This window comes from Homalodisca vitripennis, unplaced genomic scaffold, assembly GCF_021130785.1.
Source record: "Homalodisca vitripennis isolate AUS2020 unplaced genomic scaffold, UT_GWSS_2.1 ScUCBcl_455;HRSCAF=2500, whole genome shotgun sequence".
Lineage (NCBI taxonomy): Eukaryota > Metazoa > Arthropoda > Insecta > Hemiptera > Cicadellidae > Homalodisca > Homalodisca vitripennis.
Window position 1 is genome coordinate 1130 of NW_025776578.1, and position 67802 is coordinate 68931.

The 67802-nt window shown below is 37.9% G+C and overlaps 2 protein-coding genes across 2 annotated transcripts; one reads left to right on the forward strand and one right to left on the reverse strand.

Annotated features, from left to right (window-relative positions):
- Nucleotides 1-40156: 40156 nt before the first annotated feature.
- Nucleotides 40157-41802, reverse strand: LOC124370718. The gene is made up of 2 exons (XM_046829018.1): nucleotides 40693-41802; nucleotides 40157-40174 (listed from the first exon to the last, which is right to left on the reverse strand). The coding sequence occupies exons 1-2, from the start codon at nucleotides 41800-41802 to the stop codon at nucleotides 40157-40159; spliced, it is 1128 nt and encodes a 375-aa protein (XP_046684974.1).
- A 10217-nt stretch (nucleotides 41803-52019) lies between these two features.
- Nucleotides 52020-53715, forward strand: LOC124370715. The gene is made up of 2 exons (XM_046829017.1): nucleotides 52020-52448; nucleotides 52845-53715. The coding sequence occupies exons 1-2, from the start codon at nucleotides 52041-52043 to the stop codon at nucleotides 53595-53597; spliced, it is 1161 nt and encodes a 386-aa protein (XP_046684973.1). The 5' UTR covers nucleotides 52020-52040; the 3' UTR covers nucleotides 53598-53715.
- Nucleotides 53716-67802: the final 14087 nt, after the last annotated feature.

Here is a 67802-nt window from a genome sequence, read left to right on the forward strand (position 1 = left end):
ACGTTTTAAAGCGATAATCAAAATTTGATGAATTTGGTTCCAGTTGTACGACAATTTGCCGATATTTCAATTCCAGAATCTGAAGTGGAAGAGTTTTGAATTGCCAAAATTACCATCTTCAACACCATTTAGACCTCGAATCATTGAAGAACTCTAACCATAGTTGAACCAATAAGTCCTGGAACAACGGATATAATAATTGGTGAAATTGGTAAAAAATTCCTTCCTAGAGTAAAAGATGATAAATTTGGTTTGTATTGGGATAAAAAAAAGAAAAGTTTTATGATTGGAAATTTACCCGTTTAATTTTTGAGCATAATGATATCATTATTAATGAAAAAAAACATATGAAGGAACTCAAGGTTTATGGAGATTATTAACAGACTATGACGCTCCAAAAGATAATTTATATTCTGAAGAAGATTTGAAAAAGTATACAGAAATTTTATGGGAATCTGACTCAATTTTACAAAAATAATGATCCATCTACTAAGAAGCCTAAGTCAAGTAGAGGTAAAAAATATATTAAATTAATTAAACCAATTTGGGAAAAACGAATCGAAGGATCTGGTATAAGAAAATACAGTGATAATAAGATTGAGTACAGATATATCGACGATTTGACAAAACTCGATGGAATTATAAATTATAATTTATGCTCAAGAAAAGGCTGGAAACAACAATTTTTTTAACGAAAAGAAAAGCGATTAAGGATTTTATTTCGAACAAAACTTGATGAAATGATTGAAAAAACCTGATGGAATTAAATATTTAAAACGAGTTTTGCCGGCAATAAGTTCATCTATGATAGAAGGTAGCGGACTTTTGAATGATTTTATCAACAATTTACCTTTTGAATTACACGTACCAACTTATCCAAAAGTATCTGGGGTCCTGGCACAAAACTCGAAAAAAGACTAAAAAGAGGAGATACTGGGTATAAATAAATTAGATCAAGCTGCTATGGAACACGATATTTTTTATGCAAAACATAGAGACACACAAATTCCAGACATATCGCAGATAAAAGTTTTGCAAGATAAGGCAATGGATAGATTTTTATCAAAAGATGCTAGTTTAGGTGAAAGATTTGTTGCGCTTCCAACAGCTGGAGCAATGTTTTTGAAGAGAAAACTAGGAAATGGGAATCGAAGAGAACTTGAAATTTTAACTATATAAATGGAGGTGAACGTAAATTTCAGCAAAAATCAGAAAGAAAAAATAAAATCCGCTTTTAAGAAGAAAAATACCCGTTAGTATTCAATTTAAAATAGATCAACTAAAAAATGGCGAAGATAAGATATTTTTAACAAATAGACAATACAATCAACTCGAAAAACATAAGAAAAACAATAAAGGAACCAGAATAGAATTTTCTTATAATCAGTTGAAAAGAACTCAAAAATGGTTGGACTTTTGAAAGATTTATTAGATTTTTGGAGGAAAATATTCCAGTTGTTAAAAATGTTCCTTATGTTCGTAAAGCTGCTCCAATCGTTAAAAAAGATGTGATTCCTATTGTTCGAAACATTTTAAATTGGTTAGATAAAGAGTTGGAAGATGTTACAGGATCTGGATTAGATGAAAAAACTTTGAATTACGTGAAATCAAACATTGAAAAAAAAATTTAAACCTTTAACATTCGGGGAATTGGAAGAAATCTGCAAAAATATTAAACATTTTAGAGGAATCTTCATGAGAGATACATTACCTGAAAAAGTTAAGAAATTTGAATGTGGAATTGTGAATTTAGACTCGATTATGGGAAGTGGAACACATTGGATTTGTTATTATAAAAATGATAAGAATGCATATTATTTTGATTCGTATGGAAGAATTGAGGACAAACCACCGAGAGAATTGATCCAATATTTAAAAAAATCAAACGTTTATTATAACGATTCTCAAATTCAAGACTACAAAGATCCCCCAATTTGTGGCCATTTATGTGTTTTTGTTTTGAATGAACTGAGTAATGGTAAAGATTTTAAAGAAGTTGTTAACAAATTATTGCTTAATAAATATGGATTCACAAAATATTTTTGACGTATTTGGTACACAAATTATTCAAAATGTAGATAATAGTTTCAATTTTGATAGTTTGAGAAATTGAGTTTGATAACAAGTTAGAAAATTTATTACAAACCCTTCCAGATTCAGATATGTTTGCTGTCGAGATTGAAGATTTTAAAGCAGAATATGATAACAAACTTGCAAATTTCATGAGTTCAAATGAAGTTGCTGATAAAATAAAAACATTGGGAAAAAGAAGTTGATGATGGTGTAAAAAAATTATTTACCAATTTAATGTCTCATATCGAAAAAGCTGATAAAATTACTGAAGCGATCAAAGTTGAAAAGAATTATGTTAGTTTGGCTAATAAGAAAAGAATTGTCGGTGTTCGACCTGGTTATTGACAAACATGATGTTGTTGTTAAAGAGCAAATTTTGAAACCTCTAAAATTATCAGAAAACATCAATATTGTTGATTTACATGATCCGAATGTTAAAAATGCCTTAGATTTTAAAGGAAAAAGACTTAGCAGCGTTTAGTAAAGGAATTTATCCGTTTGATGTTATCGTAAAAGATCAATTCGAAGATCATATTAAAATGTTTAATGAACTAAAACAAAATTATGAGAATCATAAACAGCATGTTAAAGATTTTACAACAGAAGTCTATGACCAAGTTAGAAGCCAGAAATAGAAGATCAGTAGGACGAAATCATTCCAAAGTAAGGCCAAGAAGAATCGAAGGCAGTTCAACATTTCAGTTACTCTATACAGTGACAGTCATGGACGTGGAATGAATAATCTCTTAGAGAAAAAAATTTAATTCCAAAACCACATTGTTGAAACCAAGCACAGTAATTCCAGGGGCTCCCATAGAAGAGGTGGTCAGAACTATTAAAAACGACTCGTACAACTTCACGAAAAATGATTATATAGTATGTATAGCTGGGACTAACAGTATGAACAATTATAATTTGGACATCGTAAAAAATATACAATCTTACAGAAGCTTGGCAGAATCTTCTCCAGATTCAAGATTTGTTATCGCAACAGTGCCCACAAGATTTGATCTCAGTCCTTACTCGCGTGTAAACATAAATATAAGAAACATTAATGCTAATTTGAAGGATTTGGAAAAAAACATAGACAACATAAGAATACTGCATCTAGGTTCTAAACAGCGCTTCCTATTCAGTGGTGTTCACTTCCATCAGGCAGGCAAAAGGAATGTCACCAACGATCTGTTTCATATAATTGAAAACTGGACAATGCAGTCACTACCTCTGCCTTCCAACTCCAAAACACCCGGCAACATTCGATTGTCTGTCGCCGGTCCGTCTGGTCTTCAGGCCGTGGAGTTGTCCCAGACTATGGACAGTATGGTGGACTCACCGCTGGCACTGCCTCGCCCAGCTACACCCGCCTCACTCGCATCAAGCCCCTGCCCGCCCCAGTCCTGAGTGTTCGCTTTCTCGCTGTCATGTTTCGTCAACCCGAACTACACCAACATCAACACCAAGTGAATCTTTTTTAGCCACACCAGCAATAGCTTGTATGACCAGATAAACTCAGTTTATGATGTCAACAGTGGCAGGAATTCTGTGAACTGTCACAATGTACCGACATTGGATTGTTTTAAAGATACGGAATTGTTCAGATCTAATCATAAATTTTCTGTTTTTCATTTAAATATACAGGGATGTTTGCATAAAATTGATGAACTAAGTGACACTTTTCAAGTTTTAAAATTCCATCCAACTATTGTCTGTTTTACTGAGCATTGGTTGAGTAAATCTTGTAAAAATTATCTGGATACTTTTGCAGGATATGAGGTTGCAGCGTTTTATGGCCGAGAACACGCATCTAGGGGTGGTTCTTGCATAATGGTGAAGCAAGGTGTGCAGTATAGCTTGGAATCTCGACTTTGTGACCTTAGTGTACCCTTCAGTTTTGAATGTTGTGCTGTCACAATTAAGCTTGCTTTTTCTGATAGGATTGTGGTGGCTGCAGTGTACCGATCTCCTAGTTCCAGCATTGATTCTTTCATTGATGCGTTTGAATCGCTTGTTGATGGTCATGCTCGGGGTTTTAACAGTCTCATAGTGTGTGGCGACTTCAATGTTTGATTTTCTGAGGGACTCAAGGGAGAGGAAACTGTTTCTGGATGTCGTTAACTCAGCTAATGGAAATTTAAATATTACCTGTCCTACCAGAATAGATGGTCGTGGTTCCAGGACATGTATTGATAACATTATAACCTTCTTCAAAGAGTTTCAGTCACAATCGCATGTTTTTGAAACGGGACTTTCTGACCATCTGGCCCAGCTGACTGTGTTATCTCCCCCTTTCACCTCGTCAGTCTTCGACTGTTGAAATGAAGTTTCGAATGATAAATAATGAAAACATTCACACTCTTAATTCCTGTCTCCAGCAATGAAAGTTGGGTGGATGTCATTGAAGCTCCTGATTGTAATACGGCATTTAAGTCATTTTTTAAATACCTTCCTTCGTTTGTTTTAACCATGCTTGTCCTGAACGCTCAAAAAAACTTAAAGGTCCTGGGAAAAAGCCTTGGATAACGTCAGGAATAAGAACCTCTTGTGCGCGAAAACGGGAGCTTTATGTTGTAAGTAAGAGCAATTTTTTCCACAGATTTCATGTCTTATTTTAGAAGGTATAAATCTATTCTTCGTAGGGTAATACTTCAGGCGAAAAAGAATTTCAACATTGATTACATTAAAAAAAGCAGTAATCTGAGTAGGGCAACTTGGAAAGTTGTGAATGATGAGCTTGGTAATTCAAAATCTTCAAACAACCCTATTATCCTCACCGATGGTGATGTAGCTATCAGAACCCAAGCTGATGTAGAAAGAAAGTTTAACGAATATTTTGTTTCAGTTGGTAATCAACTATCACAGCTGGCTTCTTTTGATTCGGCTCTCGAGTATGTTGCAAATGTCCCAGCTCTTCAACAATTAGATAAACCTTCTCTTTTTTTGTTTGAACCAACCACTATGGCTGAGGTTCTAAGCTCGATTTCAAAGCTGGGAAACTCGAAGTCGAGTGGGTGGGATGGGGTTACATCTGAAGTTCTTAAGAAGTGGCGCATATCTTATAGCTTTTCCTCTGGTACACATAATTAATCGATCTTTTTCTGAGGGAATTTTTCCAGAAAAATCTAAAGCTGTCTGTCATAACGTCCAATCCATAAAAAAGGCCAAAAAACTGAGATTTCTAATTACAGGCCAATCAGTCTGCTCTCTTCTTTTGCTAAGGTGTTTGAGATGATCATTCTGGCAAGACTTCAATGTTACTTTGACTCTAATACTCTCTTGACTGCATCTCAGTTTGGTTTCAGAAAAGGGTTTTCAACTTCTAGCGCTGTCAATGATGTCATTGGTGCCGTGTTGGGAGCCTTGGATGGGTCGCAGTGTGTCGGTGCGATATACTGTGATCTGTCCAAGGCTTTCGACTGTGTCAACCATTCTGTTCTTTTGGGTAAACTTGAAAGATATGGCTTGAACGGTGCAGCTCTCTCACTCCTTTCCTCATATCTCTTTGAGAGAAAGCAGACAGTTTCTGTAACAAATAAAGGACAACTTTCAAAGAGGTTGGTTGAGGACCAGCTCAGGAGTGCCTCAAGGCTCCGTACTTGGTCCTTTTTTATTTTCTATATATATAAACGACCTTCCTTCCAATATGAAATCAGACATTGTTTGCTATGCGGATGACACAACTGCTCTATCTTCTTGTCGTGATATTCACAGCCTCGAAATTATTATGAATCAGTCGTATGTCAGCTTGAATAAGTGGTTTGAGTCAAATGGTCTCCTATTGAATGAAGAAAAAACTAAAATCATGGTTTTCTCACCAACTTCTCGTGATATAGCGGGTTTCAGCGTAAATGGTATCAACCCATCAGAGTCTGCCTCTCTTCTTGGTGTTGTCATTGATTACAAGCTCAACTGGTCTAAACATATAGATACGCTATGCTCAAAGCTGTCTTCAATTACCTTTGCTTTTCGAGTTTTAATGCCTGCAGTTGGTAAAGAAACTATCGTTCAAATTTACTATGCTTATGTATACAGTAGACTGAAATATGCTATTGGATTCTGGGGATCTTCTAGTGAAATTTTAAGGGTATTTAGATTCCAAAAAAGAATTGTTCGCATTATGTCTGCAGCAGGTAATCGTGCTCACTGTAAGCCTTTTTTTCAGCAACTGAATCTCCTCACTCTTCCAAGCATCTATATACTTGAAGTTTTGACTTTCTTCAAAAATAACCCACATCTTTTTGCAGAGAACACTTTTAATCATCAGTACGATACCCGCCACAGGGGTAATATGGTCTACCCGATCCATAGATTGACAATTTTCGAAAGGGGCATGCACTATTCAGCTCTACGGCTCTATAACGCGCTGCCTCGGCACCTGAAAAACATAACCAGCTCACAAATTTTTCTAAAAAACATTAAAACTATTTTGCTTGAAAAATGCCCATATTCTGTTCAAGAATTCCTGTCATATTGCACAAACATGTGAAATAACCTATGTTGACTATTTGATTGTTGATTTTATTTAATTGTTATTGTTATATTTATATACGTACTATTTTATCTATGACTTATTTCATGTAACTTTATGTTATTAACGAAATAAATTATTTCTGATTCTGATTCTGATTCTGATGTTGGTGAATTACTTGATAAAGTAAATAAACTAGAAGAAAACTTTAATACATATAAAAATAATGTTAATGAATTAGTTAGTGAAGCAGTTACAAAAATTCTGAAAAATTTTGATACACGTTTCAATGAGAAAGTAAACTTTTTTGAAAATTTTGGTACACGTTTCAATGAGAAAGTAACACATAATAATGAATTACTTAAAAGAATAGATGATCAATACTCTTTATATCTCGATAAAGTAAATAAACTAGAAGAAAACTTTAATAAATTTAAAGAAGATGTTAATAAATCTTTTGAAAACATTGATAACAGATTTAATAGATTAGGCGGTTATGATGATTCATTTTAAATTTTCCCTAAATAAATGGCGCTCATATATTGTGTGAGATGTAAAGAAAAAACTGCAACAAATGATATAAAATACTATGCAAACATCAATGGAGTTAAAGAGAATTTCTGGAAAATGTGCTGAATGTAACTCAAGAAAGAGCCAATTTATAAAAACTTGATTTGAAATTTTTTTCCTAATAAATAGAGATGGCGGGACATTACAGTGCTTTCGATCTTTTTATCATGCAACACGAAAGAGATTTGAAAAAAGAACATTGGGATGACATTTCTCAAAAATATGAATTATCCGAAGATATGATGAGATTATACGTAAACAAATTGAATTGGTATAACATTGCAAAATATCAAACTCTGTCCCCAGAGTTCATTCAAGAAAATATACATTATCAATTTAAAAGATCATATGTCTGTTCTTTGTCTCTATCAACACTTGAGTATAAAGTTTTTGGATGAAAATAAAGATACAGTTGATTGGAACAATATTATAGATAGCGGTTACTATCCTGTGCAAATTTTATTGAAATATGTGACCGAGATCGCAAAATTTAAGGAAGAGAATCCTGAATATGACGAAGTAGATCATTAAAAATGACTCTAATCTTTTTAATTATTTTACTAAAATTTATATCTTTTCTTATAAAAACGTACATTAGATCGATGAAAAATGATACACGATGTTTAAAATTTCTAAATTTTCTCTTATTAAATGGCGGACTACAGAAAATATGCTAGTGATATTGAAAGGGCGGAGTTTAAAAATTTCTATCCAAATAGTAAACAACATTTGAATGAACCGAATAAAAGAACTGAGTTTAATATTGATTTTGGAGATAACTTTTGCTCGTCTAACTTCCAGTTTATATATTTCTGGAACTTTAACAAAACAAGATGGTCAAGCATATCTTGGAACTGATAATGTTAGATTAATCGATAATTTTTATACCGTTTTTATTTTCTAAGATTGAAGTAAGAAAACACAATAAATTGATAGAAGAAGTCGAAAACTGTGGCCAATTAAGCACAATTAAAGGAACTATTTCGTATTCAAAAAGTGATGTTATTTCTCAAACTTCTAATGGCTTTGAATCAGATTTTAAATTTGGTGTTTTTGAAGCAGCTGGAAATTTATCTCATTTTTGGATTAGGATTTTTTGAAAATGTTACTATTCCGATCTATAAAGGAGGATTTTATCTAAGTTTTATAAGAGCAGAAGACGATGATGTGATTCTGAAGACTGCAACTGGAAATGTTATGCCTGTTGATGGAAAAATAACAATTACAGATTTTTTTTATTAGAGTTCCAATGATTGATTATAAAACCACGAGTAAAATTAGGTTGATTGATGAAATTACAAAAAGTCAAAACATTATGTTTAATTTTCTAGATTGGCAATGTATTGAACAAAAAAGGTATTTCCGGAACAACTTATTCGTTCGATATCACAAATATTTATAGAAATATCTTCAATCCCAAGTTCGTTATCATAGGTTTTCAAACAGATAGACAGAATAATCAAGAGAAAAATCCTTCAAAGTTTGAAAGTTTGAATGTAAAAAATATCAGAGTAAAATTGAACGGTTCTTATTATCTAGATGAATTACAAAACTTAAACATTTCAGGAGGTCTTTTCAGAATCATGTATCAGATGTATCAAGATTTTTAAGAAAGTTTACTGTAATAATAAGGAAATGTATTACAATCCTAAAGAATTTTTAGCGAATAGACCTATTTATGTCATTGATACAACAAAGAGTTTGACAAATATTTCTGGTTCAAAGAACGATATAATTATCAATATGGATTTTCAAAATGCTGTTACAAACGCGATTTGTTATGTTGTTGTGGTTTCTGAGAAATTTTTAGCCTATGATGTGATTAAGAACGATATTAAAGAAATTCAGTAAAAATCATCGTATTTTCTATATTATTCATCGGAATATTTTAAAACTTTACAGAATTGTTAAAAGACATTGGTAAAAGTATACATTTTAAATTACATAACAAAATTTTGAAAAATAGGGATGATATTAGGAAAAAACTATTCCAAGGTCATGGACCGGAAGTGATGATTTAAAAAAATACTTTTAATATTTACTGACTGATCCTATGTACCAAATTTCATCAAAAAAGCTCTAATAGTTCTCGAGATATAAGAGTTTTAAGATAAGGGAATGATTGGGGTAGATTTTGAAAATTTTGTTATTTTCATGAAATTTTAAGTTGAACTCGCTTGTTTTTGAAGTTTCAGATTTTTCCGATAAAATTTTTTATTTTTCTTTGAATATTAAGAAATAGGGGATGATTTCACCCTTATGGATAAGTTAAGTCGAAAGAGTTAAGCATTTGCTATATGTGTACCAAATTTCATCATAATCTGTTAAGTAGTTTTTGAGATACAAGTTTGGAAAGATTTTGCTCATTTCATATACATTCACAAGTATAATACTTTTATAATATACATTGAAAACAATAACTATTGACTATCTATTATTATGGGAAATTTCATTTTAGCATGTTGGTACTATGTTGGTGCTTGTAATATACGTAATTTTCCTTGTAGATGAAACAGCAATACTGGGCGTTGGCTATCTGAGTGATAAGTGTTGTATTTTGTTTAACATACCATTTATTATGGAATTAGAAGGTGAAATCGAAGAAGCTCAAATAGTGTATGAAGGAGTAAAAGATTTCTACAACAATTTCGCTGAACTAAAAAGTTATCATGAGAAATCGTTGAAAATAATTAATGTACTTGAGAACAAATCACTACAAGAAGTTGAAAGGTTGAAGGTTAGTATTACTTTACCTAAAAAACCTAAATGGGACCTAAAGAGTATTTTAAACTTCAAATTAATGAAAGAAAAACCAATAAAATCAAACGAACAAATACATCTTTCACTATTGAAACTTTTGTCTCCAGATGATAAAATAACAAAATTAATTTTGCCGAATGAAAAAAACATGTTGGAGATTCATACTTTTTTGTCTAGCTATAATATAACAATTAAACGACATTCTGCAAGAACTTTTCATGTAAATTCTGAATTTGGTTATTTTTTACAAATTTACTATAATTCTTACAAGGAACAAGAACCATGGAAAACATTTATCAAGAAACATTTTGGTATAAACGAAGGATATGGAAGGAGATTACGAATAATTGGAAGACTAGTGAATCAATATCCTAAATTAAAATTGCTATCAATTTTCAACTGTACGTTTTTGGAGAATTCATAAGGATGTTACAAATATGTTGAAAGAAAAAGAGTATGAAGAATTTTGGAAGAAAGAGTGATGAACATTGTGAGAGTTTGTTTCACTAACTATGACGTAGGCGTTACCACTAGGAACGCGGTGACCTCGACGGTTTGTTTCACTAACTATGACGTAGGCGTTACCACTAGGAACGCGGTGACCTCGACTAACTTCATAATAATTTCATGACGTGTGCGTTACCACTAGGAACGCTGAGACCTTGAGTTTGTTTCCTAACTGAAAATAAATCAATATTCTTCCATATGAGAGTTACTTTTTTTCTCTCCCATTCCCATATGTTTTTTTTTCAGCTTTGATCATCAGCAGCTGTTTGGAAAGAAGAAAAACATGTTAGTTCAGTAATGTGTGGTTACTTTTTTTTGTCCAGATGTTTCTTTTCAGTTGTGCTCTAAAACTTGCAGTCCCTCCCCACGTCATAGTACTGTTTTGATAACCATAGTTGGTGTTAGTCTAAGAGCTAGTGGTCGGCTACCTGTATGTATTTGACGAGACCTGGGTTTTTGTACAGTGAGGCCCCTGTACCCCCTGTACATGAGATGGGGAGTCACTAAGCTCCAGGTGGCCGACTTGGCGGGCGCTCAGGTAAGACAGGTATCAATTTTTGGGCAATTTCTTAAGTATTTGATGACGTCTGCCGTTTTGTAATTTGAAAATATATTATTATTATTATCGGAAAATAACAATGGCAGACCATTATCGCGCGGATTTCATTATCAGATACTATATCAAAATGTAAAAGGATTTTGAGGTTAAGAAAATTCCACATATTAAAATATAAAGAAATTATTTTACCGGACGAAACTTATGATTCAGCATATCATAGTAGTTGTTATAAGACATTTACAGCATTAAAAAGGCAGTATTTGACGACAGATGTTGAAAAAAAAGGTTCTATCACAGTCTAAAAAGTCTTTGTCTGCAATTGAACAGCCATCTACATCAGCTGATAGTTCAATAATTGAGGATACACGTGTACATGATTCCCTTGAAAACAATGCAAACATTCTTGAGACAAAAGAAGCAGAAAAAGAAATCGACGCTGAAGCTGAACTTTCGTTGGAGGAGGGATCATCTTCAGATTCAACAAAATCATTGAATGTTCAATTTTCGAATACTGTAGCTTCCGATACTGTAACTTCCGATACTGTAGCTTCTGCAAACTCAAATCTGTGTTTTTTTTTGTAACAAAAAAAGAAACAATTTCGATATAAAATTGACCCATTACGGACTTCAGAGAAGGATCAATTTAAAAAGAGTATCCTATTAAAACTTTAAGCCAGATACTACAATTTACCAAGAAACTTAAACAAAAATAGAAAGTGTTCTTGCATCTGAAGTACATTACCATGAAATTTGTCGGCAAAATTTTAGGTATCAATAAAGATCACTCGTGAAAAGTCGTGTTCGTACTGCATGGCACATCTCCCGAGAAGTACATGAAACTGTTTATAAAGAAATATGTCATTTAGTTGAAGATAATGTGATAAAACGAGGACGTTGTTATTTTCTGAGTTATTTGCAGAAAGAGTATCTTGAAATATTTAAAGAATTAAGTGAAAGCTCAGACCCAGCATCAATATTTAACGCATCTTATTTGGAAGAAAAACTTAGCAAGAAATGTGGCGACAAAATTCAAATTTTGACATCCAACAAAAAAAAGTTGTTGCCCCAACTGGTATTTCAACAATTGATGATCTTTACCCAATTTCTTTAATCAATATTTTTAATCAGGGAGTAGCTAAGATTTTCTTTTCTACTACAGTATGTCCGCTATATAGACGTCTGCCATGATCAATATAAGTTTTTTAAGACCCTCATAAATAAAATATATCAATTGCAGATCTCGTCAATTACTTTCAAAATTTTATTTTTTTGAGCACTTTCAAAATTGTCTGCCCAATGAAATCCGCGCGATAATGGTCTGCCATTGTTATTTTCCGATAATAATAATAATATATTTTCAAATTACAAAACGGCAGACGTCATCAAATACTTACGAAATTGCCCAAAAATTGATACCTGTCTTACCTGAGCGCCCGCCAAGTCGGCCACCTGGAGCTTAGTGACTCCCCAACTCATGTACAGGGGGTACAGGGGCCTCACTGTACAAAAACCCAGGTCTCATCAAATACATACAGGTAGCCGACCACTAGCTCTTAGACTATGTCTTTCTTCATAGGAATCACATGGAATATTATCTACACTAATACCTTTTGTTTCACACAAAATGTGGCTATATTCTATAAGAAAAATTCTATAATGCTCTTTAATGAATTGTGTTGATAAATCTTGATACTTACAAAAATTCCTAAGAAATTCATCAATTAAGTCTTGATTATCTTGAAAGGACGTATAATATGGGAAAAATTTCATAAAAAAACGATGAAAACTCTCTGTTTGTTTATTTTTTACTTTCTTTTCAATATCTTTCGTAATTATATTAAATATATAATCCCTTATTTTTTTCGTTTTTTGTGTGTACACGTGTGCAGTTTTCGTTCTTTCTGCAAAAGACTCTACAAGTTCTTTTAATTCTGTTTCATTTAAGGAAAGTATCGAAGACGGTATCAACTGTTGTTGAAAATAAACCGGCAATTCACTGAATTCGTCTTTGTTGCACTGTTTTAATGCTAGAAATTGTAGAGACTTTGGTGAGTTCATGTTGTTTGGTGACTATTTAGTAGAAAAGTTTTTTATTAAAGTATGTTTTTAGTAAAAATGTTTTAAATTGATTAAATTTTATTAAGATAAATCCTTTATTCGTAGCAGATTTGACAACATTTTACAAATCAGATTAGTTTCCAACAGCTTAAGAAAGTAGAAGCAAACAGCTATAGATTTGGTTAATTTTTCATTCCTCAGAGTAGATAGTAATGTGCCGATCCTGGATCGCTTTTGGAGACGAACGACTGTAGATTCGGTTAATTTTTCATTGAGATTTGCTGTGTTATTTCTCAGCTTCCTTTATGGTACATTGAACAGTATTTTACATTGCTTTTCGGTCGGCTCCGAAAGTGCGCCAGGAACCCCATATTATTATCTACTTCAGTATATAGAAATAATTCAGTTATTTAAGTTTTATATTTCACCCTTCGAACACACTGTGCAGCAATTAAATGGATTTTTCACTTAAAGACCCTAACAGTCGATTGACTAGATGGGCTCTCAAACTTTCGGAGTTTGACTTCGATGTTGAACACCGAAAAGGCAAACTAAATCAGGCAGCAGACGCGTGACTAGATGGGCTCTCAAACTTTTGGAGTTTGACTTCGATGTTGAACACCGAAAAGGCAAACTAAATCAGGCAGCAGACGCGTGACTAGATGGGCTCTCAAACTTTCGGAGTTTGACTTCGATGTTGAACACCGATAAGGCAAACTAAATCAGGCAGCAGACGCGTGACTAGATGGGCTCTCAAACTTTCGGAGTTTGACTTCAATGTTGAACACCGAAAAGGCAAACTAAATCAGGCAGCAGACGCGTTGTCTAGAATAAGAACTATTTGTAGGCCTATTTGGTCTCGTGATGTTGTTCTGCAATCACAACGTGTTGATCCCTTTTGCAATGAAATAAGTAACCAAATCAAGAAAGGAGAAAACCAAGATTTCCTTTATGATATCGATGGCTTATTGTACAAGTCAGATGAAGAAGAAAAGAAATTAGTGATTCGTCAAGGGACGATCACTAAGTATTAGAAACGCACCGTTCATGTGTTTCCAGTGGTCATCAAGGCATAAAGAAAACACTAGATTCAATAAAATCACAATACTACTGGCCTACCATGAATAAAGACGTTACGGAATATGTCACTGAGTGTCATTCATGTAACTTAAGGAAACCTGGTAAAAAGATACACTGCTCCCATGGGTCTCTTTGATACAGTCAAAGTCCCTATGGACATGGTTAGTATGGATATAGTCGGACCATTAGTGGTCACCGGAAATGGTAATCGTTATCTTTTGACTTTTATTGACCATGCAACTAGATGGGTTTGAAGCAGTATCGATACCCGACCAAACAGCTGAGTCGATTGCAAAGGCTTTTGTTACTAATATTGTCACTAGATTATGAGTACCAAAATATTTATTAACTGATTGTGGCACAAATTTCCTTTCAAAATTGTTTAAAGAAGTGTGCAAGTTAATGAAAATTTCCAAAATTCAGACATCTGTTATGCATCCGATGAGTAATGGACTATGTGAGAGGCAACATAGTACAATTGCCACTATGGTGTCCCATTATGTTAACAAAGACAGTCGAAATTGGGATAAATACATTCCATACGTGCTAATGGCACTTAGGAATGCCAAACACCCGGTTACCAAGCAATCACCATTTTTTCTTATGCACGGAAGGGAGATGAGATTACCTTTAGACGATGAGTATGCTCATTCTTCTGATACTGGAACACGAGTAGAAGACCTGGCCGACAAAATTAAAGAAGCCAATGAATTAGCCGCTAAACTAACGGAAGAGACTAGATTAAAAAATAAAGAGTACTATGATCAGGGCACAAGACTTAAGGAGTATGAAGTTGGTAGTTTTGTTTATGTTTATCATCCAGATATTAAGAAGCGAGCTCAGGCTAAATTCAAACGCTACTGGTCTGGACCTCATGTAGTGGTGGACAAAATAAATGAACTCGTGTATAGAATAGACATTAATGGTAGACTCACAAATTTACATGTAAATAGGTTGAAAGCGTGTTTATCACCGGAAACTGAAAATAAAAGACCCGTTAAAGTTCAAGACATACCGTCGGTTGAACAAGAAAATAATTTTGAAAATCATACGGCTCAGGAATCTAGTGGCGTACAGATGGGAGAATTAAGTTGGGCAGATGGTCCAATTCTAGTAGACGATAATTTCGTAGAGGATGTAGTCCACGAGGTAACACCTATTGAATTCGACCCCGACGACACAGTACTGGATGAACCCCTGGACGACCCTAAAGATAGGGATTGGGAACCGGAAAGCATAGAAATCGCTCAACCACACACATTTCCTGATGACGGTCCTGCTTTGAGAACCAGATCGAAATGTAGGGAAACTTAAATCAATTTTGATAAAGTAATTGTCTTTTCGCTGCTCTCACGATCTGTTTGTAAGTTTTTATATACCACAATATAGGAGTAAATGTTAATTGCGGAAAAAAAACATAAATAAAACACATTTAATTTGGTAAGTAAGTCTAATATGTAAAAAAAATAAAAAATGTATAGTTATAAAATGACCACTAACCATAGACTGAGAATAACATCTAAAATTATAAATAAAAAAAAATACACACGGCAAACGTATGGAGAGGGGTTCACATTTACAGTCTTGAATACACTACACTGACCTGGACTGCACCGAGAGTACCTGCCATCCACAGTAATATCACCCACATGATTGTGACTGCCAGAACACCACCCGTTCACTACAAGGGTATCCGTCACCATTTAAGAATTGCTCAGATCTTCTCCAAAGTATCAACCATTGTCGTCAGCACCGAGACCATGCCACCCGGCGGAACCACACCTACTAATGAACCAGATGTGCCGAGGAATATTACATCCAATCACATAGCCATATCTCAAGAGAACTCCATATACTACATTATGGCTGGAATATTAATACTAACCCTATTGATATCACTGCTCCTGTCAATAGTCATCATTCGAACCATCTACAGTCATCTCATATTACAAACTGACCGAGGATCACACTACTCTACTCCTAGTCAAACCTACCGCAGGAGAAACTCCAAAGGCTTGGACCAACTGAAGGAAGATTCAACCGTGGCACCTGACCCACCTCCATTCCCTGCAACCTGGTGTTTAAGACAGGTGGCAACGTCAACTACCTACTCCGAGCATCCAGGGTGAACCATCAAGTGAAGTGCAGTGTAGGCAAAAAGAAAATTGGAAGGGCAAAATGAAATGAAAGAAAAATAAATTAAAACGTAAACAAGGTTGTGACTAAGTTTAGTATTACGTTTCATATATCCATTATTTCGTAAAATTCTAGTTGTAATCATATTTAATCATGAATGTTTTGCTAGTTTAAGGTATTTCTATACGATGTCCTGATTACGTGGTATAGTTACACTAGTCTTTCCCTTCTGAAAAATGACATAATAGTAAAAGAAATAAAAAGAAACTTACCTTACTGAACATTTTAAATTGTGTGCTGGTCACCAGAATCCGTCTCAAATGGATAAGTATACGCCTCGATGTCAAGCGTCACTGTCTTTATCGACACTACAATATGACACCACTCCTTTTATATATATAAGGGGCAAAAAACGCTGAGGTTATCATTGCCCTCAAGAAAGAATTGACACCTACTCGTATTTGGTAGTGTCAATTAGGTACATAAAGATTACATTGTATATAACAAAAATAGGAATTACGGCAAGTAGGTGAGTAAATAATTTATACTTAAAACTAGATAACAATAAATATAACAAGGGAAAGACTGTAGAGAGGTCTTAAACTATATAAGGACTAAAAGATAAATAGAACATAAATAAGGACAAGGTACATAACATTAATTAAACTGTGCAAACTTAACAAATTTTACTGCCACCAAGAAAGCTGTAAAATTTGGCAGCTGTCATTATAAAGATAAATACAAATAAATAATAAAACTTATAAATATAAACAACAATCATTAATCGGAATAAATAAGTTTAACATAATACTATATTTTATTCATCAGCGACGATGCATTCAGAAAACACAACAGTCTTTGAGTTGCCGTCTCGTCATCACAGAGAATACCGTTCAACGAAGCCGGCAGATTCGAGTTGCGCCTATGTACCAAGTAGCGAGGGCAGTCAACAAACACATGTTCAACTGTGATGACAGTCTCACATGTGTCGCAGACCGGAGGATCATCTCTACCCATGAGGAAGCCATGTGTGAGAAGCGTGTGGCCTAGCCGAAGGCGACACAACACAACCTCCTCACGACGGCTCGGGCGGTTCGCTGTCTCCCAGAGTCCAACGCAGTCTTTAATACGTCGTAACTTGTTGTTAACGACTGCCTGCCACTCGGTATTTCATTTGGCTTTCAGTTTGCCCTTCACCACGGGGATAATATCGGAAGAAACCATCCGTGCGGTGTAAGGCTGGAGTTCCAATGCTTCTTTGGCTCCTCTATCTGCCAGCTCGTTTCCGGATATTCCAATGTGTCCAGGTACCCAGACAAGAAAGACAGCTACACCTTCGGACTGAAGGGAAGACAAAGAGAGCCATATTTCGCGGATGATTATGTGTTTAGAATACATATCGCTGATGGCTTGCATACCACTAAGGGAGTCGCTGCAGATAACCAATTTATTTGTCATGGCACACGTTATATTTAAGGCCATTTTTTATGGCTGTTAATTCGGCCGTGAAAATGGAAGAGTCGTTGGGGAGACGAAACCCGTATCGTCTCACCCCAGTGACGAAAGCACATCCAGTTTCTACAACGTTCCTTTGACCCGTCAGTATAGACAACATCGCAAGGTGCGAGGCTGCCTAGTATTTGACGGAATTCTTGTTGGTAGACTGTTTCTGGAGTGGAGTCTTTTTTAAACCTAGAGAGATTTAAAATAATTTTTGGCATTGAGACGCTCCAGGGTGGAATATCACATTGATGAACGACTTTGAACTCGTAATCGTTTAGGCCTATTTCATAAGCGTAGGTTTTGGCCCTAACGCCTAGGGGTGAAGGATGATTTGGTTTAGCTAGGAAAGAATTTTGGAGTGGATTTCGCAGGACCGGTTCAAATGCAGGGTTGTCTGGCTTACCTGAAAGAGCGTGAACATAGTTTAGGGACAGATGTTGCCGTCTATGCGAAAGAGGAGGTTCTCCCGTTTCTGCAAGAAGACTTTTAATAGGAGAAGATCGAAAAGCTCCAGTGGCCAATCTTAAAGCAGAATTATGGATTGGGTCAAGCATTTTGAGAGCACTGGGTCTTGCGGACCCATATGCTTGACATTCATAATCTAGACAGGAACGGATGGTGGCTTTGTAGAATCTGAGCATGCATGTCCTGTCCACCCCCCACTTTGTTCCGCTTAAAGCTCTCAGTATGTTCATGCGCTTCACGCATCGATCTTTTAGGTCTTTCAGGTGAGGCACCCAAGTAAGCCGGGTATCAAATGTGAGGCCCAGGAATCTGATATTGTCACAAGTAGTGATTCTCTGACCCAGCAAAGAGAGCGTTGGCTGCTCAACAGTACGCATTCTGGAGAAAACAATGGCTTTTGTTTTAGGTGGCGAAAAAGAAAAACCCGTAACTCCGCACCACTGCTCAAGCCTGTTGATGGTAAGCTGTAAAGCTCTCTCCTCTCCCCCACCGCTAACTTCTTTGTAGAGATGTAAATAGAGAAATCATCTATAAACAAAGAACAGCGCACAGGAGGGGTAACGCAGGATGATATGTTATTGATTGCAATGGCAAACTGAGTGCAGCTTAGGACGCTACGTTCTTTCTGACAAGAAGCCCTGTATGAAAGAAACCATGTGGCCCCCTACACCCCAAGATATTAAAGCATTTAATATCCCCTTTCTCCAAGCTTTGTCTTAAGCCTTGGAAATGTCGAAAAATTCCGCGATCAACTGTTTTCTTTCAATAAAGGAATTCAGGATTGCCAATTCCAAGGCAAGTAGTTGGTCACTTGTAGACCGGCCTTGTCGGAATCCGCACTAGGAAGGCGAAAGAAGGTTATTTTACTCCAGAAAACCAAACAAGACGTCTGTTGACCATCCTTTCGAGTACTTTCCAGAGACTGCTAGTAAGCGAAATTGGTCTATAGCTACCTGGAGAAGTTCTATCTTGGCCCAGTTTTTTGGAGAGCGATAATGTGTGAACGACGCCAAGAATTAGGGAATGTGTTTTCTAAATAGATTCTATTATATAATTTTAGAAGATCTTGTTTTCCATCCTCCGTCAGGTTCCGCAACATGGCATAATGTATGCTATCGGGACCTGGAGTAGAATTTGATGTCGCCTTTAGTGATGAATCAAGTTCATCAATGGTAAAGGGAAGGTTTAAAGGAGAGTTGTTGTTAATATTTAAATTTAGAGGATGTCTTTCTGTATTTGTTTTGAAATTTTGAAACTCCCTATTGTAAGATGACGTTTTTGAAATTTCCGCAAAATGTGAGCCGAGTAAATTGGAAACTGTCAAGGGATCAGTTACCACATCGGTACCATTTTTCAGAGCAATAAAAGAAGGTGGGGAGGTCTTACAGCAAACAGATCGAAGCTTCCTCCAAACATCAGATGCAGGAGTAGTTCGTTTTATTTGATCTGTGTAGTCCAGCCAGGACTGCCGCCGTCTCTGTCTAAAAACCTGTCTTGCTTTTGCCCGTGCTCTTCTGTACCTACTTAAATTTTCTTCATTCGGTGATCTGTTGAACTGTCTTAAACATTTTCAACGCTCCTTTAGAGCCGCCGAACATTCTTCAGACCACCAAGAAACCTGGCGTTTGTTTGGTGAACCTGAGGATTTTGGAATGCTTCGCTCTGCGGATGTTATAATATTGGTTGTAAATAATTCAGTAGCTGTATTTATGTCGTTTAATTCGATATTAGTAGTTTGAGAAACTATGTTCCTTTTGTACTCGTTCCAGTCAGCCCTCTTAATTTTCCACCTGGGACACCTGCCTGTCAAAGATGGGAAGGATTGAAAAGCCACGGCAATGGGCGCATGGTCACTCCCTGACAGGTCGGGAAGTACGGACCAATGCACTCGAGTTGCCACGACCGGACTGCAGATTGACAGGTCGATTGCCGACCATATGCCAGTCCTAGGGCACATGTAAGTGGCCGACTCGTCATTGAGAACGACCGCTGCCACTTCATCCCACAATCCCGCAACCATGTTACCCCTCCGATCAGAATGGCTGGAACCCCAAGAGCGATGGTGTGCATTGAAATCACCAACCATCAAGAAAGGAGACGGGACCTGGCTGTAGAGATCACGTAGATCATCAAGAGATAAATCAAAAGGGGAAGGTGGGATATATATGGAGCAGATGGTTAATTTAAAAGGAACGTCGATTGAAACTGCTACTGCCTGGAGGTTTGTGACGATGTTCAAGGCTCTAGCATTAACAGAAGAATCTGCTAGAATAGCCACACCTCCACAGGCAATTTGTTGGTGATGATCTAGGCGAAAGATGTCATAACCATTTTGTTTGAAAAGAGTATGAGGAGACAATTTTGTCTCTTGTAGGCAAATAAATTTAGGTTTTCTTGTATTGATAAGTAATTTTAAGTCTTCAAAGTGGCTTCTCAAACCATTAATATTCCATTGTAACAGCATTTTATAATATATTACATACTCGTATTTTATTTTGTGCTAGTTCATCGTAATTTTTTTTCTTTGTTTAGATACAGAGATACAGGACGGAAGTTACCATGAACAGTTTGGAACTCTGTCTGCATCTCCAAAGGGTCCTCAACCATATCATCATCAAGTGATAATTGGGAGGATCTGGACGAGGATGAATTAGTCTTTTTCACTAGGAATTTGGATCTATTCTCTGACTTTGTTTGTATGTTTTTTTTAGTTTGTCGGCGAGTTTTTTCCTCTCTTCCAAAGATAAGGTGGGTTTCGTATTTTGTTGCACCTTAACTCTGAAAGTAGCAGTAGCTGTTGGGCGAGCTTGAGTCTGTGTGTTGGACTTAATATGGGGCGTGTGGACTGCTTGGGAAGGCTTACTGGTGGATGCCAACGGATGTTGTCCGGTACCGGCTGCATGCTGCTTAACCAAAGCGGCAACCTGCTCTGTTAAATTGAGTACCATACCCTCCAAAGCGGTACATGACGGCCACTGTGCGGATTGGACTGGGGCTGAAGCAGCTTCGGAGTACGAGACTCCCTTTTTAGGGGTTGGAGCGATTCTTCTCCGATACTCTTTGCGGGCTTCGTTAAAGGAAAGTTTGTTTAGAGTAACAATCTTCAAAACTTCCTTTTCCTCTAAGTAAACTCTGCATTCCTTAGAGGTCGCCGCGTGTTTACCCTTGCAGTTCACGCATCTGACGTCGTTCTTGCATCCGTCTTCTTGGTGGCCTTCATCGCCGCAACGGGAACATGTCTCAGGGTCCGAGCACGTCTTAGTAGAGTGTCCGAATCTCTTACAACGGAAACACCGCTACGGATTTTTGTAGTAAGGCCGTACAGTTAGGGATAAATATCCAGCCTTAATAGTTTTTGGGGGCTGGGGACCGGGAATTAAAACCTTTCTCCCATTCTCCGTCCGAAGCATCCTGACCACATCGGTTATCATTTCGCATTGCAGCTCGTCCTTGATTTCTTCCTCACTACACTCCATCAGGTCACGGCAGAAGACAATCCCCTTGGAGGTGTTCAGTGAGGAGTGCGGTTGAACGACGACTTCCACCTGATCAAAAAAGCTTGTCATCTGAAGGAACTTCCTGGCTTGGATGTAGTTTGCAGCCTCCACCAAGATAGTTCCATTTCTCAGTTTGCTTACCGATTTAGGCTGACCGCCTGAGGAAACAAAAGCTTTGTTTATAAGGAAAGGACTAACCTTTGTTAGAGTTTTGCCCTCATCCTTATGACTCACGATTAGGTATAATGGAGTTGGAACGTTCATATTTTCTGCATTTACTTTTTCTTCCACTTTCCTTTGTTTTATATATGATTCATTTTCAGAATCTGACAACTGTCGTTTTTTCTCTGGATCATTAAGATCTCTTCCTCCGAATTCTTGCCCTAAGGGTGGGGTGGTTTGAATATCCATATATAGGGTCACCAGCGCATCGTGTTTAGTAGTGCGGGCCGATTCACCGGGAGCGGGCATGCCCTCGGGTGTCCCACAAACCGTAGCTTGGGGGACAACCCTACCTCAGTTCCCCGAGGCCCGGTTTCCATCGATTACCAAGTCGGGAATACGCGCACAACTTGGACTCGCACGTGGCAACAGGGGCTCCGACACCCCTGCCTACTGAACACTTCCTGACCAAGGACCCGAAGTGGCTGGCTTCTGAACCAGTACATGACTGTAATGCCCATGAAGTGTTTTTAAACCATGTCTGTAACTTAGTACATCAGCATGAGGAAGTGTCAAAAATTAAGAAAAACCTGGCAAAAAATGATGTTTCTAATACACATGGATTTCTCAGAAAAGTATGTTTGTAAATATAATAGAGAAATCCAATCAACTCATTTTGGAGGCTCAAAACCCAAAGTTTCAATACATACTGTTGTTGTATATTTTAAAAAAGAAACCAAAGAAAATCCCAGTACATACGGAACTTTCAGTGAATGCACTAGGCATGATGCAGCTGCCATTACTGCACATTTACTGTCTCTAAAAGAGGAAATTATGTCTTTGATTCCCAATTTGAAGAAAGTCCATTTCCTTAGTGACAGGGCCAAGCACACAATATAAAAATAAAAAAAATGCTTCAATTAATGGGTGTATATTTATCCTCACAATTTGAAGCTGAAGAAATGCACTGGCATTATAGTGACAGTTCTCATGGGATAGGTGCTCCAGACGGAGTTGGAGCAGTACTTAAAAGAACAGCTGACAACTTGGTCGCTCATCAAGTTGATATCCCAGATTGTGATACTCTTGTACAAGTTTTTCAAGAACACTGTAAGAGTGTAAAAATTACATTAGTTTCTGAAGCTTCAGTTAATGAAACTAACAAGTACGTACCTGAGAACATTGTACCATTCAAAGGAACAATGAAAAGACATGAAGTGGTTTTCATAAAAAGGTACACCAACCCTTGAGTTTAGACGTCTCACGTGTACTGATTGTGGAGCAGAAACTTGTAACCATTTCCATTTGGGTTCATTTTAGCTTGTAGACTCCAGCAGTATCCTTGTTAATACTGTTATATTTACTTTTGCACTTATATTAAATTTAATACGATATTGGTAAGTTGAATTATTTTTAAGTACTTCTCAAAGTTACCTTATGAGATTTAGAAAGAGGGATCAATCAATGTAAAGGTCAATAGTCTTAACATTTCTAAAACTCTATAACAATCAAGAAGTCAAGTCAAGAAGAAGGTGTCTCGACCTGATGTTTCTGCACAGACTGCTAAATGGTAGTATCGACTGCCCCGATCTCCTCGGCATCTCCTAGGCCTACATTTAAATAGTTTACCAGAGCCTATAATGAATGCAATCAAACCAACTTTTAAGGCGTTGGTCCATCGAGACTTGCTGAAAAAGTGTTTACGCGGAACAACTCAAAATGTGAACGAGAGTGTTAATAGTGTGATATGGTCAAGGGTTCCTAAAAACACTTTTGTGACTATTAAAACCCTGGAACTTGGTGTATATGATGCAGTGGCCAGTTACAATGATGGGCAGGTTACCAAATGCAGAGTTCTGCACTCAATGGGACTTGAACCTGGTGTCCGATTAATAAACGCGATGAAATCTCTAGACTCAGAACGCATCCGAAGAGCTGAAAAAGCCATTTCAGACTTCTTGAGGCTGGCAAGAAGAAAAGAGAGGATTCTGAAGAGAAGGCTTGAAGAGGCGGAAGATGAAAACCCTGCATATAAGAGTGGAATGTACTAATGTAAGTAAATAAATGCACAGTTTTAGTTTTTAGCCGTTTTTCCGAAAATCGATATTTTTTTGACTTAAGGTACATTTTCTCTGGAAATACTGAAGATAGAGAGTTCAAATTTTTACACAATATGTATGTAATAGTTGTACATACCCTCAGTTTTTTTGTGGCCTTAAGTTAACTAATTTGGTAAAGAAAAATTAAATCTTAAAAAAAATCTGAATATTTTAAGTGTCATGGGAAAAAAATTATAATATACTTATTTTTTAATATAACTACTTAAAAAAAAACTCAGGCTATGTATAAAAGGCATATGAATAACTGACAAAAATTTCAAAACAATAGGCTTAGTAGTTTTTGAGAAAATGTTCCTTATTTTTAGCATTACAGAGATAGGGATTCCGCCTCCCCTTATATAATTTTCGAATTCTGTTGATTGGCTTTGTATCTTGATTGATTTACTTTCATGTAACTAAGTTGTCTGGCATAAGAGTACTTGGGACATTCCAGCAAAACATGTTCCATTATAAACTGTTCAAGCTAGACAGCTGATTTTTTCACCACATGTACAAAATACAATTCAAATTGTTCTGTCCAGTGGGTTTTTTAATTTAGCAATTATTTTCAATTTTATATCATATTTCTTTAAAAAATATTTTTTTAAATTATGATAAAAATATGATTTCTTAAAATAATGCTAGAATGTTGGATGTTCATAGGTCCAACTTCAGAGGATTGTCCTACGAAGAGTCGGAATTCGTAGCAAAGGTTAAGGAATTTGACAATCCAATTCCAAAATCCCTAAGCACCGTACTGGCAGGTATCGGAAACACAACCTGTCCAAACGGAAGGGAACTCAAATTTAGGATGGTTCCACGAGAATATCAAGATGGAGAGTATCAGAATGTGACCATCCCCGGGTACTTCGGTATGGCTGGACCAGAGACCCAAGCAGTTTTACCACTCCTACCCGTGTGTCGCAGTCTACGCGCAGCGGATACTTGCGGACATCGGCGGAGTACAGGACTGGGATCTACCAGACGGAATTCGTCCTGATGACCCAAATGCAATACATCCAAACCAGAATCTACTTGGATACTCACCCGCAGTGCACCTCTCACCAGAACAATTATCGTTCCTGTCGAAAGTCGGCATAACGCAACACAACTTCCCATTCAACAATGGAGAGATAGCACTCAACATCCCACTCATCCTAGCAGTGCAGAGGGAATTGAATCAAGTGAAAGGTATGAACTTCAGTCCCTTTCCCAATGTTCCAGTTGGTAGTACAGGACAAATTGCCTTTACTACATGCACATCAGCAGTCTTACCTGGAACTGACATCGACGAGGACCAGATACTACGCAGTTTCTGCAAGCTATCAAACCCAGTGGCCTTCGTCAGTTCATGCGCCAAATACCGTTCTGTTTATGAACCTGGTGAAGTGGTTGACAAGATTAATAATAAATTAATAAGATTAAGTAAGATTAATAGCCCATACAAACAAATTTAGAAACTGAGAAAACTTAGCATTAATATCTTTACATTCATATACATAAAACCAATTTACATTTTTTGAACAATTTAAAAAGATGATTATACTATTGTCATTACTCTGTCCTCCAAGTTTAACCACACTGTCATCAGCGCCCACAATTTTTGACATCAAGTCCAATTTTTACTGTCAGCGCATTATGGTCAGACACAGCCATAGGAATGACTGAGGTCGTCCATCTTGAGGGATGTGTATTAGTAATGATATTGTCAATACAGGATCCATCGTAGATGTTACTAGGACGAGTTGCAACGTTTTGAAACATAATGTGCATACCATAGCAAGTCACTAATTGGTTCAACTCCATCGTATCATAATGAGTAGTATTATTAAAATTAATATTAAAATCTGCACAGATAAGCACTTCAGTTTTTTTAGATGATAAATAAAATAAAAGTTTATTGAGCTTTTCAAGAAACAGGTGTAACAGATTTGCATCAGGTATTCTATATACACAAATAACTGTTGTGTTTAATTCTGCAATAAATACCGCTGACAGTTCAAAGACATCTACCATACACAAGTTCATAATTTCGGGAATTGGACGACAACTTAAACTATCTTTAACAAAAATAGCAGATCCCCCATGTATTTTTTTCCGATCGACAAAATTTGCATACTAGAATTTAGCCCTGTAACCCAATCAAGTCAAGTTGTTCCGCCTTCAACCAATGTTCTGTTACACATACAATATCACTGTTCTCTGTTGAGGCAAGCATCTCGATAATTTCAACCTTTCCGCAGAGGCCTTGACAGTTCCAAAGGTATACACCTATTTCAGATATACTGCTTCTAGTAAGAGGCCTAGGCCTATTTAAAACTCTGGTTCCACTGGCAGTATCCTTAACTTTAAAACCTATGGTATCACTACACCTTTCTGATCTGAACATATGCTCATTGCGGGGAAAATGAAGAAGGTGTTGCTTGGAGGAGTCACGAAGGAGGATGGCCAGTTAACAACAGGGATTGAAGAGACTCTGGAGGAGTTCTTGAGGATCCTGGTGCCGGACGATACATTGGAAGATGACGACGAAAGGCATAGGGAGAAGCGTGAGAGGATGGAAGTGGTCAGTGAAGGAGAGAGTGTGACAGATTTCACGCTTGAGTAAGTTAATTGGGCCATCGACAGGATTAAAGGGAGAAAGGCGCCGGGGATCGACGGCCTGAAAGGCGAGATGATTAAGTAGGCGAGAAGAATAGTTGCCAGCGAAATCTTGAGGGGCGCCAACCAGATCTTGCGAGACAGAAGGTTCCCGAGAAGATGGAAAAAGGGGTTAGTCAAGGCATTTCTGAAGAGCGAGGAGAAGGACCCCAGAAAAGTGAAGAGCTACCGCCCAGTAACTCTCTTGCCGGTGATGGGAAAGTTGGTGGAAAGGCTGATTGTGAGGCGGCTGGGAGAGTTCCTACGAGAAGGAGGAAGAGTAGTGGAGAGGCAGTTCGGCTTTACGGAAGGGCGGAGCACGGTCGATGCGCTGGTGAGGATGGAGGAAGTGATAGGTCGAATGGAGGAGAGATATGTGTTGCGCGTTTTTATGGATATTGCTGGTGCTTTTGATGGAGCCTGGTGGCCGGAGATCTTAGATGTTTTGAGGAGCTGGAGATGTCCGGAGAACTTGTGGAGAGTGGTGAGAGACTACTTAAAGGACAGGGAGGTGTTGATGGATGAACAACAGGAGGGAAGGTAGTCACAATGGGGTGTCCCCAGGGATCTGTCTTAGGGCCCCGTTGTGGAACGTCCTTTTCGAGGGGATTTTGAGGCTGGGCATAGGACCAAATGCGGAGGCTTTGGCTTATGCGGACGACTGCTTGGTGTTGGTAGGCGGAAGGAGTAGGGCAGTGTTGGAGAGGAGAGCCGGAGAGGTGATGGCGCTGATCAAGGACTGGTGTGGTGGGAGGAAATTGAAGGTGTCGACGGAGAAGACTGTGTGTGTCCTGTTGAAGAGCTCACTCAATAGGGAGAGATGCCAGTGGTTAGGACATTCGGCTGCGCTGTGTGGAGGACGTCAAGTATCTCGGAGTGAGAATCAGCACAGTTTTGAGCTTCAGGAACCATGTGGAGGTGAGCCGGTTCAATACCTATATCTCCCCGGCTCATGTGTGTTTTATATAGTGTATGTGTGTGTGGTTTATTGGCTGCAGAGGCCACTGACCATTTGAAGGCGTTTGGCCATTCCGGGAGGGTGGCGTCAAGAGTCCGAACCGTGGTGTACAAGTTAGGAGTAACTCCAGATTGAAAATTTTGTTTATTTAAGTTGTTTTGTTAATTTTACTGAGCTGTTTTCCTTCTGACATGTGCGGCTAAGTTTATGGCCCCTCACTGATGAGGTCCAAGAGATGAGTTGATTTTCTCGTGTCATCTCTCCATCATGCGTGGTCCCAGAGAAACCTTCGCTTTTGCGATCTGCTGAAGGACGGCCACCATGATGGACAATATCTTCTAGTCAACATCTGTGATACCCTGCTCATATTCTTTATTTATTTGTTATTGTTATAGTTGCCATTTATATAGTTTATATTTTGTTATTTAATTTTAAGTTAGTTTTAGATATTATTTAGTTATTTCTTGGATTTCATTAGGAGCCCGCCCTTAGCCGAAGGATACCGGGTGGAATTGGCATTTCTTGTTTCAAATTATGGCTTTTCTAATTTTTTGTATGCAGGTGCACCTGACAAGGATTGTTTGAGGTATATACTACTGCAGGCACCCTTTTTTATATTTTTTTTTTATTTTTATTTTATAGCCTATATATTTATATTGACAGGAAGGTTCATTTTGGTGTGAAATTTGTTGAAAAATTTTGTTTTTCTCTCGCTGGATAGGCCTATGTTATGTCATAGTAAATGAACCTGAGTATACTGACCACGGTGTTCTTTATTTTACCTAGTTTAGTTTTGATCCGGCTTCCCGTTCGCCACCATGGGGGCGCGCTTCCCTGATGGTTTGCTGTGGGTGTGCGAGCGGCGATGTACGGTACCAATGGTAGCAGAGCGTGGTTAGCTGCTCTCTCAGCTGTCTCTCAGTTGTTGTTTTGTTTGTTGGTGTAGGTTAGTGTATATTTGCAGGGTATCCTTCTATTAGGTAGCAGGTATTAAGTTCTTCACTTTGGACCTCGTCAGTGTAAGCCCTTTGTGAGTTGAGTCCACTTAGGTAACTAAGTAATTGTTGCGTACGCTTTGTTGTTTTATTGTTGTATTTATTTTGTCTTAAGGGGATTCCCTACTGAAAAATGGCCAATATTGACCAAAAATTTTTAAAAAATTTTATTTTTTTTTCTTGTTCTATGTCTTATAAGGTATCAGAAAAACACAACATATGGCATAATATAGCTTTTTATCACTGTACAAAAAATATTTGAAGCTGAGTGTGCACACCTACTTTTGGAGCGTTCAGCCAGAACCAGGCTGTGGGTGCCTCTAATGTAACATTACTAATATTTTATTTTGCTCCTTATTCATCTTAGAAAGTAATACTTTCACTATATCTATTTTTATATAGTTATGCTAATCATCTAAGTACAGTACTTTTTCTTTTTCATCTATGTAACTGGCAGAATAAAAAAAAACTTATTACAAACAGTTTATGTAATCTGTCAGCTGATTCCTGTTTGTTTACAATTGTTTTCAGTTGAACTAGTTTTGAGGTTATAGTGTTTATTCAGTGTAGTGTACCTAGTGTAGAGTGTAATATGGTGAAAGTAAAGAAAAATAAAAGACTACAATCAAAAAGAAATAAAGAGAAAGCTAACCTAAGGTGGAGTGAGAAAATAAACCTAGGCCTAGATTTAGCCAGCAAGAGAAGTGATGTGGGTTGTGATGCAGAAAACTTGATTAGGCCTAGCACAAGTGATTCAGGTGATGAACAGTGTAAGGACCAAGGTATGCCTTCTAAACCTACAGGTTTTGCTTTGTACAATAGTTACAAGCATGAAGTAAATATTGAAAACAATAGTGTTGAATATATTCTTGTAGATTCTAAAAAACTTATGGATTTGCTTTCTTCATTTCCATGCAAAGAATGTTTTCACGACAATGTGGAGGTAAAACTAGTAGTTACTAAAGGTCTTGCCCACACTTTTAGTCTAGTTTGCTCAGCTTGCGGGAACAAAACTCTCTTTCAGACATCGGATCGACTATCGACCAAGGAATCAAAACGGCCAGCGTTTGATGTAAATCGTAGGGCTGTAAAGGCGTTTTCTTCTATTGGTAAAGGGCACAGAGCTTTAGAAATGTTTTGCGTTGCTATGAACATGAAGCCTATGCAGTTTTTGTCGTACAACAAACATATAATAGCTCTTAGAGATGTGTACAGAAACGAAGTAAATAAATCACTCATTGAAGCTCGAAACGAAGTTCGTAAATGCTATGGGGACTTGAATGATGATAATAGTATTCTTGACATTACAGTAAGCTATGACGGAAGTTGGCAAAAGAGAGGGTTTACCTCTAAATACGGAATTGGGTGCTGCATTGAAGTTCTAACTGGGCTTGTTATTGACTTTGAAATTATGTCCAAGTACTGTAAGCGGTGCCAGCTACAGAAAGCTAAAACTAAAGGTAACATGGACGCTTTTGATGCATGGTTTGAAGCTCATAAGCCTATGTGTCAATGTAACTATGTTGGATCTTCCCCTGCCATGGAGATAACCGCAGCTGAAAGGCTCTGGGCCCGCTCGGAATCTTTAGGTTTCCGGTATACAACATTGGTCTCAGATGGCGATGCGAAAACCCAAACTCACCTAAATGAGTTTGTTAATCCATACCAAGGTGTGCAAATTGAGAAGGTTGAATGTCTCAACCATGTAGCAAAAAGGCTTGGTACTGGGCTCAGAAATTTGGTCAAAAAGTATGTTGGTTCACACGAAAAAAATGGATGGGAAAGGGCGAGGAAATTTGACAGAGCCTGTGATCAAAAAACTAACACGGTACTACCGAAATGGCATTACTAAGAACCTGGGAGATGTAAACAAAATGAAAAATTCCATTTTTGCAACACTTTCACATTGCATGTCTACAGACCAAAATCCACAACACAACAAGTGTCCTACCGGAGAGAATTCTTGGTGTTTCTATCAAAGAGCTAAGGCCCAAAACACAGAACCAGAATCACATGACACTGCAGTGAAGACACCTTTGACCGAAGAAAATGTAAGGAAAATGTTGCCACTTTACCAAAGATTGTCATCAGACAGTTTGTTGGAAAGATGCCTAGCTGGTAAGACTAACAACGCAAACGAAGCGTTACATAACATAATATGGACCAAGTGCCCGAAAAATATTTTTACCTCAAAAGTGAAGATTGATATTGGGGTTTGTGAAGCTATCAGTATCTACAACACTGGATACTTGAAAACTAGTGTTAGCTTCCAAAATGCTGCTGGTATAAGCCCCGGGCGGTACGCGGCCAAAATAGCAAAACATTTAGACAGTAAAAGACTTCGGCTTTCGCGTGCACGGAGAACTAAAAAATATGAAGCCTACAGAAGAAAGTTGAGGTTAGCACAAGCTGAAGAAGAGGAAATACATCAACAAAATGAAGGAATGACTTATGGTGCTGGCTGTTTCTGAACTGAAACAACGGGTTCACTACTGTACTGCTATTACAACCTAATAGTGACTTTTTCATAATGTATTACACATTTTTTTTTAAATAATACATAAAAATATGGCCTTTCATAGTGTTTGTTAGTGGTTTACTAGACCTACATATGTCTTCAATATATAAATATACCATTCATTGAATACAAGTACCTGTGGGGTAAGTTATTTTCCTCTACAGCTACAAAATAACTAGTGTAAACTTCAAACGCTGTTTCCCGCAACTTATAAATTTTGATTTATTTCACACAAATGTTCTTATAACTTTTGAACTATTATAGATAGAGCAATGAAAATTTTACCATATATTATCTAATATATATACAACCGCATGTGTAACTGACTGACTGACTGACTCACTCACTCACGTATACTAATTCTAACCTACTTCCAGATGAGTTAGAGACTTGAAATTTGGTACACAGATAGCTTTCCACGTGTAACCACCAGGAAAATCCCGAAAAGTGAGAAATTTTCATTTTCAACCCCTCAAAAAAATTCCCAAAAAATCGCGCATTCTTCTTCACCCCTGCAGGCATTTTTTGTAAGCCCGATAGCGGGCGAACCGTTGGAGCTAGCTCGGATCTGACGGAAAATTCATGGTCAGGAATGAAGTGAACTACAAAAAAGGTCTAATGACTTTTTGCTCTATCTTCCATGGTTAAGCGACAAAACGCTCGAACATTTGAAATTCCAGAGATTTTTTCGATAAAAATAATGTTTCAAGCCCGATAGCGGCCGAACCGTTGGTCGTAGCTCAAAACTGATTGACCCATCAAATTAGCAAATTGCGCGATCTACAGAAAAGGTCCAGTAATCTTTTGCCCTATCTCGATTGGTTTGGCCGAAAAACGTGATTATGTACAATTTTGTTGTAACTTTTACGCGAAACTTTTGTTTTTGGGGTCGATAGCGGCGAAACCATTGGTCGGAGGTCAAAATAAGACTAACGTTTTATTTAGGAAATAAGATGACCTACAAAAAAGGTCCAGTGACTTTTTACTATATTTCCCTTAGTTTGACCGCAAAACGCGATTAAGTGAAAATATTGGACATTTTCGCCTAAAAATTTACATTCCGGGCTTGATAGCGGCTAAACGGTTGGTCGTAACTCAAAACAAATTTTAAACGGGATTTAGGAAATCACGTGATCTACAGAAAAGGTTCAGTGACTTCGGGAGTTGGCTGAGCGTTAGCTAAGCGTCAATAGTAGATAGGGACAGAGGAATATTTATTATGTTCACAGACACAATACCCTCTAAAAAAGGCCCAAGTGTATTACCCCCGGTAATATTAACCCCCCCCCCCCCCGGGGATTTCCTGGTATGACCTGATAACCTCCTGTACATTCAACCCCCTGATGTGTTAACCCCCCTGGTAACATTAAACCCCCCCAGGGAATTTCCTGCCATGACCTCATGTCCGAATTTTAACCAGTCACCAAATCTCTTAACCCCCCCCCCCCTGGGAAGATCCTGGTATGACCAGATAACCCCCTGGAGACTTATCCCCCGGTAACGTTAACCCCCCCTGGGAATTTGTTCATATGACCAGACAATATCCTGACGAAATTAAACCCCCTCTTGTCTTAACCTCCTTAACATTAATCACCCACCCAGGGAATTTCTCGCCTTGACTAGATAGTCTCCTGGTGATATTAAACCCCCTGTTCGACTTAAAATACTGCCTTGAGGTCGGTTTTTATTATGTTTATACTAAACAATTCAAGATAGCTGACCCGTGCAGACTTTTCTCCCGAGCTCATTTCTGGCTAAACCATAGGTCGTAGATCAGATCTGAGGGCACAATCGAAAGACAAAATTAAATTTCCAACAAGAAAGGTCCAGTCACTTTTTGTCGTATCTCTAACGGTTTAACCGCAAAATGCCCTCAAAGTCAAAAGTTTTTACGAATCCGGAAAAAATCTATGAAAAAGGTCAATTTTTAAATCCCTTGTCATTTACTTAATGTCCGGACTTAACCAGTCACCGAATTCCGCTTATCCCCGAATTTGCAAGCGTTTACTTTGGGGCCTGGGGGCGTAGCCCCCAGCGAGCCGAAGGCGAGTTTATACTATATTGCCACTTTTCGTGCATGGACAATACTGTAAGTTAAATACAAAATTATTTATACAATTTTTTAATTATGACAAAAAAAGAAAATAAAAATATATTTTTGTCAAGCCATAACATTTACACTATTCAAGAAATAAACATGAGTATGCACAAAAAGTTAGTACTTTTTAAACACTTTAAGATGAGACATCAAGCACTAAATATGGTATAGTAGTTTAAAAGTTATTTTTTTTTTTTTTTTTTTTTTTTTTTTTTTTTTTTTTTTTTTTTTTTTTTTTTTTTATAAGGGGCAAAAAACGCTGAGGTTATCATTGCCCTCAAGAAAGAATTGACACCTACTCGTATCTGGTAGTGTCAATTAGGTACATAAAGATTACATTGTAGATAACAAAAACTCGAATTACGACAAGTAGGTGAGTAAATAATTTAAACTTAAAACTAGATAACAATAAATATAACAAGGGAAAGACTGTAGAGAGGTCATAACCCATATAAAGGCTAAAAATATAAATAGAACATAAATAAGGACAAGGTCCATAACATTAATTAAATAAACTATAAAAACTTAACACATTTTACTGCCACCAAGGTAGCTGTAAAGGGGCTAATTTGGCAGCTGTAATAATAGATAAAAATTAAACAATAAAATTTATAAATATTAACAACAATGGATAATCAGAATAAATAAACTTAACACAATACTATATTTTATTAATCAGCGACGTTGTATTTAGAAAACATAGTAGTCTTTGAGTTGCCGTCTCGTCATCACAGAGAATATCGTTCAACGAAGCCGGCAGATTCGAGTTGCGCCTATGTACCGAGTAGCGAGGGCAGTCAACAAGCACATGTTTGACAGTAATGACAGTGTTACATGTGTCGCAGACCGGAGGATCATCTCTACTCATGAGGAAGCCATGTGTGAGAAGCGTGTGGCCTAGCCGCAGGCGACACAACACAACCTCCTCACGACGACTCGGGCGGTTCGCTGTTTCCCAGAGTCCAACGCAGTCTTTAATAAGCCGTAACTTGTTGTTGACGACTGCCCGCCATTCGCTATTCCATTTGGCTTTCAGTTTGCCCTTCACTACCGGGATAATGTCGGAAGAAATCATCCGTGCGGTGTAAGGCTGGAGTTGTAATGCTTCCTTAGCTCCTCTATCTGCCAGCTCGTTTCCGGATACTCCAATATGTCCAGGTACCCAGACAAGAAAGACAGCAACACCTTCGGACTGAAGGGAAGACAAGGAGTGCCATATTTCGCGGATGATAATGTGTTTGGAATACATATCGCTGATGGCTTGTATACCACTAAGGGAGTCGCTGCAGATAACCAATTTTTTTGTCATAGGAAAAGTTATATTTAGGGCCTTTTGGATGGCTGTTAATTCAGCCGTGAAAATGGAAGAGTCGTTGGGGAGACGAAATCCGTATCGTCTTACCCCGGTGACAAAAGCACATCCAGTTCTACAACGTTCCTTTGACCCGTCAGTATAGACAACATCGCAAGGTGCGAGGCTGCCTAGTATTTGACGGAATTCTTGTTGGTAGACTGTTTCTGGAGTGGAGACTTTTTTAACCCTTTCCGGTCGTATGGCGCAGTACGGCGCCAATAAAATATTTCAACATCGCGCGTATGGCGCGGTACCGCGCCATTATGCAAGCCCGTGAACTGTTGCGCTCTAGTGGCCGATTTTCGAACTTCTAGAGGTTTTCTTTTCTGTTGACAGCTGTTTCCGGCGTGACTCACGGCCACGTGCGTCTGTTGCTATGCGAATGCTAGCCAGTGTTTACTTCTCACTGAGTTCGATCGTGGGTGTTGTTGAGGTTAACGTAATGTTTTAGATATTTGTTTTATAAATGAGTAGGTGTTGTTAGAAGTAGTATAAGTAATAATGTGTTCAGGAATGTGTCTTTTTATGTAAATAAATTATTCGTGTGCAATAAGGAGTTTGAAGACAAGTGTATAGTTGTAAGTTTTGAGCTACTAGCCTCAGCTGAAAATTAGTTTTTATTTAGTTACAGACTAAACAATATTATCTTTTAGTTTTTCAATGAACAGTTATATTTTATGACATTTATCCAGTGATTATAATAAAATGGATAACCCAAGGCCTTCTACAAGTGCTCTTAGTGACACTGCAATTGCAGATGAACTAGGCCTAGATGAAGAACTATCAGGATTCAGTAGTGACAGTGATGAAGAAGTGATTTTACCAACGTTAGAAAATTTATCTGATGAAGATAGTGATGACAGTGATGAAGGCAATTTAGGACAAGGACCTTCTCAATCTAATAGGCCCTCTACTGATTGGTGTGCTTACAACGGGCCAGACTTTGTTCAATATTCATACACAAATGCAAGTGGGGGCTACAAACCACCATCTACAAACAAACCTGTAAGTGTTTTACAGTTTTTTCAATTGTTTTTTACATCAGAGCTACTGTCAAATATAGTCAAAGAGACCAACCGATTTGCATCAGAAAAAATTCATTTAGCCCAACCTCTAAAGCCTAGGTCAATCTGGCACTCATGGATTGATGTTACTTTGGAAGAACTAAAAGCTTTTATTGGTGTAATTCTGGCTATGGCTCTCTCTCCAAAACCTTCACTAAAAGACTACTTCTCAAACAATTGGCTTTTTGAGCAATCATTTTTCCATTCTGTTTTTTCTCGCACGAGATTTTTCCAAATATTTTGGTGTTTTACACTTACCTGCTCCAGTGACCAATCCAAATGTTAGGTCAAGAAGTGACAAAATCAAATCTGTTGTAAATTATTTACAAACAAAATTTATGGAATATTTTGTACCACTTTTTGAAAATAGTATTGACGAAAGTACTGTTGCCTTCAAAGGTCGAGTAAATTTTAAAACATATAATGCGCTCAAGCCTAAACAAATGGGGGCTCAAAGTGTTTGTTTTGAGCGATTCTAGATCTGGTTATGTGTATAACTTTGAACCTTATTTTGGGAAAACAACCACAGAATCTCTCATTCGACCTGATTTACCATTTACTGCCAGAATTGTGGTACACCTTGCTACAAAGTTGAGTGAAAACCATCCTGGTTGTGGCTTTCATTTGTTTACAGATCGGTATTACACTGGCTTAGAATTGGCTTTAGAATTAAAAAATCTAAATATACATCTGACTGGCACAATTAACCAAAACAGAAAAGGGTTACCTGATGGTATAAAGAAAAAAAATTTAAAATTGCAACAACACAAAACAAAAGCATTTCGACACAATAAAGATGTTTTACTTTCCGCTTGGCGTGATAAACGTGATGTCCTTATGCTTAGTACTTTATATAACAATGATAAAACAATTGTCAAAAGGAAAGGAAAAAATGGTGCTACAACAGACATTGAGAAGCCAACAGTTATTTGTGAATATAATAAATTCATGGGAGGTGTTGATCTCATTGACCACTACCTTTCATCATACAAATTTATGAGAAAAACTGTAAAGTGGTGGAGAAAATTATTTTTCTGGCTTCTAGAGGTCTCAGTTGTTAACAGTTACCTTCTATATAATATGGAACAGTTGAATAAATCTTCCAAACAAATTGAACACCGAAAGTTTAGGGAGTTGTTAGTAACTGAGCTTGTTGGAAACGTTCGGAGCTCAGCAACTCGCAAGCGCAAGTCCACCACCGACAACCCTGAACGTCTTGATGGTAAACAGCACTTCCTAAGAAGCTTTGAAAATAAGAAAAAAGACTGTAAAGTGTGCAGCAACAGAAAAATTAAGAGGAAAGAGACAATGTTTTATTGCGCCACCTGCACCCAGAAACCAAGTTTGTGTCCTACAGAGTGTTTTGAGAAGTATCACACTCTCAAAACATATAAATAATTATAGAAAATTTGATTTTCACAGTTTAGAAACTTTATAGCCTTTTATTGTAAATATGTAATCTAATTGTTTCCATAGTGTTAAATTATTTAGTACCAAAAAAATTTTTTGGTTGTGTTCCAAATGAATTCGATAAAGTGACATATTTAGTGTTATAAATAGTTTTTTATTATACAATGCGTATGTATTCAACCTTCAAAAGATCTTCATAAAAGGTAAGAAACTATCATAAAACATTCATAAAAAGTTATAAATAGGTTATGTGTTTAATTTTTAGAAGGTAATGATAAACTAATATCAAGTTATGTAAAATTTTGTATACATATTTGAATTTTAGATATATATTTTTTTAACAATAAAAAAATTACCAGTTTGATAAAAAACTGTATTTCATTTATATTTTAATAATTTTAACAGTCCTAACAAAAAGAATATATTTTTGTTTGGCAAATTAAACATCTACAGTTGTTTAAACAACTAGAAATGTATGCATGCTAAAATCACTAAAAACAGTCGCGACCTGGCTGAAATCAAGGATAAAAAATTTGCGACCTGAAAGGGAGCTTACCTAGAGAGATTTAAAATAATTTTTTGGCATTGATACGCTCCAGGGTGGGATATCACATTGATGAACGACTTTAAACTGGTAATTGTTTAGCCCTATTTCATAAGCGTAGGATTTGGCCCTAACGCCTAAGGGTGAAGGAAGATTTGGTCTCGCTAGGAAAGAATTATAGAGTGGATTTCGCAGGACCGGTTCAAATGCAGGGTTGTCTGGCTTCCCTGAAAGAGCGTGAACATAGTTCAGGGACAGTTGTTGCCGTCTATGCGAAAGAGGAGGTTCTCCTGTTTCTGCAAGAAGACTGTTAATAGGAGAAGATCGAAAAGCTCCAGTGGCCAGTCTTAAGGCAGAATTATGGACAGGGTCAAGCATTTTTAGAGCACTGGGTCTTGCGGACCCATATGTTTGACATCCATAGTCTAAACAGGAACGGATGGTGGCTTTGTAAAATCTGAGAATGCACGTCCTGTCAGCTCCCCATTTTGTTCCGCTAAGGGCTCTAAGTATATTCAAGCGTTTCATGCATCGATCTTTTAGGTCTCTCAGGTGAGGCACCCAAGTTAGCCGGGTATCAAACGTGAGACCCAGGAATTTTATTTCCTCGACGTTTGGTATTCTCTGTCCCATCAAAGTTAGTGTTGGCTTCTCCATGGTTTGGAGCCTAGAAAAGACCATGCACTTAGTTTTCGATGGGGAAAAAGAAAAACCCGTTACTCTAGACCACTGTTCAAGCCGGTTTTATAGTCAACTGCAAAGTTCTTTCAGATGTAGACAGTTTCTTTGCCGAGATAAAAATAGCAAAATCGTCTACAAACAAAGAACAGCGTACAGGAGGTATAACGTACGATGCAATTTCATTTATTGCAATGGTAAACAGAGTGCAGCTTAACACACTTCCTTGCGGGATTCCATTTTCTTGAACAAGAGGATCAGAAAGAGTTTTACCGAGTCTTACTTGAATGGTTCTGTCAGACAAAAAGCCATTTATGAATGCCACCATGTGACTACCAACACCCCAAGATATTAGTTTATTTACAATACCCCTTCTCCATGCAGTGTCATAGGCTTTCGACAGGTCAAAGAAAACAGCAGCTAAGTGTTTTCCTTGAATAAAAGAGTTAAGGATGAAAGTCTCCAAACACAACAGATGGTCAGCAGTAGACCTACCCTGCCGAAATCCACACTGAGCAGTCGCCAGAAGATTGTTTTTTTCCAAATACCACACACAAGCCTTCTATTGACCATTCTTTCAAGGACTTTGCAGAGGCAACTAGTAAGGGATATAGGCCGATAGCTACTTGGAGACGCTCTATCCTGGCCCGGTTTATGTAGAGCGATAATATGTGAACGACGCCAAGATGTAGGAAATATATTTTCTAAATAAATTCTGTTATATAACGTTAAAAGGTCTTTCTTAATTTCCTCCGTCAGGTTCCGCAACATGGCATAATGTATATTGTCAGGACCTGGTGCGGAGTTTGATGTGGCCTTAAGGGACAAATCGAGTTCATTTATAGTAAAGGGAAGGTTTAAAGGGGAGTCGTTATTTCGATTTAAATTAATAGGCAACCTTTCCTGAGCAGCTTTTAAAATGTTGAAAGTCGAGGCAATATGACGACGTCTTAGAAACTTGCTCAAAGTGAGCCGAAAAACAAGTTGGCAACTGTTTGAGGATCTGTCACTATATCGCCACGACGTTCTAGACCAATTATGGAAGGTGGAGAGGGCCTGCTGCAAACTGAACGTAGTTTTTTCCAAAGATCAGACGTAGGAGTAGTTCTCTTTATTTTATCAATATAGTCTAACCAGGACTGTCGCCGACTCAACCTGAAAATTTGCCTTGCCTTTGCTCTCGATCTTCTGTAATTTTCAAGATTTTGTAACGTAGGACGTCTGTTAAATACCTTAAGACATTTTCTACGGTCTTTTAGAGCCTTCGAACATTCCTCTGACCACCACGGAACTGCGTGGTGACTTTGTTTCCCTGAGGACTTGGGAATGCTCAATTCGGCCGCTGACAGAAGAGCTGATGTAAACGATGCAGTATTTATTTCAATGTCAGTATTTTGTGTATTAATGGTTAGAGGATTTAAGCTACTTCTAAATTCATTCCAATCCGCTTTCTGAATTTTCCACCTTGGAGGCCTGTCGATTGCAGAAGGAAGCGATTGAAAGGCTACGGTAATGGGCGCATGGTCACTCCCCGACAGGTCGGGAAGAACGGACCAGTGGACCCTGGTTCCCAAACACGGACTGCATATCGACAAATCAATTGCCGACCACACGCCGGTCCTAGGACACATGTAGGTGGCCGACCCGTCATTGAGTACGACCGTTTGCACCTCATCCCACAACCCCGAAAGCATGTTACCCCTTTGACTACAATGACTGGAACCCCAGGAACGATGATGTGCGTTGAAATCGCCAACAATCAAGAACGGAGAGGGAAGCTGAGTGATTAGATCACGCAGATCGTCAAGGACCAGGTCGTAAGGTAGAGGTGGGATGTATATAGAGCAGATTGTTATTTTAATAGGAATGTTTATTGCTATTATAATTGCTTGTAGATTTGTGACGATGTTCAAGACTCTGGCGTTCAAACAAGAATCTGAAAGGATCGCAACACCGCCACAGGCTATTTCTTGCTGGTGATCTAATCGAAACGTGTCATAACCATTGATTTTAAGTGGTATGTGAGGAGCTAATTTAGTTTCTTGAATACAGATTATTTTGGGCCTTTTTGTATTTATAAGTAGTTTTAAATCCTCTAAAATGACTTCTTAAACCATTAATATTCCATTGAATAAGCATGATTTTATTTTATTATTATAATGCATGCAATATTTTACTTCTTTACTACATAGTGATTTTTTTTCTTTGTTTTGTTACAGGTCGAAAAGTTCCACCTAACGTTTGGAACTCCGTCCGGAGCTCCAAAGGATCCTCAGCTGTGCCATCATCATTGATGGACAGTTGAGATGACTTAGATGATGACGTGTTAAGATTCTTAACAGGCGCTTTTGACCTGTTATCGACTTTACTTTGAATATTCTTCTTAAGCTTTTCTGACAATTTCTTTCTCTCTTCTAAACTTAAGGCAGGTTTCAAATTTTGCTGAACTTTATCTCTGTATGTAAGACCTCCTGATAAAGGTTTAACATAAGACTGTACATTAGGTTTAGATGAGGTCTGAAAGTCTCGGGGAGATTTACTGGGCAGGACCACAGACTGTTCCCCAGCACCTGCGGCGAGGTGCTGAACCAGAGCAGCCACCTGCTCAGTCAATGCACGCACCATACCCTCCAAGACTGTACATGAGGAACACTGTGCGGCCTGAACAGGGACAGATACAGCTTCAGAGTAGGAAACTCCTTTTTTTGGAGTTGGGGCGACCCTCCTCCTGTACTCTTTACGCGCCTCGTTAAACGAAAGCTTTTCTATAGTCATGATTTTTAATATTTCTCTTTCTTCTTTAAAAATATTACAATCTCTTGAATATGCCGGATGTTTTCCCTTGCAATTTATGCATCGCGTCTCATTTTTGCACCCCTCCTCTTGGTGTCCTTCATCACCACAGCGGGAACACGTCTCCGGGTTCGAACACACTTTACTTGAGTGCCCGAACCTCTGGCAGCGGAAACACCGCTGGGGATTTTTAAAATACGGCCGCACGGACAAAGACAAATATCCGGCTTTGATGGTTTCTGGTGGATGGGGTTTTGCAAAGGTTATAATGAGACCCGGGGTAGGAACCTTTACCCCGTTTTCGGTCCGAACAATCCTGACCACATCTGTCACCATCTCGCACTGCAGCTCATCCTTTATTTCCTCTTCACTGCAGTCCATAAGGTCTCGACAGAAAACGATTCCCTTGGAAGAGTTCAGAGAGGCATGTGGCTGGACAGTAACCGCTACCTGGTCGAAAAAGCTCGTCATTTTAAGGAACTTCTTGGATTGGATGCAATTTGCAGCCTCCACCAGGATAGTTCCATTCCTCAGCTTCCTTGTAGATTTAGGTTGCCCTCCACAGGCTACTAAAGATTTGTGGATAAGGAACGGGCTCACCTTAGTCAAAGTTTTTCCATCTTCCTTATGACTTAGCACAAGAAATAAGGGAGTAGGCATATTTATCTCATCGTCGGTTTGTTTATTTTCCGTTTTTCTTTGCTTGTTTTGATCAAGCTCACAGTCTGAGTCAGACAACTGTCGTTTCTTCTCTAGATCACTTTGATCTCTTGCTACTACACTTTGCCCTAGTTTTGGGGTGGTTTCAGTTTCCATAAGTATTTTAACCAGCGCATCGTGTGTAAGGGTGCAGGCCGAGATACACCGGGAACGGGCACGCCCTCGATAAAACTGGGTCCCGTGGGAGCCCAGGTTACTCTACCCCAGATCCCCGGGGCCCGGTGTTGACTCGTTTAACCAGGCTGGGTATGCTCGCACGGCCTGGGCTCGCACGTTGCAGCAGGAGCTCCGACACTCCTGCTCAATACACACTTCCTGACCAAGGACATCGAAGTGGCTGGCTTCTGAACCAGTACATGACTTACGCCTCGGCAGAGACAAGCTCACATCAGCTCTCACCGACACCAGATAGGGCACCTAGTGCCGGCTTAAGCACTCCCAGCGAGCCATGTACTGGAACGGTCGAACAGAGCGGGTACTAATAAGACCCTGGAAGGGGGATTGGGTAGGAATGAAGGAAATGGTTAGGTGGGTGTGGGCAGTTTAACGTCATACCCAGGACGGAGTTTTAAAAGTTATAAGACATTATAAAACTTATGTATTATGAAGAAAAAAAAACTGATAACAATCCAAAACTATATGGATGGATAATTTTTTTTTACTTGAACAGTGGTAAACATTGTTCTAGGACCAAATTAACCTAAAAAATGTACATAAAATAATTATTAAAAATAATTTGAAGAAAATTACTAGTTTCAGTAGGGAATCCCCTTAATTGTTTGGTATGGCGTTTTCCCTGGTGCCTGAACATCTACGCAAGCCCGAGTTGGTTTTTGAGGTCCTGGCGAGAGGACAGAAGCCCGAGGGAGATGTGAGGGCATTAAGAGCTCAATTACGGGCTTGTATATCGTTGGACCGCAGCTGGAATGCAGAGTTCCAAATTAATACAGAATTTGAGTTTTGTAAAACCCGAATGGAAGAATTGGAAGACGATATTAATTTTGAGTCACTTCCCATGTCCGGGTCAGCAAAGGCTAGATTGGCATCTCAGCTTTTACATTGGCGTGACAGAATAGTTTTACTTATGTCAGCTCCTAGTTTGGACTCTGATATTAAAAGTTGGGCTTTTTCGGCCAGTAACAAATTAAAACAAGCCTTAGATGGTTTGAGTGAGGTGCGCTCGGTGAAAGAGAAGGGGGTACTATTTACCGCTGTCACTCCAACGGAGGTTCCCACTACTATTACTTTTGCTAACCATCCACCGGCTCTTTCTTTCGAGCCTCCCAGAGTTACTATGTCTCCGATGGGTAGTGGCCCTCCTGAAGCGGCTGGTGAGGCATCATCTATAGTTGTGCCTTCCTTTTCTAGCTTTGGCAAACTGCCCCATCCTTTGGGGATTGTTTTACAACACTTCCCCAGAGTTGATGGGCTTGACACTAACTTACTTATCCATTTCCTTCTGGAAGTTTTTAAGCTAAGAGAATTTCCTGGTATGACAGATGCCATGCTTATGCAGATTTTAGCGCAGTTTTCCTTAAGGCCGCTTTTTGATCGCCTTCTAGACTGCCTTAAGAGAGGTGCCACTTTTGACCAGTTCCACGCCGAGATCTTGGAGTTCTTTGTACCTGCTCGGGTTAGGGAGCGTTTGCGGGTGGAACGCGTTTACCGTCCTCAGGCACCAGACGAGACGTTGAGCCATTTTGTCGGGGAGATACGGGATGTAGCCCGGGTGTTGCGCTTGAGCTTGAGCGAAACGGAGTTGGTGAGCCTTATTTTGGAGGGCATTAAACCTGAAGAACGCTCCCGTTTGATTTTTTGTAGCCGTCCCGCATCTTTTGCGGATTTGGACCGCCTCTCCATCATCTCTAGAGGGGTTCAGGATGCGGATGATCAAAAGGAGGCCATGTTGAGGCATCTTCCTCACTTGCCTCCGGGGCCGGTCCATGCTCCGGTGCACTCTGAGCCAGCGGCTGCTCCTTCCCGTAGGCAGCCTCCTACCTGTTATGGCTGCAAGCAAGTGGGACATATTAGACCGTTTTGTCCACTTAATAAAAAAAACTAGTAAGCTTGCGGACGAGTAAGCCCGACTCGTGCCGTAAAGGTAATTTTGAGTGCAAATATGTACCTAATTTTGATGGTAAAAAGGTAGCTGGTTTAATACAGAACAGAAAGAAAACAGAAAGAAATAGACTTGGGGACAGTTATCATCGTTGGCCGAGAGGGGAGGTTGCTGCTCTGGCTGCGCAGGGAGTAAGGGCTGCCCGCTCAACCTGCCCACAACTGGATGTGCTTGTGGGGAATGTGGTGCAGAAGGCCCTGGTTGATTCTGGGTGAGCACGCAGCCTGATTTCTTTGTTGTTTTTTGAAGATCTAAAATCCTCTGGGCTAATACGGCAGGTTGAGCCTAGTTCACTTATCTGCTGGACTGCTTCACGCACACCTTTACCTATTATCTGTAGTGCCCAGATTCACATCAAAATTAATTATTTCTCTTGGGATTGGAGCTTTTTGGTGGCTAAGAACCTGACTTTTCCTTTCATCTTGGGAGCAGATTTTATCGGAAAAACTGGCATGATTTTGGATTTGGCCTCCAGTCATGTTTTCTTTGCTTTCGCCAGGCGGGTGCTCGTTCCCTTTTCAGATGTCGAGTCTCGTGGGACTGCTGCCTTAGAGATGGAAGATAAGAGCTTGACTCCTCCTGACCAACTAGGACATCTTACGCCGAAAGAGGCTGAGGACATAAGGCAGATTTGTTCCAGTTTTCCTGAAGTCCTAACTGACAAACTGGGCACGACCAATCTCTTGGAATACGAGATTCGTCTTACAGACACCCGTCCTGTACGTTCCCATCCATATAAGCTTGCTCCGCCCAAGATGGAAATTCTGAGAAATATGATTGATGATTTACTTAAGAGTGGGGTAATCGAGCCGTCTTGCTCAAATTTTTCCAGTCCAGCGTTTCTAGTGCCGAAACCTAATGGGAAGTTCAGATTGGTCCTGGATTATCGAAAGCTCAATGCTCAGATAGAAATTGACTCCGTGCCTCTCCCCGATTTGCATTCTGCTTTCGACTGGTTTGGTAAGGCCAAGTATTTCTCCATTTTTGATCTTAATCAGGCATACCATCAGATTCCTCTAAAACACGAGTCTCGACCTCTCACTGCCTTTTGTGTGCCTTGGAATTTGTACCAGTTCACCCGAGTGCCAATGGGCTTGGCTGTGGGGGCCCAAACACTCACCAGACTCCTGGATTCTATCTTTCATGATGTCAAATTTAAGTTCGTGTTCAACTATCTGGATGACCTGCTTGTGTACAGTGAGAGTTATGAGGAGCACTTGGCTCATCCAGAGGGAGTTCTAACTAGGCTGCGAGAGTCTGGCCTTACCGTCAATCCTGAAAAGGTGAGTTTTGCTCAGCCTGAAATATCGTTTCTGGGTCATCTTGTCTCTTCTCGAGGTGTTGGTATTGATCCAGAGAGAACCCAGGCAATCAGGGAGTTTCCTCCTCCTAAGGATGCCAAGGGGATTGCCCGTTTTGTGGGAATGATAAATTTTTATCGTCGTTTCATCCCCAATGTTGCTGAGGTGGCGGCCCCTCTGAACTCTCTTAGGAAAAAGGGTGCCAAGTTTGGGTGGGGTGAAGCGCAACAGACTGCTTTTGAGCAGCTGAAAGAAGCAGTGATGCAGCCTCCAGTCTTGGCTATGCCTGATTTCAGTCGTAAGTTCGTCTTGCAAACTGATGCTTCCTCCTTAGCCGTTGCTGCTGTTTTATCGCAAGAAGTAGATGGTATCCGGCAGCCCATAGCTTATGCTTCACGCACGTTAACCCCTTGTGAGAAGAAGAGTTGTTCTGTTTATGAGCTAGAATGTTGTTTGGAATTAACAAGTTCAGGCGTTACCTAGAACATAAAGAATTTTTGTTGGAAACCGACAACCAGGCACTTTCTTGGCTCCTTGCCCACCCCCGTCAGCTCGGGAAGATTGGTCGCTGGGTAGTCCAAATTTCTGCCCTTAAGTTCACAGTGCAGCACGTGCGAGGCACCCAAAATATCATAGCGGACACTCTGTCACGCATGTATCACTTACCCAACGACCACCAGAATTTATCAGAGCCGCCATGTTGTGGCGTGCTCCTAGACTTTCCTCTGGCATTTTCGGACATTGTTCCACACCAACTTAAGGATCCCGAGCTGACTGCTATCATCAATGAGCTTAAAAACGGAGGTGCCCACCCTCCTTATTTTCTGTACCGAGGTGCTCTATGCTGCCGTGACAAGCAGCGGAGAAAAACCTAAGTTAGTGCTGCCAAGCTTTCTTGTACCGATGGTCTTTCAGTATTTTCATTCTTCTCCTGTGGGCGGACATCTAGGAATTCATAAGACCATCGCGAAGATTAGGGATCAGTTCATCTGGAAAGGTATGGACCGGGATATTGCAGCTCGAGTACGTTCTTGTGAACTGTGCTCGCTAAGCAAACCCGCTCAAAATACCAAGTTGGGTCTTTTGTCATCTGAGGTGGCGGAAAAAACCTTTGGAGAAGGTTTTCATTGACTATGTTGGGCCCCTCCCGCGTAGCAAGTCCGGAAATAAGTTCCTACTTGTTTGTGTGGATGCCTTCTCCAAGTTTGTTTGGTTGTTCCCATTGCGGAGTGCTACCGCGCAGCTCACGGTGCAAGCACTTCGTAACCTTTTTTTTCAACACTTTGGAATCCCCACCACCTTAGTTTCCGATAATGGTTCACAGTTTGTCTCCAATATCTTTAAAAGAATGTGCTTTGGGCACGGAATCCGCCATGTGACTACTTCCCCTTTCTATCCTCAGCCTTCTCACGCCGAACGGTTTAATCGCAATCTTCGATCTGCTCTCATTGCCTTTCATGCGGAAAATCAGACCACCTGGGATCAACAACTACCTTGGATCCAATTTGCCTTTAATACGGCCCAGCATGAAAGTCACAAGGCGGTACCTTTCGAGTTATTATTTGGCTTTTTTTTATTTTTATTTTATAGCCTATATATTTATATTGACAGGAAGGTTCATTTTGGTGTGAAATTTGTTGAAAAATTTTGTTTTTCTCTCGCTGGATAGGCCTATGTTATGTCATAGTAAATGAACCTGAGTATACTGACCACGGTGTTCTTTATTTTACCTAGTTTAGTTTTGATCCGGCTTCCCGTTCGCCACCATGGGGGCGCGCTTCCCTGATGGTTTGCTGTGGGTGTGCGAGCGGCGATGTACGGTTTCAGAGGAACTCACGGGAAAGGTGAAGGTTGCCTTCATGAAGTTTAGACGGTTGTCAAGAGCAAGTGGTGGAGTAGGAGTAAGGATGCTCAGGTCAGTCTACGAAGGAGTAATTGAGGCAATGATCCGGTATAGGTGTGAAGTGTGGGGTGAGGCCCTGAAAGATAGAGCGGTTAGGAGGAAGCTAATGTCTGCCGAGCGAATGATCCTGCTGGGTATGACGGCAGCTTATGCGACTGTCTCGCACGAAGCAATAAGGATTGTGGCGGCCGAAGTCCCGTGGGACCTGTTGGTGCAGGCTAGGGTAGGAGTGAGAGAAGACGTGGAAGGAGGATTGGATAGGAAGGAGGCTGAAGGACGCAGGAGAGAAGAATGTATGGATAGGTGGCAAGAGAGGTGGAGCTTGTCGGACAAGGGGCGAGAAACTCATCAGTTCTGGCCGGATGTGAGGAGCAGGATGAATTTGAAGGTTGAGGTGGACCACTACGCCACTCAGTTCCTGACTGGTCACGGAAACTTCAAAGCCAAGCTATTGAGCTTCAACCTCCGGAGAGACGGGATGTGTAGGAAGTGTGGTCAGCGGGAGACATCAGGGCATGTGCTGATGGAGTCCGAGGCTTACGAGGAGGAAAGAGGCGAATTATGGTTGAGGAAAGAGGAGCAGAGTGGGATCGGAAGAGCTTTGTCCTTGATTGAAGAGGAGTCCTTCGAGATCTTCTGAAGAGTGGTGCGCATCATTGGACTCGAGAAAGAAGAGGATGACAGAGAGGAATTAGTGGCAGAAGAGTGGTAGGAACTCTAAGGAGTTAGGAGGTTAAGCTAGAGTAGGTTAAGGACTCAGTCACTTGGCAGTGATAGGTAAGGAGTAGTTGTAAGGCATGATAGAATAAGTGGACTTAGCCTATTGGCTAAGAGAGGTATGTGGTAGATAGGCAGAGGGAATCTCTGAATTAGAACGATTAAAATAGACGATTCCCGCCATCTTGGAAGTCCTCCTCTACGGTGTTAATACACAAGAAGGACAACCCTGGCGACATTAACAACTGGCGTCCCATCGCCCTTTCCAACACTGCGGGGAAGCTCCTCTGCAGTCTCCTGGCGGATCGTCTCTCCAGATGGGCCTCCGACAACAATCTCATTTCTGGGGCTCAGAAGGGGTTCACCCCAGCGGAGGACTGCCTGGAGCACAACTTCACCCTCCAGGAACTCCTCGATGACGCAAGGCGGCGTGGGAGCGAGCTCTGCGTGGCGTGGTTGGACCTCGCCAACGCCTTCGGCAGTGTCCCCCACTCCGCCCTCCGTTCTGCGGGGCTCTCGCAAGACCAGCTGCGCTTCATCGAGGACTTGTACCAGGGGAGCTCTACTTCCATTCGCCACTCCAGAGGATCGACTGACCCCATCGCCTTTGGAGCCGGAGTTCACCAGGGCTGCCCACTCTCCCCCATCCTCTTCAACCTGGTGATGGAGTACCTGATTCGGCCGCTCACTGCACTGGAGGACCAACATGGAGCAGTACTTCACGGCACCAGCGTCAGCGTCCTGGCATACGCTGATGATCTCGCCCTTGTGGCGAGGTCGGAGGCGTCTCTTTAGGCTCTGCTAGACGTCGTCATTCCAGCTGCGACGTGGGTTTGACTCCGCTTCAAGCCCACAGAGTGTGCCACGCTCCATGTTGCCCGGAGGACTACTAGACCTTCAGTCTTCCGGATCTACGGTGCGCCGCTTCGGGTCCTCGGCGAAGGGGAGTCCTATCAACATCTTGGAGTTCCCACCGGGATGAAGGTGGACCAAACCCCGGTCGCCACCATCACCAGATTGGAAGCCGAGGCTGAGGCCGTCCTTCAGAGTGTGCTGGCGCCTTGGCTGAAGTTGCACGCCTTGCGGACCTTCATCGTTCCGCAGTTGGAATTCAATCTCAAGACCGCGCGGATCCGCAAGACTGCACTTAGGAGCCTGGACAGCAAGATCAAGTGTGGTGTGAAGAAGATGCTCAACGTTCCTTCCCGCGCCAGTGCCGAGTTGGTCTATCTTCCACCAAATACCAAAGGTCAAAAATTACTGGTGAAAGGTACAACCACAAGCACAATGTACCAGAAGCTGTGATGAATGTAATAAAACCTATATTTCGAGACCTCACATCATCAGAGTTATTGAAAAAATGTGTTCATGGCCGAACCCAAAACAGCAACGAATCGTTAAATAACGAGATTTGGACCAGACTACCAAAAAACAATGTTGTAACCTTATCTACATTAAAAGTGTATGGTGTATGGGATGCCATAATAACATTCAATACAGGAGCCCTAGGAAAAGTTCAAGTGTTACAGAAACTTTGCAATGAAGCTGGTAGAAACTGTGTTATAGGCCTACAACATATCGACCAAATAAGGATTTTGGAGGCTAAATATGCCAATAAAATTAACAGTAAGACCAAGAGGAAAGCCAAAAGAAACAAATAAGACAAAGAAGATGAATCAACTGTACAATATGGTGCAGGAAACTTTTAGTTTATAAGGAACCACATAAAGACAGTTTTTTGCCTCTAGCAAAAAATCAACTTTTTTTATAGGTAGGTACCATTTTTTCCTAAACTAATAGTTTGATTTACCTGATTTTTTTACAGAGTTACTGGATACAATTCCAAACAATGTTAACCTAGTTTTATAACCAAATTAGTCCACAGTTATTAATAAAAAATATATAAGTTTATAAAAGTGAAATTTTTTTTAAAGTTTTTAAAACAAATTCTTTTACAAAAAATAATTATTATTTTGAATTAGTAATAGTTTAACATTGTATTTACATATATAAATTATGACAGGAAAAAATTTCATTGCTCTACTAGTTATAGTTTGTTTTTAAATGGTACCCAAAGTTGTCCAATTTAACATTGGCGGGATAGGGCGTACATGGTTACCTTAACCCTTTTAATGCCAACGATCGATATAGCGATCGTCGGCATATTTGCGAGTATTGACGACGATCAATACAGCGATCGTCAATGGCACTGCGAAAATTGCCGACGATCGTTATAAAGATCGTTCGTTTAAACTTACTTTACAGGCATTTAATGTACATCAAATCTCACAAAACGTATTATGCAGTGTCTAGAGGTTACATGGAACATAAGTAAACCTCATTTTATCCTTTTTGGATTTTAATCTATGTATTATAATCTATGAAAATGTAGTTGTTTACTTTTGTTGTTTGGGTCAATTCAGTGAGACTGACAGCTCAGTGTGTTGAGGTTATTGTAGATGATTTATTGTTTTATAAAGAAATTATGTATAAAACTTTTTCTTTTTATTGGTGTTTATATTGGTTTCGAAGATGAGTAAGAGGAGTAGATCACCAGTTAGTAAAAATACATTAGTAAATAGTTTGTTAGGAAGTGGAATTGAAGTCTTGAATGACTCAGACTATAGTGATGGTTTTGTGAACAATCTTTCTGATTCTGAAAATGAATCAAGTACATCTGAGGATTCTATGGGTCTAGGGGAAGAATATAATGACGATACGGACGCTGACCCAGACTATATAGGCCTAGAATCAGAAGACTCATCTGACGAAGGAGATGACAACCATAGCCTACATATCAGACGTAAACGTAGACTTGATGTACAAGACCATGTTTCTGTAAATGAAGTTATCGAAGATGTAATATCTAATTTTACAGATGTACTAATTAATAATGTAGGCCTAAACAACGTTCAAAATCAAAATATACTAAATCAAAATATCCCAAATCAAAATATACCTGGCTCTGACTGGAACGTAGTTGAGGAAAATAATGACACCCACTCCCAAACCACATTTGCATTTGATGAACTACCTGGACCAAAACATTGTCCTCCACATGATTCACCACCGATTTCATATTTCAATTTATTTTTTACAGTAAATTTGATCAATTCTTTTGTGCTTAGAACCAATCAATATGCCCGAGAATACATTGCATCCCATGCCCAAACACTATCACCTTCCTCTAGAGCTCAACAATGGAAACCGGTAAATGTGCATGAAATGAAAGCTTTTATAGCTACTATATTAAATATGGGAATAATTCAAAAGCCTACAATTGAAGCGGTGAGATTAAAAAGGAAAACATTCCAGTTTTTTGACAAATTGAGTTGAAATAGCCATTTTGTTTTTCAGACCTAAATGCTTCTAATGAGATAAATAAAGAAAACATTCCTTTATATTTAGTAGCCATGGCAACCCATTTGATTCTAGACTGAGATTAAGAAAGAAAACATTCCAGGAATGTTTTCCTTTTTAACCTCAGTGAGGAGTAGTTCGTTGTTTGGCCAGTAGAGTGCATTGTGTGTAATATTGGTTTATTATTGCTAATACACGAACCTGTAAGTAGTTAAAGTTGTAAGGTTATGAGAGTATTTAACACTATTTATTTTCAGTAATTGTGCTATTACCCTGTAAGTTAAGTGAGTTCTAATCATTTTGATGATCAAAAACTATGTCTGAAGCATCAGAAAATAAAGAAAGCCCTGCTAAGAAAAGGAGAGGCGTAGGAAATGCTGTAAGTAAAATGAAAGTTGCTAGGCTGAAAGGAGAAGAGTTTGTAACAACTTCTGGAGTATTAGTTGAACAAAAGACTACAGGTCCTGAATGTGACTGTAGGAACAAATGTACCTCTAATTTTACTGAGGAACAAAAACTTAAAATAGTTAGTACGGTTTACAGTGGTAGGCCTAAGAATGAACGGGACACTTATTTGATAGGTTTGATTGACCGCTGTGATGTTCAAAGGCACAGATCTATTAGTCCACATTCAAAACAGCTTTCCTCATCTTTTAAATATAACACCGTAGTTGATGGTAAAAAGTTTGAAGTGTGCCGTAAGGCTTACTTAAGCTTACATGCAGTAACTAGCAAGGTTGTTTTTCGTTTGACATCTATTTTAACCAAAGGAGAGCAGCCTATGGATATGAGAGGTAGACATGGTAATCATTCAAAAATTCCAAATGAAGTTTTAATTAAGTTGAATGAGCATATCGAATCATATCCAAAAAAAACCTCTCATTACTCATCCATCGAAGTAACTCACCTAGAGGCTGGCCTTACATGCAAAATTATGCATGATATGTTCATTGAAAAACATCCTGATCTTAGCAAAACAATTAAATATGAATACTTCCTTAATTACTACAAAGAAAAATATGGATACCGATTCGGTAGGCCACAAGTTGATGTGTGTTCTACATGCGAAAATCTTAATACTAAAATTAAATCTACAAATCTGACTGATAGTGCAAAGAAAACATCTGCAGTGGAGTTAATGATCCATAAAAGGAGAGCATGTAAATTTTACAAAAAGATTGAAGAGATCACTGAAATTTGCAAAAATAGGGATGATGTTCATGCAGTGTGTTTTGATTTTATGCAAAACCTCCCTTTACCTTGCATGCCTGTGCAGGAGATGTTTTATCTCCGAAAATTATGGCATTATGTGTTTTGTGTCCACAGCTTAAGTGATGACAAGGCTACAATGTTTTTTTTTTTTTTTTTTTTTTTTTTTTTAATAAGGGCATAAAACACGCAGGTTATCAATGCCCGTAGGATTAACGGACACCTACACTTTAAAATATGGTGTCACGTTATCAGTGCAAGGAATAAATAGCGGATCTCTGTGTCAAATAACATTATTATCACATTAAGACAATAAGAAAAACAACAGAAGTAAACAGGACTAAAACTATATAACGAAAATAGCCGAGAGGCTGTAAAGGGGCCCGATAGTTAAAATATCTCAGATAAATAAAAACGATAATAAATATAACAAAATCTAATGCTAAAACCAGGTAAGTTAGTGAAGGTAAGGTTGTAAAGGGACCCACCCTCACCAATAACAAATAACAAATAAATAGAAGGACAAAAGGCTACAATGTATACATACCATGAAGGAGTTGCAAAAAAAGGTGCTAACGATGTGTGTTCCTTATTGAATGACTACATCAAAAACAGTGTTAATGAACAAGTAAAAACTCTTTATGTTTTTAGTGATGCATGCCCAGGGCAAAATCGTAACCAAACAATGGTTAGGTATTTTTTATCATTAACTCTTATGAAGCGGTTTCATGAAATTCAAGTTTTTTTCCCAACTAGAGGGCACAGTTTTTTACCTTGTGACCGGGATTTTGGGGTCATCAAGAGGGTAATTCGTCGCCATGACAGAGTTTATTCCCCTGAGCAATACAACAAAATGATACAAAGTGCAAAAAAACTGGAGCCTAAGTTCATAGTAAAAAGTGTTAAAAATCATGACATACTTGATTTTAACCAGTGGTGGCCTGAATATTTCAAAAAAACCTGTCAAAGTGTAAGAACTAAGGAACCTTTCAAAGTCAGTACATACAGCCATCTTACTTTTTCTGCAGCAAAAAGGGGATACGTGACTGCACGTCGATTCATTGATGGATTGAACAGTGATAGTATTTTCAAACTTTACAAAGGTGGTGAAGTTATCCTTCCAAGTGAAAGAGCCTATAATGGAAAAGTTCCAATTAAGGTAGCTAAACTTAATGATGTATCTAAAATAATACATTATGTGCCAGATCAATATAGACTTTTTTATGAGAACATATTGGAGTGGCCTTCAACTACTGATAACCAAGAAGACGGTGATGACTAAAAATACCTACTGAAAATCCAAGCTAAAAAGCAACATTTTACATTGTAACTCCTTTGTTTCTAAGTAATTATTGCAATTTCATATTTTGAGACAATTAAAACTATTTGATTTGATAAAAGCTGAGGGTTTTAATAGTTTTTCCACCTTCTTCCTGTGTTGAGATAAAAATGGAAAATATTCCATCAGTTTTATTTGTCTCTCAGGATAAAACTATTGGTTATATTAAAAAAGTATTTACACAAAAATATTACCTTAAATGTAATAAACAAATTTGTAATTGTTCATTTTACTCTTAATGCTAAGCTAAGGTTGTTATGGAGTTTTTATTGTTTCCTGTAAAATTAGGGTTACTGGAATGTTTTCCTTTTTAATCTCACCGCTTCAATTGATAGCTATTGGTCGCTAACTGGCTCACTTAGCACACCTTGGTTTGGAAAAATGTTCAGCCGGAACAGGTTTCAGTGTCTCCTACAGTTTTTCCACATTGCAGATAACAGATTGTTAGCGAAACCAGGACATCCTGAATATGATCCTTGTGGTAAGTTTGCCCCTTTGTTAGAACATACCAATAGGATTTTCAGAACTCACTACACCCCTCATCGGGAGATTTCTTTAGACGAAAGTCTAATAGGAACAAAGAGCCACTCGCAAATATTGCAATACTTGCCTAACAAGCACCACCATCGCTGGGGCATAAAGATGTGGATGTTATGCGACTCGGTGACAAAGTATTGTTTGGCCTTCTTCTGCTATAGGGGTAGTAAAAATAAAGATAAAGAAACTGGCCTTGCTTTCAATGTTGTTCGGAAACTTTTAGAAAATGGACAGTATCTAAAAAAGGGTTATCACGTTTTTATGGACAATTTTTTTACCAGCTTTCCTTTGGCTAAATTTTTATTTGAAAACCTTACGTACATGACAGGCACTTTACGGAGCAATCGAAAAGGGATACCTCATCAGTTCAAAGAAAAGTTTGATGCTGGAAAAAAGTTATACATGAGACAAGAAAATATGTTGATATTAGGTTACCGTGAGAAGGCTTCCCAAAAAAATCCAGTTTTGCTACTTTCTACTAAAGAACCAGCACAGTCCAAACAAGTTAGAAGACAAAAAAGGCACGAGAACAATCCTAAAATAAAGCCTCAAATGATAAAACTCATACAACATGTATATGGGCGGCATAGACGGATCCGACCAAATGTTGTACTGTTATTTAGACGAACGTCGGACCGTCAAATATTGGAAGAAGGTTGTGTTCAATTTATTTTCTAGAATGGTACTGAATGCCTACATAATTTACAATGAAAATAGTTCAGGGAAAATATTGACAAGATTTCAATTTACATCTTCAATAATTGAAGATCTTTCCAGTGAGTGGCTTAGGCAGAAGTCTCAACCTCATCGACCCAACCCGAATATGGGAGGGGGTGACAATCTTGGAGCTAATCCCCCCTTTGGCCTAGAATCTCTTCCTGGGATCTTGTGTTTGCAGCAAGCAAAGTACCAGTACTGGAGGAAGAAGAAAGAGAACAAAAACTGTTTGTAAAAGCATGTAAGAAAGGTGTCCATCCGACATGCTTTGGTGACCACAGGTGTTAGAACATTACACCGGAAAATTGTATATAGTTCTTGTAAATATACATCACAATAGTATACACTACATAGTAATAAGTTATAAATTTTCTGTTTTTGAGTTTTCATTGTGTTTTTATTGGACTTAGAACAATGTATGATCTCAAAATCAATAGGACTATACGCGTGTTAGAATAAAGTGATTTTTTAATATATGTATATATCTGGAAAATATAAAATAACTTCTGTATTTATTGAGGTAAGTACTTGAAATTTTGTGTGTGTACTAACAATTAACTGTGTTATTATGTAAAATATTGAAATTATTGTTGGTATTAATTTTACGCTATCTTATTATAGAACAAACTAAAAATTTATAAAATAATTTTTTTTTTTATGATATTATGTTATTTTTATTTTTTTTTCCATTTTTGAAAAGTTTTAAAACAACTATTTTTTCAATAATGGAACTAAATACAAACAAAACAAGACCATTTCCACGACCCTATGACAATAAATTACAAACATATGAACTTTTATACAAAACTCTGCATTTTCTACGAAATAGGCTAGGCATTTGTCGCATGTCAATCTGATATTGGCTTGGCATTTTTTTCTACACAAGAAAAATTTATGCTGGCATTAAAAGGGTTAAGAGACCAGTAAAGTGCATGCAAGTCATGATTTTAAGTTCACTGTGTAAGAAAAAAATTTACATTTAAAAGTATTTAAAAATATTAACACAATATTAATAAAGAATTTAAAAAAAATTCCAAACTGAAAAACTAAACATTGAAATTGGTATGAAAAGGTTCTATCTGCCAGATGAAACTTTGTCACTTACTAAAATGTATAAAGTAAAAGTGACAAGGTTCCATCTGCAAAATTATTTTTTTATAACTTTGTTACTATGCATCAGAACATGTTTATATTCAACAATATACTTCAGTATTATTATACCAACAATGATATAGGAGTAAATCATATTTACATTTAAATATTTTGGTGGTACAAAATTGAAACTTTGAAGGTCGTTTTCTCAAAACTAGGCAGTGGTCGGTTGGAATCTTGTCTTTCTAGCCTAACGATATGTAAAAAAAACAGAAACAAAAAGAAAAAAAGTTCAAAGGAATCGTCAAGAAGAAGATACACATTAAATTATTATTTACCAAGGAGAAATGTGGAAAAATCTGTTTGTAAAAAGATGTTTTTAAATACTCTTTCTATTACTGAAAGAAATGTTCACACGGCTCTTGAAAAAAAAGAAAAACACTGGAGTGTTAACCCTTTTGATCCCAGCGTCCGATTTTACGGACGTTTTGTAAGATCGTGTTCGATCCCAACGTCCGAATTTTCGGACGTTTTAAAAAAATCACGTTCGATCCCAACGTCCGATTTTCCGGACGTTCACAAAAATGTTTTTTTTAATACAATATAATCGGTTGAATACTTTTTTATGTTATTTTAAACCATTTGTAATGAACACCTTTACAAAGTTATAGTATGTAAAGGAACTTTTAGTTCAATTTGGCAACGATGTTTTCGTTCAAACTAGAAGGCTGTGGCTGCTCGGTGCCATGTGCTGTCTGCTCTCATCGTCGTCAGTCGTGAGTGTATCGTCTGTTTGTTATGAGCTGTAGTTAACCTTATTGTTTGGAAGTTTATTGGTTACGTTATTTACAATGAGTTTATGATTCTTTGTAGTTATTTACAATGAAACGGGCAAATTCACCTCTTAGTGACAATACGATTAGTCGAGTGATAAATGAAGAAGAAAACTTTTCTAGTGATGAGAGTTTCTTGAATAATTTTGGCAGTTAAGTTGACAGTAGTTTCTCTGAAGTGGATGACACGGATAATGATCCCACATATGATCCAGATCAACCAGGACCATCATCAAACATTCTTCCAATTGTAAGTAGGCCTAGGATTTTATCGGAAAGTGAATCTGAGAGTAGTATTGATGGTGAAAATGTAAGGAGTAGGCTTACTACTATACATCAGCAACCTAGACAACCTTCTAGGCCTAGGCCTAGACATACTAATGGTTATTCAACTGATGATTCCAGTGGAGAAAATAATGAAGGATGGATTGATGTTACTGCAGAAAATGATCCAGGTTATAGTCATTCATTTTCATTTTTAGAATTGCCCGGCTTGAAACATTGTCCTCCCATGAATACACCATCAATTGCTTACTTTAGGCTGTTTTTCACAGTTACATTGATGGAAATGTTTGTAAAATATACAAATATGTACGCTGAAGAAGTTGTCAGAAAGTACAATTCTAATTTGGGACCGAATAATAGTTTGAGAACATGGGTCAAAGTTACAACTGCAGAAATTCAGGCTTTTATTTGTATCCTAATAAATATGGGTCTAAATCACAAACCTACCTAAGCAAGTTACTGGTGGAAATCTAACAGTCAGAATTGTAGTTGGTTCGGGAGAATGATGAGTAGGAATAGATTTCAAGAAATTTTGGCATATTTCCATATGGTTGATACACGGAACCTTCCTAAACCTAAGGAGCCAAATTATGACCCTTGTGCCCGTGTGCAACCCCTAATAGATCATATGAATAGGATATCTAAGCACCATTATAGTCCCAATATGTGCCTTTCTATTGATGAAAGTATTATACCGACTAAATGCCAAAACCCCTTGATGCAGTATCTCCCTAAAAAGCACCATAGATTTGGAATCAAGTTGTGGGTACTGTGTGATGCAGTAACCCACTACTGTGTGCATTTTTTTGTCTATAAAGGAGCAAAAGATACCGATAGACAACATGTAAGGGAAACAGGCCTGGCCTACAATGTAGTTATGAAACTTCCTGATGTAGCTGGATGTTTATACAAAGATTTTCATATATTTGTTGATAATTTTTTTACTTCTGTTAGATTGGCCAAAGCTTTGTACACTAAGTGTACCCATTTGACTGGAACAATTAGAATGAACAGGAAGGGTGTGCCTCAAGAAATAAAAACAAATTACACAATTGGGGAAAGAAAATACAAAAGGAAAAATTCAATGCTGTTACTTGGTTTTAGACAAAGGAAAACACAAAAAAACCTGTAATGTTGTTATCAACTATGTATAAAGCTGGAGAACAACAAAAATCAAAAAAACGAGGAAATAAAATATACATTACTACTAAACCTAAAATAATAAGAGAGTACAATAACTTTATGGGCGGTGTGGATGGCCATGACCAAATGTTACACCAATACATGGGTGATCGCAGGTCGGCCAAATTTTGGAAAAAATTAACTTTCAATTTGTTATCCAGGATGATTTTGAATTCATATATTTTGTATAAACAAAATACCACCAATCCTATGACTAGACTAAAATTTTTAGTGGCTCTAGTTGACAGTTTATCTGCTGAATGGTTTGATTTTAAAGAACAGAGACACCCTATTCCAGACACCGATGTCAGTGATGATGAAAATCAAGGTGGAGGCGATGCTGGAATACTACTTACTACTCCGTTTTTTTTGAAAAACTTCCTAATAAAAAGGAAAGAAATTGCTGTGTTTGCAGTGCAGCCAGCACCAGACTGGGTGGCAAGAGGAAGAAATCGAGCTACATTTGTAAAAAATGTAAAAAAGGACTACACACAAAGTGTTTTCCACTGCACAAGTGTTAGTGAACACACCAGAAAAACATTTTTTGTAACAATAAGATCATCATAAAAGCAATTGATGAAAGCTAAAATATAACTATTCATGTTCTTTTGTTATAATTTGTAAATTAGCAAGTGACAATACTTAATTTTATCTGTACATACATTTTTCATGTGTTTTTCGTAATGTTGTGCCTGTGGAACTAAATGTGCATTATTTAGTTGTAAACCTGTATCTCAGTTATTTGTGAATATAACTAAGTCAAAATTTAGAATACAACTCATGTTTATATGTACAAGGACATAATGCTTTCATTTTTGAGCAGAAATTTCATTTTATGCCTTCTATATCAAATGGAAACAGAAAATTTTGAAAAAAAACATTTTTTGGTAAGTATCATTTTTTTTTTTCCAAAAAATTGTGTGTGCATTTTTATTATAATTCTAGGTGGGCTTATGTTGTAGTAGAGTCTTAGAGAAGTATATTAAAAAAAGAATCAATAAAATCCATTGATTAATAAAAAGTTTGTGTAACTTTTGCCGAAGCACTACATTTTCAATAAATCTTGGCCGGGACTGGGGCAGATACCCGAGCGCCAGACGCCGGGACGTGGGCAGACGCCCATGCGAAAACTCCCGGGATTAAAAGGGTTAAAAGAAGAAAAAAGAGGTGGCCGCTCTGAAAAATTAAAAGAAAATGATTTAAAAGTTCGTGAATGTATCAAAACTCACATAAACAGATTTTCACGGATGGAATCGCACTATTGCAGATCCTCATCTACAAAAGAGTACTTGCATCCTGATTATTGAGTATTAAAAATGTATTTTATGTTCGTCGAAGAGTACAAACAACAAGGTATTTCTTGCAGCCGTACAACGTACAGTGATGTATTTAAGAAAATGAACCTTGGGTTTTACCACTTAAAAAAAGACCAATGCAGCCTGTGCGTAGTTTACAGAACTGGAGATGAGCAATATAAAAGAGACTCGAAGAGCTATATAAAAACATATAAATGAAAAGGATGCTGTTAGGAGTTTCAAAAATATAGCAAAGTTATTTTCTGATGACAAAACTATCAGCGCTTCATTTGACTTGCAGCAGGTTATCCTGCTACCAGTATCAAATGAAAGTAAACTTTTTTACCATAGACGGCTTGCCAACTTCAACCTGACTATTTACGATTTATTCTCAGGCGAATACAACTGCTATCTCTGGCACGAAGGCTTAAGCAGACGTGGTGCTTCAGAGATTTCTACTTGCTTGTATCTCTACTTACAAGAACTTGACAAAAGAAAAGTTGAAGAAGTGTTTTTGTTTTCTGATGGCTGCAATGGCCAAAATAAAAATTCAGGTATAGCCACTATGCTTTTACATTTTGTGCCCACCTCTAAACATGTTTCCAAGGTAACTCTGAAATTCTTTGAACCCTATCACGGCCAAAATGATGGAGACTCTGCACGTAGTGCAATTAACACTGCTCTGACAGCTGCTGGTAATATCTATGTACCATCGCAAATTGCAACTATCATTCGACTAGCACGTATGAAAAAACCTTATAACGTGCTTTGTCTTGAATCCAGTGACTTCTTGGATTTCATGGGGAAAGCAAAGCAACTTAGGGTTCTAAGTGTAAGGCAAGATTACGAGGGAAACAATGTTAAGTGGCCAAGTATGGTAGAGTATCTGGTTATGAAAAAAGAACCGAAAAAAGATATTTTTTAAGACCAGCCACCTCTGTAAATTGTACATGAGTATCACGCTTCCTAGAACATCTGACAACCCAAAGATTAAACCTAAATCTCTGAACTCTCTGACACAGAAGAAAGCGCTATTACCCAAGGAAAAGTTTCAAGTTTTAATGTCCCTATATTCTGGACCCACACCTATTGTGAGAAATGAGGAACATGTGCTATTTTATAAGAGTTTACCTCATGTCTAACAAGACATACAAAAGACAATAACATATTATGACTGATCACAATGATCTTACCATGTAGCTTAATTGTTTATATTTAAAATGACAATGTTATAGCTGTGAAGGAATTCCTATCGTATTATATTTTGTTTAGTGTGAGTTTCAGAATTATAATCTACTAATATATATTTTATTGTATTATATTATAGCTATGCCTAGGTCAAGTAAACCTTTTAAAAGCCGAAAGAGGCAGTTTACTGGCATTAGAAAGCAGGACATTGCTAAGTCTACTGACAACAAGGAAATAGTCCTGGCCCAAGTGCTCCTCAACCTAAGCAAGTTAGCTCTTCAAAAAGGAAGGTGAGTGATTATTTGGCAGAGTATAATACATTTGAAGAAGATAACAATGCTATCTTTGACCTTATAAGACTTGAAGATATGGAAAATTTACTTCCGCAGATTGCGACTTGTTCCAAATGTCGAAGCCCTCTTTCACTTACCGCTGGCAGTAGAGTAGGCCTGAAAGTAGTTATAAATATTATGTGTACAGGCTGTGGATATAGTGTCAGTGGAAGCATTAGAGGTGATTAAAAACGGGCCTAAACCAAGTAAAGGAAAGTCTGAACTAAATGTTCGCCTTTCCTACGCTTTTCACTATATTGGTAAGGGCTTTAGTGCAGCTAAAATGTTTTATGGTGTTATGAACATGTCTACACCTTCTGCATTCAAATACTATACAACAATTCTAGCCTCTGCTACAAAAGATGTTTGCTTTTACAGTATGAAATGTGCTGTAGAAGAATGTGTAGAAGAAAATAACGGTGACAAAGACATTACTGCCATTTTTTATGGTTTCTGGCAACGATGTGGGCATACTAGCCTAAATGTAGCCTAAATGGTGTTGTCACAGCTATTGCATCAAACCCAGGAAAGGTTTTGGATGCTAGGATTTATTCAAGGATAAGCAAGCTTATCCGTTTTGGATTCAAAATATGGTCACTATGTACTCGACTCGGATATCTTGTTCAAGCAGAGCCATATCAGGGGGCCTCAACTGGTAACACCAATCCCTCATTAGGTGTGGGCGGCTCTGTTGTATCAAATTTAATTGATATACTGCCCAACTCTGGAGGATTTAGTGTATTCTTTGATAATTTTTTCACGTCTCTTGCACTCCTTGGCCACCTGAAACAACTGGGCCATGATGGCACAGGCACCATTCGAGCAAACAGGGTCATTGATGTCCCTCTGATGGACAACAAAGATGTAAAAAAAATGCAAAGAGAGGATTATTTCCAAACTACGAACACTGCAAGCAGCACCACTCTCATTCAATACAATGATAACAATGTAGTAATAGTGGTGTCTTTTACAATTGTGGGGCTTTTCCAATGGGCACATGTAAACGTTGGAGGAACCAAGAAAAAAAACGTATCAAGCAACCCTTGTGCATTACCGAATATAATACCTACATGGGAGGGGTCGACCGTCTCGATCAGAACATTTCCATATATAGAACTGCTATTCTGATGAAGAAATGGTACTGGCCCATACTCATGTTTCTCTTGAATTCAGGTACAAATAATACATTCCAACTCTACCGGTTAACACCAGCAGGCCGTGACAAGGGTTCGTTGGATTACCTAGGTTTTATAAGAAGAATTGTTCAAACCTACTTGGCTTTAACTTCTGGACTGTGACCATCAGCGGGAAGAACCCCGAAAACAGCTAAAAAAAGGGTTCCTGATGAAGTGAGATTAGATGGCAAAAACCATTTCATTGTATCTTCAACAACCCAAGTAAGATGTGGACAATATCACAAAAATACTACAAAAAAATGTGATAAGTGCAAAGTCAGCTACCATGCAAACTGTTTCCTTCTTTTCCATAAATTACCAAATATATATTATGGCTAATCTTAAAATAATTATTCTGTTTACATTTTTATGAATAAATGTTAATGATTTCATGCTAAAATATTTGTGTTTTTATGCTCCCACCCAAACCCAGGGCTCCAAAAATGGGGTACCTTACATTCTGCTAACACGGTACCCTACTGTGACCAATGCCCCAAAAACGGGGCGTCACTTTTTCACATATGAAGAATAAAATATTTAAAGTTATGGTAAATATATCTTAAATAAGTACTAATAAGCATATTTTAAAAGTATAAAAGATTTTAATAAACAAAAATTAATTTGGGCATATAAGGGTTAAATACGTGTTCTTAATTATAGAATGAATGTTCTACTAATAGAGGTAATAGTAATTCTACATTATGTTTTTGCTAAAGGTGCCAACACAGTAGGCAATTTAGTACAAATTTTACAATGTGTTAGATATAGAAACCACGCATGAGGTAATCAAAATTATCTCACATTACATGACAACTGCTTCACAAGAGCTGTCACTTAAACATAGTTAATAACCAGTTTGTTTTGAGCTGTAATATGTGAACATCTATTACACAATGATCTACTAATACTATTGTACGTAATAATGATATATTACATATTTTTGCTAAAAGACCAAATGCAGTAGGCAATTTAGTACAAATGTTACAGTGTATTAGATATAGAAACCACGCATGAGGTAATCAAAATGATCTCACAACATTTCATGACAACTGCTTCACAAGAGCTTTGTCACTTAAACATAGTTGGACCTATATATGCATAATGGAACCAACCCAACAATTTTTGGGAAATTGAGATATCACCGCCATCTTGAAGAGCTTGAAAGAATTTATACCCTGATTTTTTTACTTTAACTGGCTTTGAAACTACAAATGCAAAAAAAAATCATGAAAAAACATCAAATGCTGTATGTCGGATTCAATATTATGAATAAGGGAACCAAGTGGCTTGGTTCTTTGTTTCAAAATTCAGAGACTGGTTTTGTAATATGCATAACAGAACCAACCAACTTGATTCTCTTTGTTGTGTAGTCTTCATCTTGATCAGCTGTTTTGCATACAGGAACAAGTTTGAAGTTAGATAAACCTGCTTGCAATACAATAATAATAGAGTAACATAAATGATTGTTTTATGTCTGTATTGTGTCTAAAGTGTTACAAAATGGATATAAAGAGAAGAACTTTTGTTAATTATGGAAAATGGCAAAAGTTCAAACCCCTGATTCTTCTGAACCAGATCATGAGCCTACGTTATTGGAAACTGATCAGGTAAGCACATAATTTTTAGGTTAAATAATAGGTTTTTGAGCCTTGACTAATAATTACTTATATTTATAATGAAATATTGTAATAATAATAAATATACATTAAAATAAGATGAAATTAATATTTTCCAGTAAAAATAAATAATTAATTGCCTTTGTTTCAGGAGTCGACAAATATACAACAAGAGCATAGCTATGTCTGCAAATGATAGTCCTATATCACATAAACCTACACAGAATGAAGGAGAAAAACGGTGTAGATCTCAATGAAATGTTGGAAAATAACATGCCTGATTTGGTAAGTTTAGATTTGGTATAAACTTATCTGAAGGACAGATACAAATTTATTTCGAACATAACCTAGCCTATAACAATAGTAGCTAACAAACTGGCAAAAGTTTTAGGGTAGTGGTGTTAATGGCAGAAAGATTTTTTCTACACATTACTTGCAGTATTACGTACCAAAAACTGGCCTAGCCTTTATTTATGAACTTTTGGTATATATGCAGCAGTTGGTACTTGTGGAAAAAATCAATATTTTTTACTAATTTCCATGTAAAATTACTTGCTGAACATGAATATGACGGTCTTTTTTGTCGGAAAAGTCGTTAAAATGTTCAAGGCAGCAGATTACAATCATTGAAATCTGTACTTTAAGTAGCATTTAAGTGAATTTAACAGCGTTTCCGACAAAAAAGACCATTATAATCGTGTTCAGCAAGTAATTTTACATGGAAAAATGTTTTAAAAATATATATTTTTTCCACAAGTACCAACTGCTGCATAGTTACCAAACTTTTTTGTTTGGTATTGGATTTTTTAGTTCAATACTAGGCCTAAATTAAATACTAATAAAAGGTTTCAAAATATCGCCTATTTGCTAATTTTTTCGATTGTCAGCGTGCAAAGCTGTTAGGTTATATTATTATAATTAGGATTGGTAAGCTACTATTCATGTTCATGACTTATCTTATTTAGAAATTAATGCCAAAAATGACAAAATACTTCTTTTAATCTGAACTAACTTCAATTTACAACTTTATGTTCTGTGTTCTAGGATACAAGCTACCTGGATATTTCAAAAATGGAAATTGTGTACGACTTTCCAAATATTTCATTTGATACCAGCAAATCACAAGAACCTAGTCTAACAGATTCAATATTAGATGATGGTTGATAGTGTTCAATTATCTGGTGCTATTGAAATTACAGATAATATTGGAAGAATGATGGTAGAAAATGGAACTAACCATGCACCAGATGATCTTAACTCTTTTCATATTGTTCCTCATCTGGAAATGGAAGAGCATGAGGTAAGAAAAAGGAATACAAATTTTAACATTACATAAATTCTTTTCAGGTCCGTAAAAAAATCTTCCAGTTATCTGGTAGAGATCTCTTAATGTCTTAAAATTATTGATCGTTTGTAACATATCTTTGCTCCGGCTCTTAGCTATGGTACTGTCAATGTTGTATTTTATGAATAGATCATAACCAGAAAATCAGTCGGCTGTACTACTAACTCAACTAAAGATTTTTATTTAAAGATGTTATGTCTAAAATAAATGGTTGAAAATGAATATTTATTAAAGTATACTTTATACCCAAGTAATATTTTTACTCAAGTTTTACTGAAATGTGTTTAAAGAAAACTCATTCATTCTCCCAGCATGTGATTGAGCATCCAAGTAATTAAATCCATGATCTCTTAAACTTAAGTCCAAGACACTAACCATTAGACTAGCAAAACTGCCTATTATGACCCTGAAGCTAATAATCTGTTTTTTTTTTCAGAGTATGCAAGATGATGACCCACTAATTACTGGAAATCAAAATAATTTAATTAATGTTGGTGAACTAAATACTGAAGAACCGAACATTGAGGATCAAGTAGTCGAAGTAATTGCTGAACCCCAGATTGATAACAACAGAGCAGAAGTAGTAGACGAAACGCCTAGCATAACAGATGATAGCTCTTCTAGTGGTTCTGATTTTGAAGAAATTGACAGTTCAGGAAGACCAAAGAAAGGTAGGAAGAGAAAGTATGCACATCAATCTAGAGATATCAGAAAAAAAAGGAAAAATAGTAATAAAAAATACATTTCTCAAACAGGAAAAGTTGTGTACCCTAAAAACTTCAGGGATTTTCATTGTGCTTGCAAGTGTAATGAGAAAGTGTCACTTGAAGTAAGAGAAAAAGCACTTTTAAGAAATTTTATGATTTGGGGGGACTATAATGCCCAAAACATGTTTATTTGTGCATCAGTACAGGAAGAAAAAACAAAAAAGACCAACAGTACAACTATCTAAAAGACAGTTTACAAGGAAATATACAATTAACAATACTGTTATTTGCAGGAATATGTACGTACAAACCTTAAGAGTGTCCACAAAAAGAATTAATACAGCTCTTAAAAAAGCTTAAAAACGATAATGTGAAAGATGAAAGGGGGAAATGTGTGGCAGTAAACAAGATTGAAGACAAACGGATTGAAGAAGTCCGAAACCACATTAAAAGAATTCCAGCATACAAGTCCCACTACTGTAGAACGACAAAACAGAAATCATGCTGGTTTACCCCCTGATATGACATTGCCACGTATGTACAGTTTGTACAAGGCTGAAGTAGAGCATCCTGTGTCCCAATCAAAATATAATCAAATATTTTATGCAGATTTTAACCTAAAACGGAAACCACTTCAGAAAGACACCTGCAGTACCTGTGACACACTTACATGCCCTGGAAAATTCAACTACCCAGTGATATAGAGAGAGATGAAATTAAAATAAAACATGAGGCTCATCTGAAATTAGTCGAAGAAGTAAGAGCTCAGTTCAAGGACGACTTTACTAACGGCAAAAAAACTGTTTGAATCAAAACAAACGCTGTCTTTTGATCTTCAAAAAACCCTACCATTACCTCGTCTGCCGACAAATGTCATTTACTATAAACGACAAATCATGCTTTATAATCTGGGTATTCATTCGGGGAAAACTGGTTAAAGGTCCATTTTAATGTTTGGCTGGAGAATACTGCTGGCCGAGGTACTCAAGAGGTTGGCTCTTGTTTGAAGAGGCATATTTTGGAAAATTGTCCTGGGATTAAGGAATTGACCTTGTGGTCCGATTCATGTGGGGGCAGAACAGGAGCATAAAAATAGTTCTCCTCCTCAAACATGTCCTTAGCTTTACACCCGACCTTGGAAAACATTGTCTTAAGGTACATGATTTCCAGGGCATTCTTACCTTCCCAATGACGCAGAGTTTGGGGATGTCGAGTGCCACTTGAAGACACAACAGAGAATGTACACAGATTCAGATTACATAAGTGTGATGGAGAATTGTAGGAGAAAGAACAAGTTTATTGTAACAAGAATGGAAAAAGAGGACTTCTTTAGCACATCAGATTTTAGAAAAGAAAATAACAAACAGGAAAGAAGATGTAGATGGAATAAAAGTTGGATGGCTTAAGTTCAGAGAAATTGAAATCTTTAAAGATAAACCTTTCTCAATATTTGTAAGGACAAGTCTAGGTGGACTGCAACAAGAAATTGATATAAAGAAAAAGAAGAAGGTAGGAGCTAATACGTGCGACTTGCGATTAGCAGAAAATTTACCACTCCTATGGCCAATGGAAAAGGGATTTCATTGCCTAAGTTAAAAGATCTCAAGTCAATCATGAGTTTAATCCCATCAGATGCGAAGGAATTTTACAAACAATTTTCCTCTGACACCAACGTACAAAGATGATATTGATGGTTTCAATGCGAATCTGGATTTTGAACTAGAGGCTGAGGAAAATATCAATTAAGTGAATATAGCATTATGTTCTAGTTTTTTTAATTTGTTCTACTATAAAAATAAATACTAGTGATGACGTATGAGAGATGAAAAGATCCAACTTTCATC

What these genes read in the sequence shown, in the direction of transcription:
- LOC124370718 (XM_046829018.1), bottom strand. Translation starts at nt 41,802, where the DNA reads ATGGAAACTGAAACCACCCCAAAACTAGGGCAAAGTGTAGTAGCAAGA.
- LOC124370715 (XM_046829017.1), top strand. Translation starts at nt 52,041, where the DNA reads ATGCATGATATGTTCATTGAAAAACATCCTGATCTTAGCAAAACAATT. An exon ending in ACAGCTTAAGTGATGACAAG is followed by an intron (nt 52,449 to 52,844) that starts GCTACAATGTTT and finishes GAAGGACAAAAG; the next exon opens with GCTACAATGTATACATACCA.